We start from the raw sequence: 72,089 nt of genomic DNA on the forward strand, positions 1-72,089 counted from the left end.
TAAGTAATCAGATAAAAACATGTCGTTGATAGTTTCTTAATATCTCAACCTAATGTGCATAGCATTGCATCTCCTTGTAGTTTTCACAAGCATGTCTCTACAGATAGCAGTTTACTGTGGTATAGGTCCTGACACAAGAGCATCATGTGTTTGTGTATCTGCCCGTTCACGTTTATTATGTATGGGTTGTACTAAACTGCATCTACCTGTATTTAACCCGGTGACTATATTCCGCTAGTCTGCCATCCTAACTCACTGACTGTAAAAGACTGGTTATATTACTTTGGCTATACCTACTATTTTTTTTTTTCAGTTTCACTTATTGTAAATATTCTTCTCCTCTGTGTGGCTAATCATTTTGTTCTGACCTTGGAGTCATTCCTTTAATGAAAAGCATTTAGTTTAGTTTAATGAACATATCTATTCACATTTTGTTTGTTGTTTGTATGAGTGTGTGTGGGCATGTGGGTATGTAAGAAATTTCTTCTGTACCATTTGGTCATATAAATAATCTCACATGTATGTCTAATGATTTTTTAAGGAGTTGATTTTTGAATGTAGGTGTTGAATTTACGATAAAATGATTTTGGGTGATAGATGGGGTAAGAACCTAGTTTTATTTTTTTATTCCATTTAGATAGTCACTCTTTCACTGTGCCATTTACTAAATATCCATCTTCCCCCACAGACTTGAAATACCAACTTGTTGGATATTGATTTCTCATACATCTGTGGTCCTCCTCCAGACTTTACTACTATAGACTTCTGTATTCTATCTTTGAGCTATTTTTTTAATCTTTGCACAAAAACTGTGCTATGGCTCTGTGATAAATTTTGGCACAACACTGGGCAAGAACCCACAACACACAACACCCATTATCTTGAACAATTTATTTTAGCCCTTTGCCATTCTGTGTACATGTTAGTTACAACCTGTCATCTTCAGGAAAAACCCTGTCAATGTTTTAATTTCAATTACGTCCAATTATTAGATTAATTTGGGGGGGGGTTCATTACAAAAGTGAATTATACTATTAATGAACTCACTGTTTATCCACTTAGTTGTTTAATTGCTTTAAATCTCGTTATATAAATTTCTCAATAAAATCTTGCTCAAGTTTATATGCACCAGTATTTTTTAGCTTTATGTTACCAAAGAAAAACTATGTTCTAGTTAGCTAGCTGTCAGTATAGAGTAACACAATTGATTTTCTACTTTTATTTTTTTTTAATTTTTCATTTATTGCTTTGAGGCAGGAAGCGGGGAGACAGAGAAACATCTCTTTCTGGGGATCAAACCTGTGACCTTGGCAATACAGGGACAACATTCTAACCAGCTGAGCTAGTGGGCCAGGGCCACAACTGGTTTTTTAAAATTGACATATACAATAATTCTGATTTAGTTCAATTTGTACTAATTTTTATGCAGATTCTCTTGCCTTCTATTTAGAAATGATAGAATCTGCAAAAAAATGAGTATTTTTCTCATTTCTTGATCCTTTTCATTTCCTGTATATTATGCCGTGGCTTTTTGTTGGTTTCCTGTACAAAGTTCAATAAAAAATGTTGTTCTCACGTGTGAATACATTTCTAAAGGTCTACTGATCATATGAACTTTGTTGCAGGTTTTTTATATTTTAATATGTGAAAGAAATGCACATCTCTTTCCAGTTTGCTAAGATTTAATAGGCATGATGTTGAATTATATTGAAAGCTTCTTTTTTTGTTTCTCTCAACATGGTCTACAACATCTACATTATTTGCTTTCTCCTCCTCTTCTCCTTCTTCGACTTCTCAGAAATTCCCTAATTTAAGCTTCATTGATTTGATGTCTTTATATTTTAACTTTATCTCTGTACATACTTTATCTCTGTACAATACAAATTGTACCCACCCCCTTCTACTCAGAGTGAAGTTTTACTTCAATCACGTAAGTTTCCTTCATTTCTGAAGATGATGTATATCAACTTTTCAAGTCTCACACCTTTCAATTTCCTCTCTTCTCTTCCAGAACAATAGAATTCTTCAGGAGCTCCCCGGCCTCTCCTCCGTGTGCCCCTAAATTCAGCCCTGCACCATGGCCTCCTTCTCCCCTCCTTGCAGTCCGTGGGGTCTGCCCTGGCTGTGAGCCGTGGTGATGCAGGAGGTCTGTCTTTCACTGCGGTTACTCTCTTAGGCGTTCGTAGGCTTTCACAGGGGTCTGTGTCACACCTCCCCACCCCCTTTTGGTTCTTTTGTGATCCTAGTTCTGTTTTTATAATCACTGTGTTACCTCTTCCTCTATTTCTCTGAAGATCTTGAATTCCATTGATTTTAAATTATTTTATATTGTCCTATCACTTTGAATTTTTTGAGGGATTTGTCTGCTGGCTTCACATTTGTGATTGTTTTAATCCTCACCCAAGGACATGCTTATTGATTTTGAAAGACAGAGAGAGGGAGAGATTGATGTGAAAGGGAAACATGGATCGGTGGCCTCCCCTGTGTGCCCTGACCAGGGACTGAATCGAACCCACAACCTTTTGACACGCAGGATGACACGCCAGCCAACAGAGCCACCTGGCCAGGGGTTAATACTTGTTATACTTTACATTGGTATGCTTTGATTTTTTTCACCTTTCTACAGGCTTATTTTAACTGTAACCCAATTTCTCATATCTCTCTCTTTCATTATCTCCTAGGGCTTGTCCCGGTCTCCCCTGCCCCGACACCCCAGCATCCCTTCCCATCTCTGACAATGAGATGTGATCTTCTGTCCCTCTCCCTGTTGTGGGTTCACCAGCTCCTGCTTGGAAAGCCTCCTGTGCTCCCTCCATCCTCTTGTTCTTTTCTGTATCACATAAGCCAAAGCAGCAGCGAATCTCGGGCTTTGTCAGCATCTGTTCAGGCTCAGAGATGTGCCAGTCGGCCTCTGGTCTCAAGCAGAAGTCTGACTCCAACTGGGCCACATGTGGGTCACTTTATTCCCTGCTGCTGGTCAGCCCCCAACAACCCTTGCCAGGACGGCCCTGAGGACCACAGCTGTAGCCCTGCTTGCCGCCCTGCCTTTCTGTCCTCGTCTGCTCTGTGTGGATGTTCCTTTTGTTGTTCAGTGCTTCGTACTCCCTTTAATACTCCTCGTGTGTGTTTCCATATACTTGCTGTGATGTGCGTAGTGCAGGGTGGAGTTGGGGAAGGGCAAAGTGGGAATTTATGACCTTTTTTGACTAAATACATAAATATTCTTTGGATATACCACCATGTCATTGATTCCATTATTTTTTTTCTATTTTTATTTGAGTATTGTGTTTAAAGTTTGCAGGAGCATTCTGTTTTATACATAGTAAAGCTTCCTTTGTAGTATTTTTATATCTGATTGTATCTAAAGACATATAGATTACATAAAGACATATAGACATATAGATCTCACTTTAAAAATGATTTTAATGTTGTCAGATTTAACTTCTACCTGTATGGTTTCATGATGATATGCAATGCATAGAAAAACATCATTAGCATAAACAGAAAAATAACAAAATCATCTAAACCTATTTCCCATTTGTTTGTTTAAATATCTGATGCCTCCTAAATTTATTTTGATGAAGTGGTATAGAGTTTCAACTCTCCCCACAAAGAATCATATTGACATTATTTATAAATAATCCACATTTTCTCCCTCATATTTAAACTGCCATTTTCTCAGATACTAATTTTCCAAAAATACTGGTTGTATTTCAGGCTTTATTGCCTTCTGTTGATTTACTTGTGTCATAAACATGCAGCTTTAACTGGTACATTGTAATACATTGAAATATTCAGAAGAGCTATTACCCTTTTGTTTAGTCTCTTAATCCTTTTTTTTGACTCATTCCACAGATTTGGTCTTTTAGATTAAATTTTTTAATTTAGGTTAATATTTTAAATACTTTTCCTCCAAATATTTTAGAAAATTAATGAGAATCTCATTACATGTACGTGTCAATTTATGAACATGTCTTGAGTGTTTTTATAACTAACGATGATGTATACAGATGGTCCTTTACATCCCTCATTCCACAAAGGCCCCATGTAATTCTCATTAGGTTCAGCACTAATTATTTAATGATCTTTATCATTGTGAGGATTTCACTTCTTATGTTATATTTTTTCCAAGTCATTTTTGTGATTAAAAAAAGCCATTGATATTTATGACTCATGTTATAGTCGAGAAAATCATATCATTTTCTTATCATTTAGACTTTTTTATTTGCTATGTATGGTTTTCCCATAATGATAAATATATATACATATACAAAATTTCAAAATGATTATAAATCTGTCCACTATTTTTCACAATGTACTACTCTTATTTTATTCTCTTTTCTAATTGTATCATTTAGTACATTAAAAATAATGCTAAATGAAGGCAGTTATGATAAACAGTCATCACTCTATTTCAGCTGTAATAGAAGTGCTTCCCATAGTTAAGGACGAAGCAGGCTGTTGACCTTTGAAATTTATTAAATGCCTTCTTAATGCCCGTTCAAATGACTGTATCATGAATGTTCGAATATCACATCATTCTTACAATTTTCAACTGACCCTCAATTGGTAATGGTGTATGACTCTATTACTCAATTACCAGATTCAGTATGCTAGCAGTTTATTTTTTGTTTGGTATTCACAAGTGATGTTTGCCCGTGGTTTTCTCCTTTTGTGTTATTTTTCTCAAGGGTTGATGTTTCAGACAGTGTACCTTTTAAATATCACTTGTGCTTCCCCACTTAGGCAATGAGTTTAGTTTTAAAAATGGCTTTACTGAGCCTGGAAAAATATGTGGGGGAGACCCACTGATTTGATTTTACAGTTATCCATGCAACAATGCCCAATAAATGCAGGCCACGAGGAAGAAAGGAGTGCTGCACAGGAAAACTTTATTTACCCAATTATTAATCCACCAAATATTGATTAAGGCTCTTCCAGGTGCCACGGCCTGCTCCCAGACCTGGGTCTGGAGGAAAGGAGGCTCTTCAGACAGGCAAAGCTTCTGCTCTCATAAAGCGAATATTCTGGTCACTCCAGATAGTAAACAGCTGTACTAATATCACTATTTCGAAGTGATTCAATTTATGTGGGAGCTGTTAAGATAGAAAATGTGCCTGGTAAAGTGCATGAAGCTAAAAAGTGGAGGGCATATCCATCCATGTTTCAGAGAGACCTCCAGAGATGCTATTTGAGCTAATAGGCACAAGACACAAAAAGAAATGACCCAAATGGTGTTTTCGTGAATATAAAAAGGACAAAGAGAGCACTTAAGAGGATCTCTTCTTACAGTTTTTTGACATACGCAATAAATTTTAAGTTCCTTTGGTGGTAAATACAGGAAAAAAGAGAAAAGTCTTACTTGTGCACACGGGACACAAAGGCATGCGTATTTCTGGTGTCCGTGCCAGGATCTGTGCGTGCGGAGTGGAATCATCCAGGATGACTCCCTTGGTGAAGTTTACACGTATTTCAAGATGGCAGCTATGGCTCCATATATTAGAGGCCCGTCGCTGGATATTCCTCCCACAGACAGTTTACTAGGCACAGGAAAATTTGTTTCACCTTTATATTCATGCTGGGTTGGGACCCTGCTTGACAACAAACCCAATTCACCAACCTTGGTTCTGAGTGAGTCACTTTAAATATTCACAGAAGTAAGAGGTGTTGTGCCTGAACCATAACAGTTTACATAATTGTTCAGGCACCATCATGTACAAGAGGATACTCTGTACTTTCTCCGTTGCAAGTACCAAGAGAATGCTTTTCAAAGGCTTTTAGAAATACCTCGGTGAAGTCCCTTCCCTAAAAATATAATAATAAAGAGAAGAATAAATTTTAGTCTCTTCAAGAGAAGAGCCTGTGTTTTTTTTATTCATTTTTAGCCCATAGTGCCTAGAAATACCTGGCATATTGTTTGATGCTCAGTATCTGTTCAGTGAGTGAAATATTTTAATTTAATGTTTAATGACAGCAAAACAATTTGTTGAGAAATTGCTACACCCTGCAGAGTAAACTGTGCTTAGTTTACTGCACAGTAAGCAAATGAATGCATGTTTATTCCAATTACGAATAAAGCAAGATAGCTCTACGTAGAGGGAGTTATTGCTGTTAACTACCTGCATTTTTTTTAAAGATTTATTTATTTATTTTTTAGAGAGGAAAATGAGGGAGAAAGAGAGAGAGAAACATCAATGTGCGGTTGCTGGGGGTCGTGGCCTGCAACCCAGGCATGTGCCCTGACTGGGAATCGAACCTGCGACACTTTGGTTCGCAGCCCGCGCTCAATCCACTGAGCTATGCCAAGCAGGGCCACTACCTGAGTTTTGTAACTAGAATACCACCAGTGCCTTCCTTTGCTAGGGGGTACCTTGTAAGTGAGTCAGCCAGTATTTTAAAGTCTTGGTCAGGCTCTGTTCTAGGGTTTGTGGATTACAGCAAAGAATGCAAAAGACTACTTGCCCTCAAGGAATTTGGTCATGTTGTATTTTCTTTCTTGTTTGTTCTTGATGGCCTCATCTTCCATTTACCTTTTTTTTTTTTTTTCTGGACCTCATTCCGTGTTTCTTCCTGATGTTATTACTTCTATCTTCAGAAATAGATGGGAGGCTTCCAGGAATTTGAGTCGAAGCAAACTGAGCACATAAAGAATTGCAGAGATCTCATTTCCTCTGCCAACCACTGCTCAGGGTTGAGCCTTTGAGAGTAGTTCGACGGGAACACGGCACTTAAACAACTGTTTTCCGGCACTCCAGCCTTTATGTTCTTCTGCGCAGCTGAAGACTCGGTGGACACAGGGAATGCTATTTAAATGGATACTTTATGCAAATCCTCAGAGTGAAATGAGCTTTGTCGATGCCATCTGTCCAAAAGTTCTGATGGGAGAGATTCTGATAACCTTTCTGCCTGAGCAGGGTGAAGGGAAAGGGGCAAGAGAGCTGAGAGTTATCTTCTGAAAGAAGGTCCTAGGGAACCAGACTCCCTTAGTTTATGACTTTCATTCATCTGTGGTGTCCTGGGCCCTGTGACATTTCTACTTCCTTCTTGTCTGTTGCATGTGGGTTTCAGAAATACTAAATCCTCTCTCTGAGAATAAATTTTTGAGTGATGAGGATATTAATGTACTGTTAATGTACCTATTAACAGGACAGTGTACCTGCTCTAAATCTAGCTTCCCAAAAATATCTTAATTACCGTGAGTATCATAGCATTATCCATCATCCAAACATTTATCTATTTATCCATGTATTCTTTCTTTAACCAAGTATTTGAGAGAGTATCATGTGCTGGGCATCACGTTGGTAGTTTAAAGGTCCCTATAGGAGCCCTGTCCCTATGGGAGCCCTGTCCCTATGGGAGCCCTGCCAGGTATGGCTCAGTTGATGCATTGTCCTGTAAACTGAAAGGTTGTGGGTTCGGTTCTAGTCAGGGCACATACCTAGGTTGCAGGTTCAATCTCGGGTAGGGCACATACAAGAAGACAACTGATTTATATGTCTCTCCCTCCCCCTCCCCCACCCTTCCCCTCTCTCTAAGGTCAGTAAGCATGTCCTCAGGTGAAGATTAAAAAAATAAATACATAGAAAACAAAGATCCCTATGGGATTTATTATTCATTAATTTGTTTTAAGGGTTATTGAAAGGAATGATCCAAATGTGTAAGTACACCTTTATGTACCTCCTCACCAGATTGTGTCTCTCCACTCTGCCACATTTACTCACGTGTTTTAATCTCCTGCAGTCCATTTCTCTTATTTGGTATGAACTTGGAATGTTTTAAGTTCTGTTTGCACATCTATACTGGGTATTTGCATACGTAGGCATTTCCTTTCAAATGATCATTCTCCATGACATAAAACTACAACTCAAGACATTCACACAGCGTATTTGGGAAGAACATCTGTTTCGAGTCTCTTGAAACTGTGTTCAACATTGCAACCAGCCGTGGCTTCTTTCGTTTTAGTTGCTAGGAGTAACTTGGTACAGTGAGTGGAACATTGGCAGAGTGGAAGGTGTATGATAATTTGATTTTTGGTTGTCTAGGAGTCATCCATTAGTTTGCAGGCATCCTCAGGGAAGAGAAAGTACCTTATTAAAGGGTTTGTATCCCAAGGGCATGTACGGTGCTCATGAACATTTGTTGAATCGAAATATATTGAGGAAGATGGAGTCAGATTTCACTGGGTGCATCTCACTCATTAGCTATGAAATAAGAAAGCTATCCTCGAAGACCAGATGTGTGTTATTTCATCACCCTCCTGCCCACACCTGTTCCTAGTCTCCCACACCCAGACCTTAAGTGAAGGTGACTCTGAGAATAATTACAAGTGGTCATTCATTTGCTTCTTAAGCTAACGCACTACATGTAATTATGTGTGGGAATTTTCATAAACACAGTTCATTTGATTCATACTGGAGCTTTCAGTTACTTTATTCCCTCCAGTTTTACTTCAGTTGCCCTGCCCATGCTCTTTCCTCAGGGTTCCTGAGAAATCATGAAAACAAGGGAAACCAAAACTTAATTTGAGGAGCGTGGAGGTAAAATTGTTTCATGCCCTGGTGCAGATATAAGTCATTTCAGGACTGGAGAACACAGGTTTGCTTTGATTTCCTGATTTTTCCCCCTTTGATTCCCTTTGGTGAGATTATAGAAGTTATTTTACGTGGTAAATCATACTCAGGGAACAGCCCCATTTATGAAAACTACCTTTCCAAGACCGAATTATGTCTTCCCATGGCCTCCTATGCTCAAAAAATAAATAATAAATGAAGGCCTGATTCCAGAAGCCCGAAAATCGAACTTTCTTGTACTCAGATGCAAGTTGGAATTTTTCGAAAAATGAAAATACGTGTGTTATATATATATATATATATATAAAACACAAGTTTTTTTCGTACTAACAAAAGAAAATTTTAAGTATACAGAAAGCTCAGCCTCAACATATTAACAAACTCAACCATTTGGGTTCAATTCAGGCAAGTTAATTTTCCTTTCGAAGGCACATCTATTATGAGAGATGCGAATTAAACATTTATGTTGTTCTGACGTTGTGCCTGGGGAGTATACTGTTGAGATGAAAGAGTCTTCGGCCTGACGTTTAAGTCCGTGGCCCTGTGCCGCGGCGTCAGGCATGCTAGGTAAGTACTTGTATGCACTGTTCCGTATGCAGGCCGGAAACTGCATGAAATGATTGCCTAATACCCAAATATCTGTAAATCACAGGCTTTACAAAGCTGCTGCATTGAACTGGTTGACTTTTTTCATCATTTTATTAGACAAATTGGCTCACATTGAAAATGTATAATATATTAAGTGCACAGGGCTGAAATACTCAACTAGAGTTTACACAATGATTATGAATATCCCAATATCTAATTTAAACTGTTACCATTACAAATAAATCACTGAAATACCCCAAACAACTCTTGTTTATTATTCAAATTATTATTTTTCTGTGTGCTCGCCACATTATTTATTCATTTAATAACTGGAACTCCGAAGCAAGCCCATGCATGTTTTTATGAACAATCATAAAATGTTGCTTTTGTTATACACAGAGCCAAAAATGTATTTCAGGGTTACTGCCTCTCAACAGCTACTAGATCTTAATTACTAGTTGTGTGAAACAATGCCTTAGATACGCAGGGTTTTTTTCTGAATTACACTGTGTGCATGCAGTGGTTCCGACTTTTGGCCAAGTGTTTATGGAAAGATGTAAATTAGCTCTGTGAGCATTAAGAGAGAGGAAGCTGACCTGTTTCAGCAGCAGGTCTCCGTGGTGAAGGAAGCCTGGGCGAGAGGAGAGGGGGCCATGGCCGTCTGTGTCCATTACAGACAGATTATTCCATCAACTATATGTTTATTTTTATTCATCAAATATGGACTAATTATCTGCTCATAGCCAAGCACTGCTGTGGTCACATATATACCGGTGATCCCATTTGAATCCCAAAATTATCCTGTGAGAAAGATGCTATTATTTCCAACTAGGGACACAGCTTATGGCTAATAGAAACATCTGCTTTGAGGTCAAATAACACATAATTTCAACCCAGTTCCATCACTTTTACTCCATCTGACTTTGGAAATAGTAGTCACCCTCACTGAGTCACAGATTCTTATGTGTAAAGGAGTGAGAATGTTACTGTTCAGGGTGCTGTGAGGTTCATTTTAAGTAAAATGGCCTAACAAATATAGAGCGCTTTGGAAAACGTGTCGAATGTAGGAGACTCTCAATAAATGCTAGCTTCCTCTCCTCCTCCTCCTTCTCAAGAACAAAGATGTCATTGGCCCCAAATCACACAATCCTTGGTCCCAAGTTCAGTGCTTTGTTCACTGAAATCAAATGCCTGACTCATTTAGGACCACTTGTCCTTTTATTTCAACATATTAAACTGATCTTGTATCCTTTCTATCCTTTACTGAGATTATCTCAACGCTAATGGATTGATAACTTTCAGTGCACATTTTAGGGACTAAGGGAAATCTCCACCTACCTACCTGTGCATTCCCTCAGTAGGAAATAGTGTTGAAATAAAACAATCCCACTCATTCATCATGTCCCATGTTTTGTACTACAGATGCCACATCAATGAGTTTTGTAATGTCGTAGTATTTAGGTTCCCATTGGGAAAATAGTTTGTAATCAAATAATACAGGAAAATGGTAACATAAAATTGCACAGGATAAGTTTAACAAGTGATAATGCAGTAGACCGTGACCACTGATATATGAGGGACTTGATCTGCACTGAGGATCAGGCAGGACTTCCACTGGAAGAGAGTTTGGAAGTGGCTTCTGAAAGACAAGTAGAAAATACGCAGATGAACAGGTTGTGTAGCAGAGGAGAAACAAGGCAAAGGTAAAGCAGGCTTAAAGACCTGGAGGCAAGGTAAAGTGTAGTTTGTTGGGAAAAAATAGAGAGAGAACTAAAAGATGGCCGATGAAGTCAAAAGTTAGAAGAGCAGGAGTGGATAGATGTCAGATGAAGCTGGACACACAAGCAAGCCCAGATCTCAGAGTCCATGCACCTTGATGAGGAGTTTGCATCTTTGTCCTAAAAGTATTCAAGGCAGCAGGTAAAGAATTTTAACCAAGGGGGTGATTTAACCACATTTTGTTAGGTTTTTTTTTTTTTACATTTATTCTGGCTCTTGTAAAGAGAAGGGTTCAAGCAGATAAATGCAAGAAAGCCAGACTGGAGGTTGGTGAGGTGGGGCCAGGCACTGAAAGGTGGTGCAGGTGCAGGAAGAGTTTGCTCAAGGAGAGAAGTGAACAGATCTCAGAGATGTTCAGGCTGTCTTAAGGAGAGAAAAAAGTAGTGCATTTTGGTTCCTTCTTTATCGAATTAACTTCCAATTACATCTTGTGTTGGAAATCATGATAAATTTCTCACTGTATCCTTAGACCCATGGGAAGGCTCACTACAATTATGAATATTAGTAAAAATGTGCAAGTAACTTAAATCTTGAAAATGCAGGCATAGACACATAACAATAAAGCATGGTGACATTGAAATATTATCAGAAGAATATAATTACATGAAAAATATGCAAGTTATATTCTTAATAAATATTTTTTAAAAATATACCTGAAATATGGTCCATCCCCCAGTTTTTAGCCTCCCCCCCCCCACACCCACACCCACACACTGAGGAAAAGGAGAACCAGAAGCACATGCCACCATACAACGGTGGTTCTGGGCGGGGGGGGTAACGGTGGTTCCGATAGAGATGACTTTTACATGGCGACATTTTTCCTTTTTCTACCTTTGACATTTCTAGACATTGAGACTTTGAGTTTTTATTACCTTTATAAAGTGAGTAAATGTACAATATATTTAGAATTGTTTAGAAGCCTGCATAGCTATTGAAAGTATAAAGGATATTTGGAATCTCTGCATATAAGTGATGTTGGTCAAACAGCTATCTTTAAATAGTTGTTTGGCTAATATCTTACCCACTTTAGAAAGTTAGGAGTTGATAAGATTGTGTTTTCTAAGGTTCAAGTCTTTGATGATGGGAATCAATTGGTTATTGCAGGGTGCTCATGAACGGATTTCGTTTTCACAGAGTCCAAAAAGCAAATCAGACATGAAAGGTGAACATCAACATTTTCCTTACTTCATTAATTATTAATATGCCCCAAAATGATAGGAATGTGTACAATTCATTTGGAAAACATTTAAAAACATGTAATCTACCTTAATAAGAATATACAGTAATTTCCTATATAATTTGATGTGTAATTATTGAACAATTTTCAGGCAGCATTGGCTTACATTTTGGATCACCTACGTTTTCACGGTTGAAACTACAAGTCTATCAGTGCCTGAAATCATGCCATTCATCTTCATTATTGTCAGCATTGTTCCATTGTTTTGATGCATGAGGGTGCCATGCCCCTGGCTAGTGTGGAAACCTCCATGCATGAATATCAGGTCCCAGAATTTCAATCCCCGGTGCATAATGGAGCTCTTACCCTTGAACTGATTTCATACGTGTTTTACAAAATTGAAAAGAAAGGTATGAGAAGCCATTTACCAGTTGTTCTAAACACCCCTCTATACACAATATTTAAATAAATAACAATATTAATTCATGATGCGTACTGTACAGTATGTTATACTTTTCCAAGTACTTTGCTCATTTATTTAACATAATGTTTTAAAGCTGTATGCAATCACAATGGCCATGTTCGAGGCTGGGGCTGTGAAGTGAAATTGTGCTTTTACAAGCTTTTCTCCATGGATGTGCATGGTAGACATGTCGGTTACCCTCATTTCAAAGGAAGAAACAGAGAGCTGGAGAAATTTTCTCACCTGCCAGGGACACACATAGACATAAGGGATTCTGCTTCTTCACGTTCTATGTCTTCTGTTTCGCTTCATGTCATCACTACATATTGACTTAATGTAACAGTGCATGAGCATTGGATAACCTTGTTCATCAGAGAGAACAGTACAAACATAAGCTGGGGCATTAAGATTCAGGAGGAATGCAGTAGTATTCTGTTATAAACTGACTACCTAATGGTCACAGTAAAACAGCCTCTGTTTTTTAGAACAATGAAGAAGGATCGTAGTGATAATTAGGCAAAATAGAGACGTTTGAAAGAGATACATTCTGTGGGTGGTGTAATAGCCATGCCTTACAGACAACCTTAGGATAGATGATGCTGGAAGAAGTTCAGTTTCTCCAGGTAAGAAGGTGAAAGCCACTCTGTTGCTAAATTTGTTACAGTTACAGAGAAATTGATTCTCTTTCCTGTGTCCACCCAGTCCATTATAGATAGTATACTGAGCATCACCCACCCGAACTAACACCGCTCCAGCTGCTTGGCAGAGCATGGACAGAGGCCTGATGAATTCAAGCAGGAGTAGGCTCAAGGAAGGGACAATGGATGGAGGGAAGAAAAATAATGATTCAAATATCATTTTGTCAGCTTGGGAAATGAATGGAGACTAGTAGGTCTTAAAGTAACCCCCGCCAATTCATTTCTCTGTGTCATCTGAGCACACTTCTTCCGCTTCTCACATTTATCACGATGTCGGTCCCAGCTGCGGGAAGCAGAAGTGGACGTTCCCTGCCGACCAACGATCCCTCAGAGGAAAGAGCGCAGCTGCAACAGCATTAGAAGCTGGGAGACCTGGCAGGAACTTTGAACAATGATACAAGGGGCAAAACCACTGTTGAAAGTTAGCTGTGGGAACATAAAGTGATTAAAAAAAAGAAATTTCTCTGTTGAATCTGAAAATCTACCCTTTGCCTGAAAATGTATGTCATGTGAAAAAAAATGAAAGGACAATGTTCATATGTGGGACTGGTACCAGAAAGGCTAAGGGATCTTCTATGGGAAATGAGCAGGTCAGAATTTGTCCTAGCCCAGCCTTGTACATTCCAGATGTTTTTGATCCGATTACTTCTTCCTTAAGGGTCCTAGATTCCCCACTTACCATCCCGCGTATGCTTGTAGTATGTAAAAGCACGTGCTCTGTGAAGATGTCTCAGTCAGTTGCTTTAACACCTCCCTCTCTCTCTCTCTCTCTCCTGTGAATGAATGAAATTATCCACATAAAATATTAGATCAGAACTTCTAAACAGCAAGTGCTCAATACCTACAATTCATTAAACATATATTTAATATGTGAACATTACATGTGTAGCTGCTAAAAATAAAAATTCAACTAAATATACTCTCTATAATAGAGGATTTATTGTTTAAGACCGTGGGAGTGCTTGATCACTCAAGACCTGTTTAGATATACACTTCTCTGGCTCTACGTCATTTTCAGTTTAAGCAGAAATGTTAAGCGCATCTCTTAAAGCTCGGCATGGACTTGTTTCCAGGTAAGAAAATCGGTGTCCGATCAATTTGGCATTACGTAAACCACCAAGAGCTGACACTGGCCTGATCAAATCCTCCAGTCACTCCGCAGCATAGACTGAGAAACCTCCAATTACTTCAAAATGAGTGTAATACCATTTGCAGTCTGCTGCTAATAACCCACCATAGTCTTACGTCCAATACTTCTCTCCTGGGTGTCTGACCCTTAGGAGAGGGAGAGGAATCCCCTTCCCTGAGTGTCCCATGGCTGTTATTTACCCCCTTCCCATTTAGAAGATTCTGAAGAACCTGTCCTGAGCAAAAACATTTCCAGTCCTGTGATACCGTCTCATACTTCCCCAACAAAGAAATACTCTCTGATCCCCCAGAATAAATTGTACCCATTTAAATTCAGAAGTCCTTTTATTAAGAATGTGTAGACAATGCATTTTATTTCTCTTATAAGCCAGTAAGGCCTTTGATGATTGTAAGGAATTTTACATATTTCCATGGCACTTAAAACATGCTGAATACAATTCTAAATTCTCTGTCACGTAAATATATGGATACAAACACATATATCTGTACACATATATCTATGCATATACATATGCAGAATTAATATATAAATGCTTTTATAAGTGATTATATAATTATACACATATATGGCTGATGTATACTGTATATGTAATATGATAATCACATGTATGGATAGCCATATATAGATATATACAGAGGGAGGTACATAAATAAACATAAATTAACTACTATAGGTAAAATTACCCCTATTTCACACATGAATAACTAAGGCTAAATTCTTTGACATATATTTTAATGAAGAGCCAATAAAGTTATTTAACAAATGCACTAACTGATTTCTCCCCAGTCACAGCAGCAGAGCCAGTGGCTGAGCCGGGATGCAAGCTTAGCCTTCTGCCTCCCGGGCCTTGGGGCCCCTCTGCTCTGTCCCTCCCAGGTGCCGTCTTCTGTTCCTTGTCGATTTATCAGTGTCCGCCGCTGTCTGACCCAGCAGAAAACAATCAATACATGTGCGTTAAATGAATATTATTATGTGAATATTGTCTGTCCCCTAGGTCTAATTTCATGTGGCCAAATCTTAATGAAAGTGTTTGCTTGTGAATTGGTTTAACAGGGACTTCCACTGAAAGTAAATTATTTAGAGGCAACATATTTAATTGGTTTCAGTGCTCCTTCCAGATAAAGCCAAGGCATTCGTGCTCCAACAGTCTCCAGTAAAAACTAATATTTCAGCACTAAAATACTATTTTCATGCTCTACGGTAATAATTTACTTTCCACAACTTATTCCTGTTTGCATAGTAAGTTTAATTCAAAAGCGTGCCTTTCATGCATTCAAAGACTGCTTTCGTTTCTCCTGCAGAAGCTCGAGTCCTCAGTCTCACGTGGTCCCACATCCTCTTGCCTCCCCAAACCTTGTTACTCTTCTTTAAGCGAGGGGATGCCTGTCCCATCCTGTTGGAGCCTGGAAGCAGCACGGGTGGAGTGGCCTGGCTTCCTCTGAGGTCGCAGCAGATAGGTCTCCGTTACGATCTTCCTCCATCTCCGAGCGCACAGCGCCCAGTCCACCTTCTGGGTCTCCATATGTCATGTTTAAAACGTAGGTTTCCTAGGTCAAGGAAGCATCTTCTGTCATCTTCATAGGACTCATTGACAGCGTACAAGGGACAGTATGAGTCTACCTGGAATACTTTCCTTGCCTGGACAGTGCTCAGAAAACTACAGCTACCAAAGTCAGCCATTCTCAGGGAATTCCTGTCTCAGACCTGCTGCACCTTCCCCTGCACATTTCAGAAAGCAACAGGGGCGTGTGTCCAAAACAGGCCTGTTTGTCACCAAAAGCAAATTCAACAAGGTGGACCATGATTTTCTTCCTGTAATTAGAACTTTCTTTCTCTCCCAGGGCCCACGTTTGTCTCTTGGTACTCCATTATTTAAATTGGCAAGGAGCAGTTTAGTGACTGGGGACATTTCTAGCTTCCAGGGCTGCTGCAGTGTGGGTGTGCTCGTCTGTGTCCCATGCGTGTTTCGGTGGAAGCCGAGCAACAGCGGCTCAGTCATCATTCATTCTTTCTTGTCGTAATTTAGAAGATCATGTTGTGCTGTTGCCTTTTGAACTGTTATTTCTTTATGATATTGTATGATAATTTCATAAAGTTCTCTTATGTATTCTCCTAAAAAAAGTGACAATTTTTTGGTTCTCAGTCCATCATTACAAAAATCTGTTCACCTTTTGAGTATCAGTTTTCTTATCATCTTCTGGTTTGTTTGTTGGATTTTGTCCACTTGTTCATTCCTACTGAATGAGAAGAGATTTATCTAGATGGTTAATATTTACCATTAGACACAGGATGCAGATTCCCCATTTTCTGCTTGCTTTTGGAAACAGGGCAGAAAAGCTCTGCCCTAAACACTGGCTGACATGCTGAACTTATAGAGTAGAAATTACTAGGAAACCAAAAAGATAAATATTTTAAGTATTTTCCGCATCCACCTCAGCCTACAGTATTTTAATCATGAGCATTGCAAATTATTTAAGCAATGAGAAACCACTAAAAGTCCCTTTATTTCTCTCCTAACGTTACTTGGATATTAAAGAACCTGACTTAATATGGAGAAAAGATGTTTTTTTAATGTTAATCCACATTGTATTTATATTGGTTAGAAAATCATCTCAGAGTTAGAAATAGGTTGCTCCCAATTTTTTTATGTAATGTTAAGCTCTAGAGTTTTTTGGCTTTTTTTTTCTTAGAGTTTTCTCAGATAATGTTTTGAGAAGGTTGAAGAGGTATTTTCAGGATCGTCTAGCAAGAGTCAACCTTAGACTGGCACTTTCCAGAAATAGTTTTGAGTCCGTGAAACAACCTATTGACAACTAGAAAAAGAAAATGCATAAATTTTCCACTATTTCTTTTCAACTATATAATACTTTGGTGATGTTACTCAGGAGACTATTTGGTCTCTTAGTCACTTTCATTATCTTTATTTTAACTAACAGTCCTTGCTACCTAATCATCTCACCCAGAAATTAGAAGATAACAGATGACAAAAAAAAAACTGTGAAGTTTCTTGTTTTAACTATCAAGGCTTGTACATAATAGCTAATATCTTCCATTTAAATGCTTTCACTGGCTGACTTTGGAAACCGGTCAAGTGACTTTATTAAATCAGGTCTTTAAATTTCAACATAAAATATGCCTCTGTACCTGGCTGGCGTAGCTCAGTGGATTGAGCTCGGGCTGCGAACCAAAGTGTCGCAGGTTCGATTCCCAGCCAGGGTACATGCCTGGGTTGCAGGCCATAACCCCCAGCAACTGCACATTGATGTTTTTCTCTCTCTCTCTTTCTCCCTCCCTTCCCTCTCTAAAAATAAATAAATAAAATCTTTAAAAAATTTTAAAAAAAGAATGGCAATCCATTAAAAAATATGCCTCTGTACATTATAAAAGTTAGAAATCTTGTTGCTACTCGGCATTATTTTAAACAAAAATTCTTTAGATGATACCAAACTTTTGTAATTTAGAAAGTAACACATTGATTCAGGTTCACCATCCTGAGAGCCAAAACATGAGGAAGATTGGAGTACCTTTTAGAAACAAACAAAACCTATCAGAGAGGGGAGCATTCAGTCACACCCTCTTTCTAGCATAGACTGTTAAATATTGCTATTTTTTTAAATTACTTAAAAAAATACTCTTGTAGTGTAAACCCTGAGAGTCAGGATTTCATTTTTTGTTGTTGTTTGTGAGATAAGTGCCTGGCTTACGCTTTAATTGTTGAGGCATCTGTTTCAAAGAGGCGTCCACTTCAAAGAGCAAACCTCATGTAAACGCGTGGCCAGACACAGAGGAGATGAGGAGCCAGGCCGCTTCCTGACGCTGATGCTCCTTCGCCCCTTTGTCTCACAGACACCGGCTGCTTTCAGTAACTGACCACTTGGTCTACATGGTTTTTGTTTTCTCCCTGAGCTTTGAATTCTCACTCTTATGTTTTAAATTGACCAATAGTGAGTGTGTCCTGGAAACTCTAGACTGTTGCACTTAACCCCCAAGAAAGCATCACCCAGGCCCATTCATATTCTCTCTCTCCCTCTTGTTCTCTCTCTCTCTCTCTCTCTCTCTCTCTCTCTCTCTCTCTCTCTCATTATAAGCATATATTTTTCTCAAAGTTTTCTGATGGTTATTACTGAAGAATATATTGCAATCAAGGGCTGGTCCGGTCACAACATTGGTTGTTGATAGGTTGGGACCAATACAAAACAACTTCCTCTTCCAAGTAAGAGTAGCTGCCAAAGACAGAAAACTTTTCAAAGGCAACAGTAATCAACTTGCTGGTGGAAATCGTGTTCTTTGTACAGTTGAAAGGAAAGCATTCCAGGGACCCATGTATGGGAGGTTGTGGTGTGGTAAGATTTATTTGGGTGGACATAGAAAGTCGCCCCCAGGTTCCTGATGTTCCATCTCTACCTGTTCCTCTGTGGAAAACGTTTGATCTTATTTTCATCAAACCGAGTACAAAGACCAAGGTCAAAAAGTTCTGTGCCTTTGATTCAGTCCAGTACACCCTCCCACTGGGCTATCTCTTAATCTGTTCCAGGTGGCACTGTACCCAGGCCCGCACTTGGTTAGGGCAGGTGCCAGGCTGCAGGCTGCTGCTAGGGCTACATGGTTGCTATGGACAGAGAATGCGTGAAGGGATGGGGCAAACACATGTTACTGAAAGGGAGAAATAGAGTGCTTTGTTAAGTTGATTATATTATCTTGGGCTAGGGAAGGACCAAGTGCCCTTTTCAAACTAACCAATCAATTTCCCAAGCTTTTGCAGGCTTCTGAGGGGTCCATTCCCCCAACCAATATATTTCCTAGACCTTGCAAGGTTTATGTCCCTTATTCAGTTTGGTCCTTTTCCCAGGTTAGACAGGCCTCTCTGATCACCATCTTTGTTCCTACTGTACATGCGTCATAGTAGAAGCACCTCCCCCTTGCCATCCCGACTTCTACTGGGCATGTGGCCAGTAGAGAAATTCTCCCTGCTGTGTTTATTCCTCCTGCTATAATGGCCAGTTAATGGTTCTTCCTGCCTGCTTTGTGGACTTAGCGCTCCCCTGACAGGGTGGTGGTGGGGAGTGTGTGAGAAGTTGGAGCTTCCTAGAGGAGCAAGCAGGCTCAGTGTCCAGTTCAGCTCCACACTTTCTTAGGCTTCGCAATGTCCAATTCCCTGTGCTCCCTTCCTGTATTAATATCTAGGTACGTATGCTAACAATCAGATGAGAGTTAACGGACAGTGTGGGCATGTGAGATAGCTTAGGGTCTGGTTGGTCCAATGTAAACACAAAATACTTGACCTCCTAAGAAGATAGAAATGTATTTTTCCTATTTCTCCCACTAAGTATAACCAACACCTTGGATATAATATGTAAAACAAATATTAAGAGAATTCATTTCGAAAGGTGAAAAGAAGATGTCAAGCAGGCTAGGGATTTTTAGGACTTAGGAAATTACATGGTGGTGAGTCCCCTAAGTTTTATTTTTGCTTCATATATCCCAGACATGGAGCTAACGATGCTAATAACCTGGAAATGCCAATGCACAGAGCAAAACAAGAAAAAATAATAAAAAAACACAAGAGCCTGTTCCTTCTAGCCAGTGGACCAGGAAATGGACAAGCTAGCAAGATGGAAAACTTATAGATAATTGCTCTATTACAGTTTCACACACCACACACCCACACATACGGGTTGTACCTTCACCCAGCCATGAAGTGGGCAGCCTGGGCATCCGCTCTACCAGACATAAAGCTGCCTAAACCCGTATGTTGGGATGATGACAGAGAAGGCTGAGAATATCACCAGTATTCTCGTCCCTGTCCAGCAGTAAGGATGTCCCCACCCACATGGCACCAGTGGAGCCTGTGTGGGGAGCCCAGACTGCCACACCCACATAGCAGTGATGGGGTGCCCTTCTTTCTTCACTGGGGTGGCAGCAGAGGAGGCCCGGGGGGGAGCCAGCCAGCACACTGACACGGTTCGGGGCTGATGAGGCCGCCTCCCGCCCCTGCTCCGGGTCAGCTGGTGCAGGGAGGAGAAGACAGCTGGACAGCACTATACAACACCTGTAGACATGTTGTAACCCTGCAATTTCAAATAAATTTTATTTATGATTTAATATAATACGTGCAAATGCAAACTTTGTCATTTCAGTCTATTTAAATGATAGATTAAATGTAAACTTTATCATTTCAATCTATCTAATCTATCATTTAAATAGATTGATAATATTTTTGTTTATTTATGAATAGTTCATTTATTACATAATAATATTACATCATGCCAAAGAAACAGGATTTGCTTAGTGTCTCTCTCTCTTTCTCTGTCTCTCTGTGCGTGTGGTTGTGTGTGTGTGGTAGAGATTTGAAACCAGGTTGCCTGGTTCTAAGTCCAGAAATGATAAGAAAGGGGAAAAGACAAGCAATCCAGTTCCTCTTGAAATAATTCTGAGTGCCATATTCTGACTGAAACATGATTGAATAATTTCCCTAATTTTAATTATAGGATTTTTGTCAAAGAGTTATAGTTAAGACACTTTAATTTTCAATCACCACAGACTAGAAAAAGATCTTCATTTGAATGAAATGCTAAGAGTTCCAGCAATATCCCACATTTTTTGTAGAAGATAGCAAGTATTCTTCCAGCTAAACCCCAGCCTTTCCCAGATAAACATGTTCACACAAATTCCCATTAATAAGGAGGCTTGTATATTGGTTCATATACACATAAATATGTTTAGAACATCTAGGGAATCATTATCTACTATTGCACAATATTTTTGCCATACCATGGATGAAAAAAATCAAATTTCCACATCGAAGATACAGCCATGTCTGTTGGATTGTCAATTTATTTGTCAACTCTCCAAGGAAAATATCAGATCATTTAGATTACAACTCTTCATTCAGCCTTACTGAGGCTCTTTAAAAGGATATATACCCACCTGAACTGACAGATCTGAATTACATGACATTCAAAATAAACGCTCAAATGTTCTGTATGCCTAGGACTGCTCATTGAAAATGTTTAGGCCTGAGGACCCCTTTACCTGAGAACATTTAAAATGAACAAAGTAGGAAAAGAAACAGAGTTACCTACAGTCCCTTTGAAGTTATTTGAGATTGAAAACACCAAAAGTTTCAAAACAGATATGCACACACAATTTACAAGCATGCATTTTGGGGACTGTGCAAGCTAGACTGCAATTATGGTAATGAAAGAACAAAATATCAGTTACCAGGGGACATAAAGCAAGGCAAATTGCAAAGGAAAATATGAATAACCAAGTTAGGCAGAAACTGGGAGGAAGGCAAGAGCTACTAGTTAATAATTACTTTGGGTACAATGTTCCCAGATGGTTATTTCATTTCTGCACAAGGTCAGGGCTGCATATGAGGGTTACCATTTGTATTTGGCCACCCACAAAATTAAGTAAAAACTTCCATAACAGAATTTTCAAGTACTTTGGAATTTCAAAGTTTTTAATTATTCATTTTTGTATTTATGTATCGTTACATATACCTTAGTCCATGAAAGCGATCATGAATTAAGTTCTTACTAAAACTCATTATCCATGCAAATTCTGAATAAGTGTCAAAGAGGAAAGTTATGTAATAATTTGGAAGGAAGGGGAAAATATTTATAACAGAATTTAGGCTGAGAGTAGAAGTTTTACTTGAACACAGAATAGGACTTTGAGGTTTTTAAAAGCCACAGTAATATAGGAAGTATGTCAGATATATAGCTTTCGAAACTACTAGCAATCACGTATGTACTTTACTTTTAAGAAACTGGGGCCCTGAAGAAATGTGAGATTCAAAACATTGAAATTCCAGTGAAATTAGAAACACGTGCAAGCTGAGTTTGCCGTGGGAGACTCCTTGTAATTTGCTGTTGGACTTCCAATAGGGATTAGATATTAAAATCTCCAGATTACATTGGAAAAATGAAGTAGCAGGCAGTATTTTATAAGATGATGCATTTCAAAAAAAGAAGCAAGGAAACATTAAGCTGAAGCAGTTAGTCTCAGCTTTGTTTTTTTTTATGTTGCAGCTTAACTTGCCTATCTGAAAATAAACTAACATTGTTGAGATACACTTAAGAGGAAACCCATTCACGCAGAGTTAGTTTGGGATATTGGGTCAGAAGATTCATGGCGGTGGATATTTTAAACCTTCCTGGCCTGTGTTATAGCTCTCCCACTTTCACTTTCTTATTAGCATGTCCTCAAATAAGAGGGAAAGATGAGTAGATGAGAAAATGAGATACACTGAGAACAATTTTGGGTTTTTGGTTTGTTTTTTTCTTTTTTCTAGTTTTTTTATGAATTTAGAGGAAAGCTCATGTTTTCTTGTTAATACCCTTTCATATGTCATAAATGACCAATTATTATATGATTCACATTGTTAATGCAGTGGAGAGGTCTGGACTTGGAGTTAATAAGGTGGTGGGAATTTATAAACCAACAAAAATACTGAAAGTCGAGATAACAGATTTGGTCTCTAACTTCTTTGATAAGTTGTAGTTTCTAAACTGGGGTGGGAGAAGAAGAGAGGGACGTGAACAGTGAAAGTCAATGAAATAGTTAAAAATCATTAATACCTAAGAGAATAAAACCAAGCAAGAGGTCCATTGTTGATCTTTGGTTCAAAGGATGCCATTTCAAGGAGCATGGGCTCGGTTTTGCGGTGTTGAAAAGAGGTACAGGGGTAGAGGCCAGCAACAGCAGGAGCAGAGAAGCCTGCTTAGTACCTCCTGCGGAAATCTACGGATGTTAATAGGGCACCTGGCACCCCAGTGGTGGCAGCAAAGGTGTAAAAATTGGTGGTCTGGCTACTCTTTGGAGCCAGAGCCAAATGGATTTCTTGCTGGGCAGTCTAGCAGGTAGGAGAGAAAAAAGGTGAGTCCAGAAAAAATTCAATTCTGTTGGCGTTAGCATCTGAAAGGAGCTGCCTACAACCCAGTTAAGAAACTGCAGGTGAAGTAAGTTCAGGGAAGGAAATCAAAAGTTGTCTTTTGGGCATGTTATAATAAAAAATATGAAGTGAAATGGATGGTGAACGCAACCCATTTGTCATTTATTTCAACATAATAAGATGGAATACATTGATTGCTCTCATTTTGCCTTTCCTAACCATTTCCCCCGAGCAATATAGAAAGTGAACTTAATAGAATCAGTGATATTTACTACTTTTTGAGCATAAATCTTACTCAATTTCGAGTAGTGTGGTCCCTTACAATTACTTCCCCCTCCCCCTGCAACCTGTTCAAATATTTGGCAGGAAATGGCCTGATCAGGTCATCATGAAGCCTTCACTGTTGCTGAGCTAATGTTACATTTTTGGAAAACATCATTTAAACGCTGCAGATGGAAACCTCTGCCGACTCTCCGTGTCACCCCCAAACACGTTGGAGGATGAGCCACAGGGGAAGCCCATATGTTAGAAAAGCACGCTTCATTTAGCTGTTGCAATACGATGGCTGAAGGGTGCTACAGTTCGAGTTGCTCAGAAGAGGTTACATCTCTCAGCTTCTGGCAAAGGGGGAGAAAAAGCAAAAAAATAAAAATAAATAAATTAAAAAGGCCGCGCTAAGGGCTAAGAGCTTTATTGAAATTCTACAGAGCCTTACAGAAACTGTGAGCTTCTGATTTGTTATCAGGCACCTGCATTTGGGCATCCTGACACTCTATAATTGAAATTCATTGCTCGACCTTTAGTCTATAAAAACGGTGTGCTGTCATTAGCACTGACTGCTCGCTGTATTCTCCTGTCACTCCTTGGGCCAGCTTAAACCATCTCGGATGAAATAGCCTATTTCGTGTCAGACCTCAGAGTTTGCCTCTATTAAAGTGGAAAGCTAAAGCAATGTTTAGCAATGTGGTAAAGACTAATGCAGTAGGATTGCCAGAGAAGGAGAAGTGTTTTTTTTTTAAAAAAATTCCTTTCAAAATTCATGTCCTCATAGGATACCATCTCTATTACACTCTTCCTGACAGGATGAGAATTATTAGTCTTTCTAATTGCATTTTAATTTAACCTGCTAATGCCAGAGCCTACCTTATACTTTAAGAAGTATTTGAATGTTAGTTCAGCAATAAGACAAGTTAATGTAAGAATTACAAGGTAATATTTCACAATCATGATGTGAAAAATTGAGGCAATTATGTGGATAATTCAGCCAAAAAAGTCATTCTACCTTAAAAAAATACTTAGATAAGAGAGGAAATCTTTGATTTGGGAGATTTAACCCTTGGCTTATGCTAGAATGACCATACTAATCACTTGGTGTCAAAGTTATAGTCAGATGTTCAGGGAATGGTTTGTTATCCCCAGTACTCATACAGGGATTCACCTCATTGACCAAAAAAATGGGAGAGCCTGGCTGTTGACAACCAAACCCACTGAGCTGTTGGAAGTACCTGAGCACACAGAGCTAATGAGGATCCACCTTCTCAAGGTCCTAAGAAACTACATGAAAATACCACTGAAGCCCTGGCTGGCGTAGCTCAGTGGATTGAGCGCGGGCTGTGAACCAAAGTGTCACAGGTTCAATTCCCAGTCAGGGTGCATGCCTAGGTTGCAGGCCATGACCCCCAGCAACCGCACATTGATGTTTCTCTCTCTCTCTCTTTCTCTCTCCCTTCCCTCTCTAAAAATAAGTGAATAAAATCTTTAAAAAAAAGTGCATTCATTTTAAAAATTTAAAAAAACACCACTAAAAACGATTCTGCTTCTCTCTCTACCACTGTATGGTCTCAATTTTTCCTTCGGGATGTAAAAAAAAACACAAAACAAAACCTATATTTGCTTTAATCTTTTCAGTTGCCCCCACAAAATAATATTTTAAAGAGCCAAGGGCAGTATGTAAGTGTATTGGGAATGGTTTTCCCAGATTGACACTACATTCCGTTTCAGGTAACTCACAAACTTAAAAGGCAAGAAACTGCTGAACATTCTCTTCTGTCCTTCTTTTGTCCTCTGTATTTTAAAAGTCCAGTGGGTGTGTGTGTGTGTGTGTGTGTAATTTTAATCACAGACTCTCTGAATGCAGTCCAGCAGCTCTGGATTAAGTGTTAGAATACCCAGATTCATATGCTGACTTCATTATTAATGGGCATGGTGAATCTAATATTGGCCCCTCCCCATATCTAGCCCCAGATTTTACTCTCAAATGAGTCCCCTGTATTTCGTGATCTTACAGGGGTTATTCGCTCTCTTGAGCTCTGATCCTTGGGGTCTGTGGAGATGTTCTTCTCCTTGACCAGGGAAATAGTGCTTTGAATCACCCACCCATTACTGAGGGTCCCTTGACCTGGGGACCTGAAGTTCTGGAAAGATGCCTCAGGGGAGCCAGATGATGGTCCTCTGAGTATCCTGACAAGGTTTTTCATGGCGCCACCCCTGAAACTGCCATCCAAGAGCCAATAGCAGCCATGGAGACAAAGGCCACTGTGGGTGAGCAAACTCTATAATTACAATGTGATGTAGTCGTCGGATTTTGCTACTAAGAAAAAAGTAAAGAGGTTGCTCTGCTCTGTAGATGTGACGCTCGGGGAGGCTCCCCGGAGACCCAGGAGAGGCTATGCTGTCGGGAGTGTGCCTCGGTGTATTTTACTACTGCAGAGTAAACGCCTTGAGTGCAGTGCAATCATACCGTATTCACCTAAGAGTGTCCAGTGCCTCGAAAAACACCTGTGCCAGAGTAAATGTTCAATGATTATTTGGAGAAAAGGAAAAGAAACTTAGAGAAAAAACAAAAAAAAATCTTGGAAGTGAAGGTAATAGAAAGGATAAGAAACATACAGAAAGGGAAGGATTCAGCACAAGCCATCACGCGTTTTGGGGTAATTGTTATAGACTGAAAGTTTGTGTCCTTCCAAAATCCTCATGTTGAAGTCCAGTGTCCTAGTGTGGCTGTATTTGGAGATGGGGCCAATAAGGAAGTAATTAAGGTTAAATGAGGTCATAGGAGTGGGGCCCTAGTCTGGTAAGATTAGCGTCCTTATAAAAAGAGACCCTAGAGAATTAGCTCGCACTCTCTCTCTCTTTCTCCCTCTCCTTCTCCCTCTCTCTCTCTCTCCCCCTCTCCCTCTCCCCCCTTCTCTCCCTCCCCATCCCATTCCCCCCCTTCTCTCTCACCCCCCACCCCTCTGCACATACACTTAGGAGAAGACCATGTAAACAAACAGCAAAAAACCAGCAGTTTATAACCCCAAGGCAGAATCCCCATGTGGAACAAATTTGGCTGGCACCTTGATTATGAACTTCTAGCCCCCAGGACTCTGAGAAAATGAAATTATGTTGCTTAAGGTACCCAGTATGTGGCATTTTGTCATGGCAGCCTGAGCATATTAATACATTAATCCATCCAAAAGCTAGAATATTTTATATTTGCTGGGCTCAACCAAAAAAAAAAAAAACACCTTCTTTTGCTGCCTGTCCTTTTGTCAAAGTCATCCTTTTAACTCCAGTTCGTGGCATCCGTCTCCACTGAAGCTTCTCCCAGCTCTCCAGCCCAACCAGTATGAGCTCTCTGGTGTCCTGTTGCTGTTGGCCCTTGGCAGTGGTTTTTAACTTGAACTCATCAGAGGGTTTGCACCACCACCCCACTTCTGACACTCTCGCTAGACTCTGGAACAATAAGATCAGAAACTGTGACGATGGGAACCTGGCGTCATGTTTCAGAGCTTCTCTTTGTGGTCTACTTTCAGGTATGTTTTCTATAATTTAAATGATGTCATCATCCTGTAGACTTTAGGGGGAATAATATCCCTAATGGTGCTGTGCCTGTATCTCTGTGTCATGGGATGAGAATTTGAATTCCTGATTCAAGAATATACTTATTTTTTGTTTATTCACAATTTAAGTGTTGTCTGATACAGGCAATGAAACATGTCCTTCATCAATGTGCTGTAAGGTAAATTGTGTGTGTGTGTGGGTGGGTGTATATCTCCTAAGGAAAAAAAAAGCCATCATTCATAAACAATGCCCTTTGAATTGTATCTGTAAACTAAGCAAAGTATGATACACTTGAATGATATGAAGTGAAGCTGTACCCTCCCATTAGTTTTTTTATACCAGCATTGTGGTCAAGAAAGTATATCAAATTGTCTTTTATCAACCAGTCAAACCCTCCCCAAAGGCACTAATTAGAAAGGCAGAGTTTATAATTCATACTTCCTTCATTTGCTCTTTTATTTTAGTAACTATAATCAATCCCCGATCTAATGCAAGAAACAGATCCCTTCTGTAAATGAGGACAGGCAAATTTTAACCAAAAATAAAAACTTAGCATGAGCGCCCTGCCCTGGGGGAAGACCTGCTGAGACAGATACATGTAAGAGAAAAGCTGAGCGGATCTGAGGGAAACCCCACAGCTCCACAGGAGAAACAAGGAGAATCCATTTGAAAAGGGTGGCTGCTGTCTGCAGGAACTCAGGAAGGAGGACGAAACAACGCTGACCTGTGCAAGCGGAGGAAGGTCGCCATTGGGTGAAGAGTGCCGGCGGTGACGGGCAGGGCTGTGGGTGTGGCGGTGGGAGCAGAGGGCTAGTTGCTTAGTTGGCCAGTCCCAACTAAGGCCCATCGGGTTCAACACCCCGCTACGCATCAGCGAAAGTGAGACGTCCACCTGAATGCAGCTGTAAATCTGTGCATAGATTAAAAAATAATTAACTGAGTGATTTAGTACACGAGTGTATGCGTAAAGGAAACACAGGCCACCATGGTAAAGGAGCAACTAGAGCACTAGAAGGTGTCCTACAATTAAGAATCACTTGATCCCCCCATAAATGGGCAAAGGGGTTCCCAGGGAAGAATTTCATAAAAGAATGACTAGGCCTAAATCAAATGGAAGTTAAGAGACAGATTTTGAATTTTAATATCTACCTGCTGGAAGCTCAAATGCAAAGTAATAATAATAGTAGTAATAACGTAGGGGGGATAAATAAAGAATAATAAAGATAAAGAATGTTAAAATGAAATTGAAAATAAAAATAAAATGGCTAATCTTTATATTAAGGTGAGCATGACTTCAGACAGCACGTTCAGTGTATATAGGTGTGCACACAGATACCATAAGTAAAATCTAATGAGACCTCGTTTTATCTAAAAGTGTAATAACATGAATCTGATGCAGCTTCACTTAAACAATAAGGAGAACAAACTGGAACACTTGCTGAATTTCAAATAAATGTTTCTTCATTATGAGAAAAAAAGGGGGGTAATGCTACAGGAGAAAAAGGTTTTTGAACAAAAGAAACACATTATCCTCAGAATGAAAGTCCCCGCTGAGGTCCAGAGGGTGACGGTGAAGACCCACCCCCAGTCCTCCTCTTGAGAATTCCAAAAACGTAGAGAAACCTACAAACGTCTCAGAGAAAGGAAAGAAGAAGAGAGAAACGAGGGGTTAAAAAGGACAGAGTGGGAGAAGTAAAGGGTAAAAAGAGGACAGGAGCAAAAGTGGGGAAGAAAATGAAAGACCACAGAAAAGCAGGGCAGAGAAGGGGAAGGGAGAGAGGTCGAGGTCGCCACTTCTTGTTCTCTGAGCTGTTGTGCTCCATTGTTCCAATTCCCTGCACAGGTTACTTTGGTAATTACGATAAAGTGTACTTATTTTTTAGAGACAGAATGGAAAAGAGGAACACAAAAGGACAAAAAGAATAACCAACCCCTAGTGTGAAATTCCACCTACCTGCCCCGAACACTCAAGGACACCTTTTTTTTTAAGCTTTTCCTAAACTACTCCTGGGGGGCGGCCACACGGAGCCATTGGCAACACGTCGGTCTGTGATGAAGTGTTTCAGTCTGTGATGAAGCGTTTTCCCATTTATTGGACTTATTTTTGCAAAGAGGTTTCTGTTGTTACATTGTAATTAGTTCGAGGCAGGGATCACAGCTTAGTTATAGCTGTCACACAGCGCTGAGAAGGGGGCTTACACATCTTGGGGTGTAACATTTGTGCTGCAGGTGTGCTGAGGGAAGAAACTATGGCAGTCGAAGAGAGAAAGGAGGCATATAATTAAGTAAAAAAGAAACAAATTTATTTGAAATAGGTTGAATAAATTCTTAGGACAACTTGGTTCAAGCTTACATACAGAATATTAGGAATTAAAAAAAAAACAAAATATATCAAAAGGAGAAAAAGATTGTAATTATGATGGCTGATGAAAAATCTTTTATTTTAGAAAAATAACAAAGGCTTTTTTTTTGTCTATGCTTTATGAAGATAGTATGGTCCTCTTAAAATCTTTAATAAACATGACTCATTATGAAATAGACTTTAATCTCATTAATGAAGAGGGGAAGAAGTGCATTCTCACCCATGTGCATATGTCTGAATTTAACTTTTCGTCTTGAAAGAAGGAACCTCATAGGATTCTCCTGTGTCAGATCATGGTGATGGTGATGGTGAGAATAATGAAGAAAAGTTACTACAGTCTTTTACGGACAGACAACAGGGGCAGTGTGGCAGAAACTTTCATAGTCATGTGTGTTATACGGTCCCCAACTCAAGTTACTCGTGAAACTGGTGCTAGAATTTCCATTGGAAGTGGAGTCTTGAGATATGTCCAGTCTCGGTGATCTAGCAGTTGATGGAGTGAGCACAGATGCAGACCTGCCCGACTCAGGGATCACGTTTGCCTAGTTTCTCCCTCTGGCTACGGAGGGGGTGTGCCCCACTCTATGACTACCCTTCTTTGCTGAGCTGTTCATTTTGGGGGTCAAAGTGCTACTTTTGTTCCCAATTGTCTGTAGTCACGTTACAGTTTGCCGTGTCTGCAGTCACATGTCTGGCTCCCATCAGCTCTGTCATATCATCGGTACAGTCTTCCATCCCCTAAGCAACTTGTGCATCTTATGCTCCCATGTAAGGAGCATGTCACACCTTCAGTTTTTTTGCGAGTTTAACTCAGAGCAATTATAGCTCTGCTTTCATTTAATTCCTGTGATGTCTCGACCATCAGGGCATTGGCGTCAGAAGTCCCAGAATTATAGTGTCTCTCTGCCTTGACATAAAATATCTTTCAGCAAAATCAATTACCCTTTATCTTAAAATTCTATAACAAATTTCTTTTTGAATTACATGTCAGAGGGCTACTGGAACTTCTGCTTGAGTCATTGACTATGTCCTTGGAATTATAAATGAAGGGTTTCTCCACCCTCCTCCCCTCTGCACCCCAGTGTCAGAGTAATAAGAAAGAACGGGGTAACAGAAAAGCCTGCTAACCCTAGAAGGGTGATAGGTGTGACCTCTGACATTCTCCCCCTCAAATCCTCCATCCACAGTCTTTCGCTGTGCACCTTTAGATAAATTGCTCAGTTAATCTGAATCCCAGATTCCTTTTCAGTAGAGATAGAAATGTATATCACACTTGCCTCCTAAGATAGGTTTTTTAAACTAAAAATACTATCAGATCTATTTTTGAAGTAAAACACCAGATCAGTGATTTACTACACTAAATTCTCTGCTTTATAAATAATTGAACTGTATACTAAAAAGGATGTTTTCTCTTTATTGTAATTGCTAATTCATATAAGCAACCTATTTTCTGATCATCAAAATTCTTTAAACTGAAATCCACTTGGACCCGCATTCCAAACTAGCTTATAAATGACAAACATAGTAATGGGATATTGGCGTTAACACTTGTAAATAAAAACTGAAGCTGCTAACCTCTTCTTGAAATTAGAAACAAAAATTCTGGGAGTATGTTGAATCCCTGCAAAGGTAACTTGTGTAAGGAATAGAGTTCTATGGAATAAAACACACAGGAAAACTTATTATTTTACTTTAAAAATTGCTATATGACTCATGAGTAGTATCTCTATATACCATAGACATAGATGATATAGAGATGGGGATGGAGATAGAGATAGAAATAGTGATACCCCCATCAGGGCAAGGTCACAGCTACTCTGATGGAGGCCTCTGATGGAACCACTAGCATGAAACTACCTTTACACTGAAACCATCAGCACACTAAAAAATAATAATAAAGGGAAGTACAGAGATTGTACATCGGTTTGCAGAGAGGAAAGGAAATAATAGCAACATTCTGATGAGAAGCATCTTCTGTGTAGTGACCAGATGGCCTGTGGCACTCTGCGCTGGAATATTATTCATTGTGAAATCGTGTCCAACTTTCTGGACTCAATTTTTTCCTCTATTAAATTGTTGGGAAGTGGGGGAAGAAATTGCAATCAAATCTAGCTTTAGAAAATGAAAAAATTATCCCTGGCTGGTGTGGCTCAGTGGATTGAGTGATGGTCCGAGGACCAAATGGTCACAGATTCCATTCCTAGTCAAGGGCACATGCCTGGGTTGCAGGCCAGGTCCCCTGTAGGGGGCATGTGAGAGGCAACCACACATTGATGTTTCTCTCTCTTTCTCCTTCCCTTTCCCTCTCTTAAAATAAATAAATAAAATCTTTTTTAAAAAGCAAAGAAAATTTTAAAATTAAAATTTAAAAGAAAGATGGTTGAAAATTAATTAAGTTCTCAAAATCTTTCATGAAATTGATAAGCCAAATCATTTATGATTTTTTATCTTTTTTCCAAGGAAAATAATTAAATAACTTACCAAGTTGAAAAAAATTACATCCCACAGTGCCAAATTTAAGGGCAGCTTTTGAGTTTATCAAACGGTGTTCAATTTCCAGTGAAAAATGACTGTGACCAAAAGGACTGGTGTCCCTAGTTTACCTAACAGTGAGAACAATCCACATGAAAAATCCTTTGAGGTAATCTCTTCAAACATCCAGAAGTTACTAAGTTTTCCCATGAAATTGTGAAGTACATGTGAAATTGCATTGCCCATTAGAGAGATTAGTGGGTATATTCACTTACCAATGACCACACATTAGAAAAGGTATTCCAGCTCTAACACTGAGTAGATTAAAGAGGACATTTACTGATGCTGCTTACCCATCACCCACTTTTTATTCATTATCTCATCTAACCCTCATAGTAATTCTAGGCTTCTCTTCCTTTCACAGGGAAGGAAGGACATTGAAGCTCAGATAGTAAATCACGCTCTTGGGCATGCAGCTTGTGGGTAAATGCGTGAAATCATATTTCAGAAGACCGCTCCATTTGGCAAAAATGTTGAATTCCTTTCTCCGCACCCCACTTTTAAAAGGTAAGAACTAAAATGTGGCTTGACTGTCTTTCAGCTTCTTTACCAATGTCTCACCCATGTGTGATTTCGAAGAGGTGATGCCTTCCCAGATCTTTTTAACCCCCTAGAGGTGGGGCTCTGACGTGGGCAATGCATTCGATTCGTCTCCATCATGAACTTCAGACTCTGCAATTTTCTACAGCTTTTGTCTTTATCCTGTTTTTCAAGCAGAGGCCAGTTGCATAAGCAGTGCCTACAGCCATTGCTCAGCAAATTCTTCCCAATTTTACCGCCTCAAGCGCTCTCCAGGCGTCTTACTTATGGTCAGTTTTGCAGGGACCACAATGTTGAGTTTAGCCCAGAAAAGCGTTCATCTGGCCCCTGGTACTTCTGTGCTTGAAAAAAACCTGCAGCAGTGATATATGGTATGCATGCTGGTGTTTCTTCTGGCAGGAAGGAATCAGATAGCTTTATTGGAAATACAAAGCTTCACTGAGCTTTCTCCCTCCGAGAAGCTAGTAACATCCTTTCCCTGAGACAGTTGGATGCACCCCACTTATAATCCTTCTTCACATAATGTTAGAAAAAAGAGGCTTAACCAAGAAAAATATCATGAATGAGTGTTGGAACTATTTATTGTTGGTTGAGACGAACAGCCCCAGTCCCTCGGGGTATCTGCGGAATCTTCGGCATGTAACACAGTGCACCATAGATATGTCTGTAAAGACGGAAGTAATGAATAGTGAGCACTGCATTTTCTTCTATTGTTCCCCTAAAATACTAATTCTCTCCCATATTATGTATAAATACAATATTGAACCTACTTTTGAATTAATATTTGAACTTACTCATATTATATCCCATTATACTCTTGATATCTCAGCATCAGCTTTTATACTTTCTTATTTTTCTGCTTCTGTTTTTCCTTTGTATTTTGGCCTGTTCTTCATCCACTTCTCTAGCATTATAACCCCCTGACACTACTGAGCGTGCCTCGTTCTCCCTACTTACTCATTCTTATTAGAGAAGCTTCCCTGAAAGTGTGTGTGTGTGTGTGTGTGTGTGTGTGTGTGTTTTCTCAGGGGATTGAGTAGGAAAGGTATAAAAACTGTACAGAATTATTTTACGTAGATTTCCTCCTCTACTTTTTTTCTCTAAAAAAAGTCGATTGATAACCTTATCTCCATAGAACAACCATAACTAAAAATAGGGTATATTGTAAGAAGGGTTGTTTGCAACATCATATTCTACAGAGAGATTTCTTTTCTAAAAGTCACTCTCAACTGTTAGGGAGGAAAGAGCACAGGGCAGGGTGGTTAGGTGACATCTGACCTCCGTGTTCATCAGTGTTCTTTCCTCCGCTGCCGTGGAGCCTGATGGGCACATTGTTTATGTATCAGGGAAAGTTTCACGAGAGGCAAGTGGGTGTTGATAGAATAGTATCTCATCACTGCCTACTACCTGAGTGATGTGGAAGTTGTTTTGGAAATTCTGTGTTAGGGCTATTGTGGCCGATACGGTATTCCCAACAAGATCCAGGAGCCTAGTCAAATCCAGATTTTAGACAACAGAAATAAATAGTTTCAATATTAGTGTATACTATCCATATCTGCATAGGATATATTAAAATGTCATTTGTTGTTTATCTGAAACTAAAATTGAACTGGCATTCTGTATTCTTATTTGCAAAACCTGGCAACTAATAACACCTTTACATGTTTTAATCTTTTGCCCTATAACCTGGGAACTGGGTCAAATTGCAACAATTTTTTAAAAGAATTTCAAACTCCCATTTTATAGCTGAATAATTCAGAATATCCTCTCATTATGAACATGTGTGTTTTGTCTACAGATCATTTTATATTTTTTTGTTATTTGGTAACAACCCCAAAAATTTCTTGTCACAGTAGGGAAATTTAATGTAAAGAAACTGAACTTACTTACAAAATCAAAAGTATGGCTATAGTTGCAACACGTAGGAAGAAAAGTTACCAGGACAGCACTGGGCTCCTCCAAGGTCTACAGTTCCTTCTGCAGTTGCTCAGCTCCAGCTGTATTCAGTCTCTGTGAGGTTTCCGTGTGGTTCCAAGCTCCCGAGAGTACATAACTGGCCCGTGCTGGATCAGATGCCGGTGCCTGTGGACAGTGCAGGGGATCTAACAGAGAAGAAAGTAGGGGAAGCGGGGCAGGCAAACAAGCATGGAGGTTACCATAACACGGATTAAGTGTGCGGAAAAACCTGCCTGCCTGCACCATCCTTCCCATCTGACAGGAGCTGGTAGAGAGGCACTGGACTCTCTGCTAATGGGAAATGCACATCAGTGACATCATCCCAATGGATGCCTCCTTCTCAGCACATTCTGAAAGGCTTCACATTGAATGCCTAGGAATAAACTAGGGCACTCCATACACTTCACAATTAGATTTGGATACTCAGTGGGGAAACATTCAATGGAAACATGAATCTTTTATACCACCCTTACCAAGTAAAGAAGATCTAAAGATTAAGCAAGGTAACACATGAATACAATCCAGGATTAAATTAGAAAGCTTGCTTTTACCTTTCTTTCTGTTGTTGTTTCCGAATAGTTTGCTCTAACAGCAGAGCAGGGTACCTTATCTATGGAGCTGAGTTTACCCCAGAAACAGCAGGAGCCTTTGAGCAATAGACTGACAGATTATGCCTTAAAGGCAGCGTGATTATAGGACAACTGTCGACGAGTCTGGAATTTAATTTTGTTTCTGTATCTAATGTTCTAGGAAGCCTTAGCCAGTGTCTTTTTCTCTCTGATCTTCAGTCTCTTAATCTGAAAACTGAGCACACTGAAACTGAACTAGTGATTGGGAAGATTAACAAAGATGGCATTTGGGGAAGATTCTAGCACAGGGCCTCCCAAGACTAAAACAAAACAAGCAAACAAAAGATATTAGTTAGTGGTTTTATTCCTGGTAATATCCAGATGGCTCCAGTCAACCTCCCTTCTCAGAAGAACAAACAAAAGCAGGAAGATAATGAAGGAGAACTGTACTTTGAAAACAAGAATAGTACCCAATTAGTTCTGCATTTCTGTACTTTTTAAAACTGACAGCGCACCTCAGTCTGAAACTTTCTGGGTGGCCAAAATTAGACAGCAAAGCCAAGGTCAAATATTTGGATGACACTTAGTGAGTTTTAAATAACCAAACTAAAACTTTAACTTCTCTTGCAGGAAATATAAATTTAAGTTAATCCAAGTTAATTGTCTACCATAAAACATATAACAGTAGTCTTTGGAGCCCCCTACAAAATATCGTTTACCAAATTTAGGATGTGATCCCAAATTACTCAACACACAAAGAGAGAGGGAAACAAAACCACATTTCAAAAGAAAGCAATCAATGGAGACTGAACCTGAGATGGTCCAGACATTAGAACTTATAGGTAAGGATTTTATAGGGACTATAATAAATAAGCTTGGGAATGTAAAGGAAAACATATCTATAATGAATGAGAAGATAGGAAATCTTTGCAGAGGAATATACAGTGTGGGGGCAAAAGTGGGTTTACAGTTGTGACTACATGGAACAGAGTTCACTCTTGAATTATTACTTATTAATTATTGTATTACTTTCCATACATGCACTGTAAACCTACTTTCTGCCCCACACTGTAAGTGAAAAACAAACTAGACAAATATTGTAGAACCATGTCCATCCCAACTGTGACCATCAAGTAAATCTTTGTAGGAAAGATCCCATATATTCCAATGCCAACAGGAGCCAGGCTGGGACCATAAATGAATGAGATGCTCAAGGTGTAACACACTAGGCATTGATACGGCTCGTGGTGAACTACAAAACACTGCCTCTTTATAAAGGGGATATTTGCTGTTGTTTTCTGACAACTGTTGCCTTAAGGAGGGATTGATAAACATTTTCTGTGAAGGGCTCATTAGTATTAGAGTCGTTGTGGGCCATATGGTCTCTGTTCTAACTACTGACTCAACTCTGTTTTTATACTGTAAAAGCAGTCTTAAATAGTACATGAGTGAATGCTGGTGACTATATTCCAGGAACACTTTATATGCAGTCATGGGATGAGGCAGATTTGGCGTGCGCGATGTGGTTTGTAGAATTTTTTCTTAGAGAAATTTGGTTGCAGGGTTGCTGGACAGTCTCTGTTTCAAGAAAAACTAGACCATCCAATCTGGACTCTTGTTCTAGAGCAAATATGCATAAAGTCCTGAAAGATAAATAATTGTTTTCTACTTAACAGAAAGGAGAATTGTGTATCAATCTGTGCAAAGAAACCACGTTGTGAGAGGTGGGAATACCTGGACAGTACAAGGCATCTGGTTTAGTTGTAGAACAGAAATTGTTGGAGTGAAAGAAAACTGATGGAATTTAATGCAACCAATACATAATACCCTTTTGTCTTTCTCCCGAATTAGCCAAAATGAGCAAACAATACATTCAGATGGATCCCTACGTATTAGTAGTATGTCCAATAAATGTATGAAAGCGTTCACTTATAAATGCAAACAACATTGAGCATTTTAATATATTTTCCACTTCTATCATCTGGGCATCCCCTCCCCCCATGTCACACAGCACACGTGCACACACACACTAATCCAGGCTTTGGATTATTTGGAAAGCAGAGGACAGGCCCTAGGATCTCGGTCCCCAGGTGTCAGTTGTCAGGGAGCTCAGGAGCACAGCTGTAAACCAAATTCCCTGGAATTCCCCAAAGCAGGGAATTTGGACTGATTGCTTCCACCCAACGGAGAAAGGTGAACCAGTGACTCTACCTACCGACAAGGTGATTCCGTCTCCTTAGAAAGGACGAATAAGTGAAACAAGAGGATGGGAATGCTTAGGGAATATCTTTTTTTATATACGAGAGGAGAGGAAATGAACATTCCTCATTCCCAAGTACCTACAGATAAAAGTATGAAATCTCTTACATATATTGAAGAATTTATTTTTCACTATGTTCAATGTAAAAATAACCCTGAGGTAGAAAACCAGTTATGTTAAAATGATTTATATTGTTAATTCTTTATTGCATGCACCTTATGACTGTCTTTTAAATATACTAATGCAATCCACAGTACCAAATATTTGTTCTAGCTGTGTCATGATTAGACGATGCCATAAAAATTTCCACCCCATCTAAAACGATTTAAAAGCCAGCAAAATCATCATAAAAGATCCAACAGTTACTATTCTCTGAGATGTCCATTTAAAGTCCCCGAGGGAAGCTTTTCATTTAATGCTTCACATTAAAAACTAGCCTTCAATTGTGTGTTTGCCTCTGAGTCACTGCAAATAAATGTTTTAGAAGTGTGCCATGCATCTTAAATACTGTCTACCCCCATAGGGACCCGGTCCCTCGTTCTTGCCGCTTGTCCCCTGGATTCCAGATGCATGTCCTACATCTATTCCCAATAGTCTGTGATTGAAATTCTGGACCACTGCAGCCAAGCACACATCATAAATGATTTTTTTTACTAGATAAAAAAGAAATTCCTTCTGCCCTACAACAAATTCCGTTGATGAGTTTCCCTCAAACTGCCAAGCTTTCCAAACCCGTACCTCCACGTCACCAGACACAAAAATCATCAGGAAATAGAGCAGCTCGGCATGGCTGGAATGCTGCGGAGAAATCACATCCCTGCCTTCTGCAGTGGGCAACAGAGGTGTTTAGTGTGAAACGCGGCCCTGTCTGACATACAGGAAATGTGAGCCTAAGCGTACTAGTGCTTGTACATTTTGTTGTTCACTTATTCATTCATGAAACAATTTTTCAGTGTTTAAAAAGTACCAGAAGATAAGAGTGTGGCTGGTGATAGGACACGTGAACAAACAACAGTATATACCATGTACTAAGCATCAAAATAGTACCTAGAAAAATAATGATTCTCTAATAATGACATTTTCTGGGTAACAAAATGTTACCTACAAATGTTACCTGGTAAATATTAATGTCTAATGTTACCTATGAGTAATGACTTCTACTATCCATGCATTAATTTACGAAATATTTACTACTATGCACGTAGAGTGTATGGGGCAAGCTGCTAACTCTACAGGTGAACCAATGAATAAGACATGAAGGATTTTTGCCTCACTCTCCTTATAATCTATCATTGGTTCTGATCTTTTATCTTTTAATCACACATTGAACAGCAAGATATTTTAAATGCTAACATGAATACATATATAGGTATTTTATTTATGAAGAATATGTGTATATATAAATGAATTATAGTATAAAACATACTCCAAATGCAATAAGTGAAAGATGGCATGACCTTTAAAATATTACTTTATTTATTAACATTATAAAAAGTTTTGGTCTCACTAAAATATTAATATAATTTGATAAATATATAGGCAACTTTGTAAAACCACTTTCACAGTTAATAATATTGTGGTGAAACAAATGCATTCATATATGTCTAATTACTTTTAAATATGTTTTATTTATCAAGCAATATCAAACAGTAGTTGATTTTAAAATCTATTGAATTTTGAAAAGATTTATTAAAATAAAGTTATTTCTTCTAGGTCTTTTTCCTTTTTTCCTCCCTTTTTTTGTAATGTATACATGTGAGCTTTTAGCACATAACACATTTACATGAACAAAAATCTCATAACAGCACTTTAAAACGTTTGGTTCTAATTCCCTTTTCCCAGCCTAAATTTCCTTCTAAAAGCATTGGATTTCTCACTTATTGTTTAAAGTATCACCTTTATTTGAAGAGACCTGGACTTCTCCAAGAAGGCCCCCAGGGTGCCCGCTTGGCCTCAGCTCCTCAGTAGCATCCGGCAGGGCAGTAACACCCACACCCCCCAGGGAAGGGAAATGGTCACGTGATTCAGAACATAGGAAGAACAGAGTCTTCGAGGAAACCTGTAAAAATGGAAACGGAGAGGTACTGGGACAAAGAGCTGTCCGAGGAGAAAGGATTGTCTGGGAGGATGTGGGGAAGCAATTTCCAGAAATAACAAGCTTCCGGGTGGAGCTTTGAACTGAGCGCTCAAATGCATGGGAGGGGGAAAGAGCAATGCCGGGAACCTAAGAGCCCCACTTAGCAGAAAGTCCCCACCCCCCGGACTCACGGAGAATTCAGAATCCAGAGAGCTGCTGCTCTCCTTGCTGAAAGGACGGCCCAGCCCAGGTCCTCAGGATGCACCGCGGCACACGCGTTGATTCCTGCGCCCAGAAACGGACCTAAGGCTTCAGTTTCTCCAAGATGTCATCGTTGTCCACAGGCTCAGTGAATTGCCGCGGGTCTTTGCTCCCACGGAATCCACATCTCTGCCCTCACTGCCTTTCCTTGCAATTATTTGCTTATTTTTCTTGACCAGATCAATGAAGTTACCTGAGAAGCTCTCTGTACAACTCTATGTCCCTGTATAACTCTCACTAACGCCATTCCTGTAAGAAAGGAGGACCTCTAAGAGTGCTTATGGAATCGATGATTAAGTATTTTTCATTGATGATTTGGATTTTGAATAGTCGAATATAGAACACTCTTCTGGGAGTTAATCAGTGTTGAGAGCACTTCATCAGTGCCGACTCTTGTAGGCACAAGTGACCCTCTCTCCCCTAAAACGCTACTGTACCAACAGCGCTAACAGCAGACTCACTCCAACCAGCTTACAGAGAAAGAGAATTTTTATTTGCTTCCATCACAGACCAGCCCAGGTGGAGGACGCAACCTGGTGTGAGGGCTCTTACAATGTCATCAGATCCCATTTCTCTCGGTTTTCCATTGACGGGTTCTCAAACGGGCTCCGTTCTCCCATCATTGTGGGAAGATGGCTAGAGATGCATCAGTCTGACATCCTCACGAGGAGATGGAGTGAAGGAGGACTCTTTTCGGGGAGTGCCAGCAAATCTGATTTGATGGTTGAAGGTCACGGGTCAGCTCTGGACCAGTCGCTGTGGTGGCTCCAGTCAGATCAGCTGGAGGATGGGTGCTGATGAGAGACTGAGCATAGTAACCTTCAACCAGAGAGAGGTAGCAGCATTTCCATACCCCATACACCACCACAGCCCTCACGTTTTTTTGGATTTTTTTGTAATTTTTGAAATTCAGCTTTTGCAGTTGTGGGTGTTTTTCACTAATGATGTTTCCCTGCCAGATTTGCCATATGTTGATCTCCTCTAACAACTGCTCTTAAGGAAAGGGGAGCTAAGGAGGGCAGCAGGAGCCCCTGAAACCCCCTTGCATGGGCAGCATTCTTTGCTGCCGCACAGCCGACATCGGCGTGTGCTGTAAAATTCCATTCTGAAGTGGTGGGATTGTTTCGACACGTTTTCAGGTTAGCGTAATTTCTATGACTCCCATGGCTATTATTTCCAAGGCCCATTATTATGTGTATCTACCTGTGTCTCTCTTGATAAAAAGTGGTTTTCTTCTTTTTTTTAAATCCCATTGTCTCAAACTTTATATACTGAACACACCGACACCCTTTTATTAACTCCAACCTTAAAATACATTCCAAGCTTTAATAATCCTTTAATGTAACCAGTGTTAACACAGATGTTATAATTCCTTTTTCCTACTGGGTATTTTCATTTCCTCTCTCCCTTCTCAGTTACAATCCATGAAGTGACTCCTCAGAGTGCTGAAATAGTTCTGTTTGCCTTCAACTCATGTAGTGTCCTTCATATATTCATGAAGGACTCCTGTCCATCTCAGGGTTTTTTGTATTTGCAATATTTAGAGAAGGCACCTATAATTATGGTAGGGAAAATATTGTATCTTGTATCCAATAGACTTGAGTTCTGTTTCCCTCATGTGACTTATTGAACCTTCTCAGAACCATCAATTTTCAAAACATAAGATGAGAATAATGATAGATATTGAAACAGTCAGGATAGGATGGGTTTTGCTGCAGTGACAACTTCAGAATCTTCCATGGTTTAGAATAACATGCGAATCACTTGTTCCTACTCCATGTCCATCAGAGCTTGGCTGGGAGCCTGCTCCGTGTTGTCTTTACTCTGAGAGCCAGGCTGTTGGGACAGCCTCCATCTAGAGTTATTGAAGGGAAATAGAACAGGATAAATAATGCTCTTGCTCTTAAAGCTTCAACCCAGAAGTGACAGGTGGCTTTTATGCTCCTGTTTCCTGGGCCAAAGCAAAGTGCCGAGCTGAACTGAGCGTTACGAGGGGAAGGTTCTAAGTATTCACTTGGGAGAACCAGAAGTATTTGGTGAACAGCCCTGCTGAGTCAGCTGTCTCTCTTAAAGGCTGTTAAATGTGTGCTTGATTTTAACTAAAAGGACTGCCAAATAGTGGGCCCTCTGATTTATGAGCTCTGGGAACATATTTTCCTGAGGACCGCTCTCCTTTTCCTTTGAGATGAGATGAATGATTCTTAGTTTGCTAGTGTCAGAAATCACCCTTTTTATATGCCGTGCTTCCAAAATAAACACCAGACGCTTCCTTCATTCTCCATCCTCACGTCACAATCACCTACCAGAGGATTTTCGATGACAGCGTTCTCACCGGACACCCATGAATGCTCTTGTCCCCTCCCCTTAGTGCTCCCTTCACACAATAACCAGAGGAACATTTCTGAATTACAAATCTGATGACATCATTTTTGTGCTTGAAAGTCACTGATGCCTTCCGATTTTTGTTTTTGGAATAAAGCTTCAAATGACTAATTTGGCTTAGAAGGCTCTGAGTAATCTGGTGCCTACTTTCCCCGCTGGCATCACTTCCTGCCACTCTGCCTTCTGTCGCTAAAATGCCCACCATGCTGGCCTTCCCTTTGTTTCTCAGGCTGAAGGAGCGTCTGTTTCTGGGGCATTGGATGTTTCACTCCTTCTGAAGAGGTGGCTTTAACCAGACTCTTCATCTCGAGTGCTCCTTGCCATCATTGACATGTCACCTCAAAGAGCAGGAATGCATAAACACATGAGTGTTTCACTGGATCCTGCACCTCTCTTCTGCAGTATGTGGACAACTGTGGACAACTGTGATAGCATATTTGTCTATACAGCTTTACATGGTTACCCCTGCCACTGCACCTGCCCCGCTTTGTGGGCACATCTTTCTGGTCCATTGTGAGTCCTCAGTAGCTAATAGAGTGCCAAGTGTATGTTAAGTGTTCAATAACTACTGTCTAAGTGACTGAATAAATGAAGAAGAATAAAAGAGTAAATATAATAGCATATTTTCAAGGTCTTTTTTGATGTAAAAATGTGGGAATATAAGGAAGAACGATAGTTATACAAATGATTCTCTTAAGATAAAACAGGTTGTGTTTTACACAAGGCACTTTAATTAATTTGTTTTCTAAAAGTGTTTTCATCTTTCTAAAGATAAAGGGAAGATAGCTAGAGAGTATGGCTTTACGTTTTTCTCAGGAATTTAGTTGTTAAAACCTGTTTTTCTGTGGAAGAAGGAATGGAAGTCTTATTTTCTTAAGAAAGTATGAAATACAAGAAAGAAATTCTGGAGTTTTATTTTTCCTTTCTCAAACAAGAGATATATAGTTGAAATACTAAAAATGTGATTAAGTAGTTAATCTGTTCTAGTTACTTACTGTTCTTGTTGTTCTGAGACCCAATTTCAACATTTGTAGTGTGAGTGGTGTTTTCATGCCCTCATCCCCTCCCCCAACACGCCACCAAGCAGTGCTCAGGACACCAGCTGGGTGTCCTATAATGTAATTCAAATTATGACACTACCTACCCAGAGACAGAGTCAGATTCCATGAGTTAAGAGTTCAATCCTACAAGATTACCCCACATACTCCAGCCACCTGTACTTCCAACCAGTTGGCTATCACCAGAGGTTCCCAAGTTCCCTTCCATGGCTTTGATTTATCTGCCAGAATGTCACTGGCCTGGTTCTATATTGTAGGCTGGCCCTGCCCCAGCCCAGTCCAGGACCTGCAGGCTCTTCAGGCACACAGAAAAGAATTCAAGGAGTAAGAGTGAGCGCGAAAGCACGTCTTATTCAGCTAGAGAAAAAGAGGCTAGGATGCACTTCTGTGAAAGAAGTGAAAGTACCCATCTGAGTAGTCACAGGTGAACTTGCTAGTGATTGGTGTGTGGGCAGTCAGTTCTTTGGGATGTTATGTGTTCCCGAGTGTGGGTTGTTTCTGAACTCTGTGGCACCAAATTCTGACTGTACCTTCTGGTGGGGACGGGGGTCTTGTTCCTCATACCCTTCATTCTAGACTGTCATGGCATTCACACTCCTGGCCCCGCCCCTCCCTGTGGTGTCACTTATTATAATGACGGTATAGAGAGCTTTGGGGTCAGTCACTGGTCAATTTTTCCTCCATCTTGGATTGCCCTGCTTCTAGTCAGGCCTTGTCGTTGACTTCTGCGGCCCCCGCAGGGGTCTCCTGCCATTGGCTGTTTCCCCTTGACCATGCCTGCGGGTGGGGGCTCTGGAGAAGGGACCTCATGGCTTATCAGCCTGTGATGTCCTCTTCTTTATGCTGCCTCCAGAACAGCTCACAGAACACAGGAAATCCATTTACTCACTAGGTCGCTGGTTTATTATGAGGGGATGTAACTCGGGAACAGCCAGGGGGGAGAAATGCGCAGGGAAGGGGCGGGGAAAGGACACGACGCTTCCCCAGGCATGCCAGCCTCCCGGCATCTCCATGTGTCCAGCGATGCAGACGTTCTCCAGATGCGGCTCGTACGGGTTTTTATGGACATGCACAGCAAAACTGTACTCGTACTGTAAATTGCTTTATTACATTGGCGTGTTTGATTAAATCATTGGCCATTGGCAAAATGGATTCAACTCCAGCCCTTCTCTCTTCCTTGGAGGCTGGGACATAAAACTGCAGTTTCCAACTTTCTAATCACATGGTTGGGGATTCTGATAAACAGTCTCCACCTTTAGGTAAGTCACCTCATTATTATAACAAAAGACAGCTTTGTGGTTCTCATCACTTAAGAAATTCCAAGATTTTGGAAGCTCCATGCCAGAAATGAGGATGAAGACCAAATATATCTTTCTTATCGTAAATCACAATGTAACTGTGCTAGATGAGGAATAAGCAGCATGTGACGAAACACAGGTGTGATAGAGGTTCCCTATCAGTGAACCTCTCAACGACACTTCACTGAGCTACAAACCTCTTAAAAACAAGAGAGGAGCAGACAGAGACCTCTGGTGTTTCAGAGCCTTGTAGGCTGAGTTACTCTGTGTAATTAAACATAGACCTAAGTGGACACCCTAAATGCACTTTGCATGGTGAGTGTCATCCATCCAAGGCTGAAGTGCACACTCCTGGACCTGGAGAGCCTTGACTCATTTGTTAAACCTGGTTGGTACTGGCATTCTGGTGAGCTGGCAGCTACTCTAGCTTCATTCATTCAGTCATTCATTCAAACATTCATTCAACAAATATTTGTTGTGCCTGTATTGAAAGCCTGAGTTTGCATAGACTCTATAGCAGGGGTGTCCAACCCATGGCTCGTGGGCCGCATGTGGCCCAGGATCACTATGAATGTGGCCCAACACAAAATCGTGAATTTACTTAGAACCCTTTTCTGCCTCTTCAGTTTTCGTTAGTGTTTGTGTATTTAATGTGTGGCCCAAGACAACCGTTCATCTTCCAGTGTGGCCCAGAGATGCCCAAAGGTTGGACCCCACTGCAAGGAAGCCAGTGAATAAAAATGTTCTGGTTCCTGCTCCTCGTGCAGTTTGTAGTGGCGAGTGAAAGGGCTCATAGGAGGAGACTGTCAGGGAGGAGCTTCCACAGACCAGGACCTGGGGAGAACGGAGGGCTCCAGAGGAGAGATATCGCTGCACTTTTCTAAAGGTCTCCCAGGGTTTGCACAACACTCTGAGAGCCTCCCTGACCCGGGAGACTGAGGACCTCGTTAGCTCCTAAGAGCGGCAGTGTGCTTTTGGAAGGGTGCAGACAGCAGCAGCAACGTCAAGCAGGATTTTCTGATTCTTTTGTAGGCAGCCAAGGTCATCTAGAGAAGAGGGAGAAAAATGGGCATGCTTCGCAGGGGACTTGTGTGGCATTCTGGGTATTTCCCAGAACACCAGGGAGGTTGCTGAGGTGTGAGCTGAACTGATCAAGTGGGAATGAGTCGGGGGACTTGGGCTGCATGTACTGACATCGTTAGAAATTCAAAGAGACAGTAAGAGAAAAATCCCCAGATCTTAAACTCAGTGCCTGCATTTATAAATATTTCTTTCATGCTTCTCAACATAAAAACAGGTTTTATACAATGATAATTTTGCATTCTGCCCTTTTGACTTACCATCATACAAAAAAGAACTGTTCATCTTTTTCCTGACTTCACAATTACCATAGTGAATGGCTATTACTTTTCTCTTTTGAAGACAAATAATAACTTATTTAAGGAATCCTCTACTCAGGCATTTTAGCCATTTCCATTTTGTTTTGATGATTATAATGAGTCATGCAAAGTAAAATTTAATATGCATATTATTGGTACTTCTTTTGCAATTATTTTTAGTATCGTGTCCCAGAATCTAATTCATTGGGTCAAGATAATTTTGATTTTGAATGCCTAATTGCCCACCAATAAGGTAGGCTATTTTTAATAGAACATCTTCACCAATTAGATGTTAGTTGTTTAAAGTTTGCCAATTAAGTAGTTGTTAAATAGAACTTGATAATTGTTGAAACTATTATTGTATAGATTAATTAGTGTTTTATGGCATATAATTCATTTTCCTCTCAAACTTCTGGAACCTGATGTATCTCAGAAAAATTCCAATTTCTCCTTTTCTTAGAATTATTGGTCTGACAGAATTTAACATTCCCCTTGGTGGACTGTCTAGCACAGTTCATTGCAATTCTTGCTAGTTTGCCTCTGAGACTAACCCTCTCACACTCCAAGTAAGTGGGAAAAAATGCCTAGTGAGGGTGAATCCCTTGTATATTTGTCTCTGGATTGTTTCATCATTTCTTCAATTGGCACATTCGCTTATACTGGCACAGCAGATAGTCCTGGTGGACAGAAGATCCAAATGACGAGTGAAAGAAGCTATCGTGCTAGGCTCCGCCCCTACATTTCTGTGTCATGTTTAGTAACTAACAAGCTTTTGGGGTCTACGTGGCTGCAGTGTATTCGTGCTAGAAATTAAATGATGAATCTATTTGGTTTTAATATTTTTACTTCTTTGAAAATCCATATTTGCAGAATTTTCTTTTTGATTCTGATACATGTTTTCAATGTTTCTTACCTTTAAAATGAAGATAAATCTTTCCACGAACATCAAAAGCCAACCCTCAGGACTGAGGAGTTGATACTGATGGTATATAAGCAAGCTTAGTGCTGTGTGTAGGTATCTCATTATGTGATCACCTACACGACCGAAGAAAGACACAGCACCTGTGTGTGGTGCCCCCTGGGCTGGTTTTTAATTTGAACCTAATTTTTGCATTGTCACTTAAAATGCGTTTCACCAAATTATATCATGATGCAAGATGGAAATGGCGGTTGGTTTCGAAATAGATCATTGCCAGTCACATATTAAGCAATGTGATAGAAGGAAATAGAAATGGTTAGACCTCTCAGGATGGGCCATAGACTTCAAGGCTAAGAGAAGTCGCTTTGAGCAATTTATGTACCATCGAGATTTTTACACTCGTACTACTTGAAAGGCTTCCAACTGATCTCATAGAAAAATTCTTTTGTTTTACATGGGATATAATTAAACTAAGGGAAAAATAAAATTATAGATTGAGTCACAAATGAAAAACAAAGACAAACTCTGGATTTTTCTATATTACTTCAAATGATACTATCTGAGTAAGAGTTTTTAAAGACACAAGAAACAAAAACGCAATTATCACAAAAGAATGTGTCAGTATGCACACTAGTGTATAATATAAACCAAAAGTGAATCAGAAAAAGTTACAAATGCTGAATTAAAAGAGGTTTAAATATGATAGTTAAGAGAAAGTCATGGGCAATTTATGAATTAATCCATTTGTAGTCAGTAACAACAACAAAAATTAGTGATCGACAGACTGTACTTCATATTTTTTGATAAAAACTCTGACTTCCTTGATTTATATATATTTTTAAAGTTTATATGATTCTGTCTTGAGTATTATAACCATATATAAACCCTTGAAATTTAAAACTTTTAATTTTTCAAGGATCTCTATTTTGTTTCTTTAAGTATAGCATACTTTTAAAGCATTTAATTTTTTGTATTTTATTTCCTGTGAAAAGGCTATTTATTCCCTGGAAATATTAAGACATTAAGAAACTTGGGAATTAATTGGGAGAGAACCATTCACAATATTGCGTGGAAGTGATAATCAATAAGACCACAGGAAAAGATAAGACAGAAAGGGGTCTTAAAGAAAGATTACTTACTACCACGTGAACCTGCATGAAAAAGACCAGTGGTAAGTGGTTTTTATAAAAGAATATCATTGAACTATTTAATGACTTGGAAAAGAAAATCGGGAAGCGCTTGGTAAGTTCTAGGATCATTATGCTTTCTAGACCACTTCATCTTTCTCTAAAACATAGAAGATGTTTTAAAACATGACTCTAAAAACATCACCCACTTATTATCAGTACAGTTCCTCCAGATTCCCTGATCTGCTGACACGGTCTCTCGCCTTGGCTGCCTCGGCACTTGCTTGGTCCTCTGCCCACTAGGGCTTACAGATTTCTACTCAGGGAACGTCTGGGTAACAGCTCACTCCTCTCCTCCTTTGGCTTTTAGTGTAGGGACCCCTCCCCTCAAGCTCCCCTGAGAAGAGTGTGCTATGGTAATTAGAGGAGTAAATATGCTAAATGTATTTTTGGCAGGGAAGGACTCTGCCAGATAAATAAAGCAGCCCAGGTGTAACAGAAGAAGGGAAGTAGATACTGCAGGAGAGGCTGCTGGCTTGGCTTCCCCAGAAGAATTTTAATTCAGTTCCAAACTTTTTTTGTATACCTAGACAGTGACATTCACGGCACTTTGGAAAATTTAATTGGAGCGATTCCATTAAACTGAGAATGGTTCAGAGGCATCACAAAGGGAAGAAATTTAAATGGAAGAAGTGAAACCATGCCAATGTGACTCAATTACCTGAAAACGCATATTAAAGACTAATTTGATTTTGAGATTCTTCCACAAATATGGCTACGAGGAAATGCATATTAAAGGCAACTCACCCCAAATGCTAAAATTGTGGATTACTATTTTAAAATGTAAAACCACAAATCAATGCACAAAGGGCATGGAAAAGTTAAGATTAGATCAAATCTCTTATTGGCTTTGAAAGTGGATTTAAACATGTCCAGAGAGAAGCTCCTCGCCTGTCCCTCCCATCCTGACCAGCCTGAGTCAGGACTCAGTCGTCTTCATCTTTTTAAACCTCTGGAGTAGGCACCTGTGATATTATGCTCCCAGAGCTCCGCTTTCTCTAGGCATAGCCACGTTTTCTTACCATGTTGGTGCATGTAGACCCAATCCCTGGTTCAGAGGTCAGCAAATAATCCACATGTCAGATACTTTCCTGGATATTTGAAGTCAACGAGAATACCAAATCTGTGAGCCCAGACTATTTTGAGCTGGGGACCTGGAATCTTGGGGTCTTTGCCTGTCATGCACTGACATGTGGAAGGGGGGAATACGTGCTCGCTCAGCTGCATCTACCATCCCCAGTGACAAGAACGGTGAAGTTGTCATTGTTCACTCATGCACATTCCAGTGCTCTCTCCTTGGCTGCCAGGTTTCATCAATGTTGTGCAAACTGTTCTCGTGATATTAGCAATGGCTGGAATTTTTCTGGATAGACCTCATCGTATTTCAGATTTATTCCAGCCATGTTTGAGTTGCCCCACTGGCCCATCTCTCAGTTCACACTCTAATTCGGTTAATAGGCAATACAGAGTGGCAGAATGTGTGACTGAGAAACCAGTGGTATGGAGTAATAGGAGTGTTCTAAAAATCCTGAGTCTTTAGCAGTGGGTGTTTATTTTAATGCACTCATCTCTTATATCATGACCAAGCCAGCAAGTCTATGAAATAGAATGGACTTTAACAAATAAGTAGAGATGTACCTCTATGAACTGAGGAACTCTCTCACAAATAGATGTTTAGTAAATAGATATTTAGGAAAAATATCTAAACTGTCAAAGCATAACTTGAACTCAAAAACTGTATCACAAAAGAAGAGGTGGGTAAGTTCTTAGGGAACGTGTGCTCCCAGCAATGACAGCGTCTCCTCCTTTCTACCTCCCTTCTCTGCTCCCTTCCTTCCTCCCTCCCTTCCTCCCTCCTTCATTCCTTCCTCCTCTTCTTCCTCCCTTCCTTCCTTTCTTCCCAAGTTTTCATAAGGGAGTTTGTAGAAAATGCAGAGAAGTGCTTTACATATACTAGGCAGACTGATAGAGGAAAAATGAGATTATTATCATGAGAAGATATGAGTTTTAAGATTTTTTAAACATCCATGATATGATCATCCTGTATATGGGGGTACTTCCTATCTGCAGATGCTAAGGAAGGAAAAGGGGGCTTTCAGTGAGGTACTTCGTGCTTTCTTCCCTTCAGTTCTCATCTCTTAAGGATCTACCATGTGCCAGGTATTGACGTGTCATGGAAGAATAGATCACCCTGCAATCCAGTCAGAGAAAACGGAGAGCATAAATCACTCATGAGGCAGTCTAACGGGCACTGGGGTGGGGAAGTTCAGTGTCAGTGCCGGGCTCACCCTTCAAGTTTGTGGGGCCTGACGCAAGTGTACGCCTGGAGGCCCATGTACCTTGTTTTTAAGTATTTAGAAGTAATGGATCTAGCTCTCACCTGTTTAATAAAACATTGAACTTTGACAAATATATAGTCATAACAAAAGTAGAATAAATACAAGCTGACTTGCTCATTTTTGTTCTTTCAATCTTCTAATCAGCTGGGAAATCACAGGACAAAATTCTGTTTCCTTCCCCCTTTGGAGCTATAGAGGAGACTCATTCTGTTTCCCTGGAAAACCCTAACACAGTGTCTCTCTGTACACGCCATTCCGTCTTCTAGTAGTATTCGCACCACTGTAATTCTTTCACACAATCTCTGTTTGTCCAGCTCCTGTTTATCTTCAGGTCTTCCTTTCAAAGTCATTTCGTCCAGAAGCATCCTGTGACTGTCAGCACCCCAGGAGTTGCCTTTTCTCAGTGTTCTCAGAGTGTGCCCAGAGTTCACCACCTTAACCCTTATGATATGGCCATGTGATTGCTGTGGGCCTTAAGAACGAAGGCAGAGATTTCTCTTGTGGTTTACATGGACTGTCTGCACCTTGAGCAGAATAGATCATCAGTAAATTTGGGATGAAAAACTAATGAGTGAATGAATGAATAAACGATTGAGTGAATAAAAGAATAAATGGCAGGATAAGAAACACAGACAAAAATGACACAAGGGAAACAAAGCCTTCGCCAGAGTATGAGTGGGCTGAATGTGTGGAAGGAGACCACGGACCGAGGCTGTGAGAGGGGCACACCCTGACGTGGAGGACAGAAGTACTGATTATTGTTATCGAATGCCCACCATGTGCTCGCTGTGAGCAGGCGCGGTTCCGGCGCTAGCACCACTGTTAGTGACAGGGCAGGATCCAGCTACTTCTGGCCAGGCCCACTGCCCATGCTGGCGAGGACCTTCCCATATTGCCTCTGACCCCCCGAAGCAAAGGGACTCTTGAGGAAGGCCTGAACCCCATATTCTCTTTGTCCCCAGTGGTAGTCCCTGACTGGTGTTTTTCATGTGTTAACTTAGGGTTTAAATTGTCAGTAACTTTTCCTTTTTAGTCAATTTTCTACCAGTAAAGCTTGCCCTTAATTCCATCATCATTACTATCCATTATGGTCATATACATACAAGTTTACCTAAACAAACCAGAACACTCAGAATATAAGTTGTTTTCAGATAAACCGAAGGGGAAAATGTCTGTTTATCAGGCAGTCTTTATCAGTGTGAAATGGACTGCAAGGGGAGGTTATTTAGCATGAAATCATGTAGAATGACCCTGAAAGATTTTAAAAAGTAATCAAGAACATTCCATCTGTGGCCACCGATTCATAATAGCTTGTGAGTTCACCTTTCCAAACAAGGAAACAAATTCTGAATTTATAATATATTTCCATGGCACATACAGTTCCGCTTAAGAGATCTGTGACCACCAAGCAATGCAAAATGGGTCAGACCAGGAAGAGAGTGGCTTTAGTCTGGGCCTTCCTCCCGCCTCTACCTCATGCTGCCTCTTCTGCCCGTCAGCTCGCAGGCCTGCTACTCTGGTTGGTTGGCATTGACCATGTTCCATAATAGTATGTTCCGTGTTTTACTCTGTTTAGAATAGGCAAGTTCATATCGCATCATCTTAGTATAACATGATGTGGAACTTATAGGAGAAAATATATATAGGAAAATATTTTCAAGGGGTGGAAAGAAACGCAGTTTACAAAAGGACTTACAGAGCAGCCTAGACGCGAGTGTGCATGTGTTTTGGCAAGGTGGGAAAGGGTATTAAACCTAGTCACATAAAAATTTCTTGAAGATATAATTATGGGAGGTGTTTATCTTTTTACTCTCTATAATTTCTATGATATGCATGTATTACTTTTATAAGGAGAAAAAATAGACATGAAAAATACAGAAATATATTTTCACCTTTTGCTTTTAGTCACTGTTTCAAGCTAAAATCGCAGTAATGCTTTTGAAAGGAGAAATTTAATCTGTTCAGGTTTTTCTTACTGGTACAAATTAGGAAAAGGAAAAACGTATGCTCTGAGAACAGAGAAGAAGTGATATACTCTGGTGGGAGTACTGTAATGTTTAAGTTCAGACTGGGGTCAGGTTAAAGGACTCTGTTTCTGTCTGGTATGCAGGAAGCAGCTGAAATCCGAGGTGAGGGGAATGAGGGCGGAATGGGCCTGGAGGCCCAGCAAATGTGGGCGCGCTCCGTGTGGAGGGAGCTTGGGCGTGGACAGAGTCACCTATTGAGGTGATGCTTCCTTTGTTCGGTTGGAACGCACTGACTCCCCACTTAGTCAGGCCATCCTCTGAGCACCAGGGATTTCACAGTGAAAACAAAAGGCAGAGCAAGGCCTGCCTCGTGCAGTTTTCTTCCAGAGGAAGTAGAGAGATGCCCCTGAGACTGAGTGGAGGACTCCCCACACAGGGCAGCGGGATCCCGGGCTCTGCCTTGCGAGGCCGAGATGGCATTCCATGACACGTGTCCTCCTCGTGGGGGCTGACCTCAAGTCTGGCTCTGCAGAAACGCTAGGACTGGTGAGGAAGGCTAAATTGCAGAAAACTCTGGTGAACCAGCAGTTGGGTTCCTTGAGCCCCACCACGGCACTCTGGGGGCCAGGGCAGGACACCCCTGGCTCTGCAGCAGGGGCTCCTGTTTGCCTGGTGGCTTGCTTTCAACATCCTTGGTAGAACAAACTGAAATTTAGCCCAACAGTAAAATGTCTGTGTGCATGCTATGTGCAAGGAAACAAAAAGCCCCACTCTGCTGGGTGTGGGCACTAACCTGCATCGTCACAAACGCCACACATGCCATACCATTCATTTTCTGTCTCGCAGGAAGCTGGAGTCAGCTTGACTGTATGTGGAGTGTATTTATTTACACACCCAAGCAATGAAAAATCCTATCCATGGTGCAGATCTAAAGCCTTAGTAGATACGTATGAATCTTCAAAGAAAGTTTAAATAATGCCTCATATTTTTAATCTGCAAAAGCATATATAGTAATGCTCCCTTTATAGAAACATGATAAGGATTACAATGAGAAAAATGTAGGCTTATGATTAGTATCATTATTCTCAATATTCTTAAGAATATTCCAATTTCTCAAAAATATATATGCTCTTAAAAATATAACTTGTTAATTCCTCACTATATTTCAGTATGGGGTATATAATTTGGGACAAAATGACATCCACAAGGGAATTCCCAGGAGACTTAAAATCATGTTGCACCTTACCACAGGCGTGCCATCCATGTGTCCATGCCCATAAGAACCTTTTGACTCACACCCCTGAGATTCAAAACCAAAACCATCTTCTGCAGCCCATTATGTCAGTGATGGGAAAAGTGACTTAGTGACTTCTGTTAAGAGATCCAAATGGACCCCGTAAGCTGTGTTGACATTCGTATTCCAGCCAGATTTTCTACTTTCCAATAAATGCAAAATATTCTATGATGTATTTCAAGGCTGAAAATAGATTCAGAGTTCATTCCTGTAAAAAGTGTTATTAAAATACATTTGAAAGTCCCTGATGCCAATATATAATCTAACTTACCATGAGTAAAAGCTAAGCTCCTTTAGCAGAAACGGAAGTACTCTGGGCAATTACTCTAGCAATGATCCCAGCAAGAAAGATATTTAATTATGTTAACAAAGGATGTGCATTTTCCCTTGTTCCTCCTCCTTTCAAACAGTTTCACCATTTGGTTCACAGAAGTCCTTTGTGGCTTCTCGCCCTGCCTTGGAAATCTCTATTGTTAACTGCTATCGCTTAGATCAGTGGGACCCACTCACCTGATTTCTAGACAACTGACCATTTTTTTAATTTTAGCTAAAACTTTTGATTCCTTCTATGGCTCAAAGATGAATTCACCAAGTAAGCAAGTCAGAACAGCAGTTTCTCTGGAAGTTTTCTGCTTTTCAAAGCGACTCAAGGAACTAAGCGACTGGGAGGGATCTGGCGCTCATCCTGAGCCTCCTTGCGTCCTCAGCTTGAAAACGTCAGACCCCGTATCCGTCCACTCTCTTCCATCAGGGCCTGGCAGCGCGTGCGAGAGATGGGTTGTGAGGCTGAGAAGTGGGGCTGTTTTCCCGAGACGGGCATCATCCTATATTTACGAAGTCCTGGGTATTTCTTATTTATTTAGGTTGTGTAATCACGGTCATTTTCAAACTCCAGATGAATGTACAAGAGCCAGAGGTTTCATCTCGAGAAAACGCAGAAAACTGGGTTCTGGGATTCCACTCCACCAACTTCTGTGGAAGGAGACGTCCTCCAGGGTCAGTGATACAACAGAGAATAGTAAAAGGCTCCGTTGAGGTTGCATGTTCAGCAAGATTTAAATTCCCACCGGGAGCACACAGACCAAGAAAGCAAAGAGCTGATAAGTGTCAAAGGTAAGATTACCTCTAAGAAAATGATTTCGGGGCCTGATATTGGAACTGCTGACACCGATGAAGTCAAGGCAGAGGAGAGACTCTAAGATGTATCTCCTTTCTAATAAGAGCATTAGTGTTCAGAATCTTCAGAAGAAATGACTGTTTATTTCGATATTTCTACATTCTGCCGGAGAGATTATTTTGACAAAAAGTCATGCACCATGTCAATATTGAGGAAATGTTCCCTAACCTGTCCCTGCTCTTGGAGAGTGACCACGCATCGTCTCATTAGAGATTGAAAGAAACCCTTCATTCAGCACACACATCTCCGTAACTTAATTGAAACAGAATTTCCTAAGCTAATTATCCACAGAACACTGTTTTCCAGGAATGCCAGTTAGCATGCTATGAGCTGTGTTGTGTTCTTTTGGTGTTGATAACTGCAGCAATAAAATTAAGGAGATGGGCCAGGTGATGTGTAAGGACATATACCCAGCTCTAAATTTCAGGACCTTTGCTCTCTAGGAATGTATATTCCTCCATTTCTTCCTGCTGCTAATCAGTTTCAGGATGTGTCGCATTCAAGGGCGGAAGCTCCTCTATTGAAGACCTCAATCTCTTTCTTCTGCTTTGATGCAAATTCAGTCTCCTTTCGTGGCTCCTCCTTGAACTTTTGGGGAGCTTCTCCTGAGGCAGCACACTTATCAGGAACAACCCTTTCATTAGTCAAAAGACCACGGGGGTCACCTGTCAGAGCTCTCTCAACATTAGGTCTTTGATAATTCCCTCAAAGGATCTAGTCTTCCTCCTTGGTAGCCTCATTTTCTTATAGAGCCTATGGATTTAAACATTACCATAAAAAGGACAGAGGAATGAAAATGTAACGAATTTACAACTGAAAGAGCCAAGGCGATGATCTGACTCCTGAATAACCTTCCCAAATCCTGTTTCAGACTACAGGCTCCCCCTTGTTTTTTCTCCACTAACCTCACCGCTGAGCTTGCCCCACATGGTGGTCCGGCCTTAATAAGCTTCTTTCCACCCCTTCCCAGCATTGCCCACCACCAAGAGAAAACACAGCCACCACCAGCACTGTAGCTCATCCACAGCAGGGTATAGAAATCAAGGGCGATGTGAGCTGGGCCTTTGCGTAGAATAAGAAAAAACCCGTTAGGATTCAGTAAACATTCCTAAGATCTCTCAGCTTCTTGACCAATTCCTGCCCGTCCATGTAATCAAACCTGACGCGTGTCATTTGGAAGCTATGACATCAAAATGCCATGCACAAATCTCCAGTGTCTCTCATCCTTTGCTGCAGGGACAAGGTCCAGCTGCAAAACAGAGGAGCCCCCCATCCACCTGGGACCCTGAAAGACTTCCTGCAGCAAAGCCGCTTCCTCACTGGTGTGGGGCAGGTAGGACAAATGAGAAATGTTTGCTGTGTTAAGCCATCGAGGCTGGAGTTTTTGTTATCACAGCCCAGCCTGGTGATACATACATCCTTTAGCAGCCATTAGTTAAGAATTATTGCCAGCTCCGTAGTGACCCGGGGGCAGGAGACAGATCTCTGGACAAAACAAATACCCCGAGAAAGGGGACTGATCTTCAGGAATAGAGAAAAAGCAGTTTTCAGTGCCCGTTTGTAAATATGCCTTTAGCTATTCTCAGCAGACACATTGCACATGCACGAAGTCCTATATTAAGGAATCCTGAAGATTGCATTACAGATTCCTCACCTGGAGGGCCCACCTGACCATCCAAGCCAGCATTCCAGCGCCCTGAGTGGCTCAGATAAGGAAAGCAACGGTCCCTTTCCCTTCAATAATTCCGTCCGAGCAAGCCTTATTTCAGTCCTGCTATCTCTGTATAGAATGAAACCACTAAATAGGAATGAAATCCTAAAAATACACGTTCTGACTTCTCAATAGGAGAACGTGCCGAAGCCATTTCTAATCCCTTTATGATTTCACGTACCTTAGCCACTCTTCCCCTAAAAGATAAAAAAAAAAAGCTAAAATAATTTTTTTATCTGACTTGTGCCTAATAATAATATGAAAAATAACTTATGACTTTTATTTCAGCTTCCGCTAAATTTGTTCTATACAAAATATGTAAAAACATTTAAATAACACAGAGCACATTAACTTAGGACAGTCATGCTGTTACCATGACTCAGCCCTTAAGGGTGGAAAAAAAAATGCCTTGGCCCCTATTTTGACAAGAAGCAGCTAGAGTGTAGGTGAGTGAAAGGGGGGAGGGAAGGCATATAAATAACAATCTTTCAAACTTCCGTTCGCGAATATTGTTTCGTGTCATCGCAATTGCACAATGAAATATGAAAGTTCAATTTCCTCTTCATTTCCTTTTAATAAAACTTCTGTTCATTTCATTTCTGCGAGAAGATTGAATCTAAATTACTTTGACTTCCCTTGGCCTAACTCTGTGAGTCCTACCAGACAGCAAAGCGGAGGCCTCCGCGAGTCTCGCGAGTCTCGCCCGCCCGTGGAAATAAGGCGCCGGTGCCGCTTCTGCCTCTGTTCTGTGCTGGTCCCCCTCTCGGGGCGATGTGGGTCTCCCGTGGGCGCAGTGAGTGTGGGCCGCCTACCGTGTCGGAAGCCTTGCCCCCTCTCCTAACCAGGCCATCTGCAGAAAGAGAAAATCGACAAAGGACCCCTTGGTATCATTGGGGGGGGGGTTGTTTGTTTTTTCATCCATTCCACGGCAGACACTTCCTAGTGAGGTGGCATTTGAGTTCACATTTATGTCAAAAATATTTCTGATGCACACCCATAGAATGGGTTGAATGGTATACCCCCAAACTCAAAGGTCGAAGTCGTCACCCCCAGGGCCCCAGAACATGTCCTTATATGGAAATAGGATCATTGCAGGTGTAATTAATTAAGTGTGAATGCATTCATACTGAAGTAGGGTAGGCCCCTAATCCAATATAACCAGTGTCCTTATAAGAAGGGGAAATTGGGACACAGAGCCACACCCACTAGGAAAATGTTGTGTTGTGTGAAACTGAAGTCGTGCTGCCATAAATTCAGGAAACACCAGGAGGCAGGAGGCAGCCTTGGAACGGACCCCTCCCTAGTGGCTCTGGAGGGAGCATGGTCCCACCAGCACCTTCACCTCAGACTGCTAGCCTCCAGCACAGTAAGACAATAAATGTCTGTTGTTCAAGTTCATGATAGTTTGTTACAGCAGCCCTTGCAAAGACAGCCCAGAATGCCACAAACAAGTCACTAGCTTTCAGTGGTACCTTATTGCCTAAGACAAAACAACACAAACAAAAAACTGGCATGGCTTTTAAAGAGTTCTTGTCACCTGGCTTCTGGGTACTTGTTCAGCCTAACCCTTCTTCTGTGCCATTTGGCCTTTAAAACATTCTTTCTTCAACTAAAAGTGCTTCCTTCTTCTACCTCTGGCCTCTGAGTATGGAATTCCCTCTAGAAATGTTGGACAATATATGGTTTAACCTTCATACAATCCTTACTATATTCCAGCAGTGGCATATTCAAAGGAGCAACTAATGATGGGCTATGCTGTATAATTTAATTAATGATGAGAATGAGAACATAAAGGGTGTGTTCTATAAAAACAACATTGTTGTAAATGAATTGGAAGTCTCAATAAGATCAAAGAATTTTTGGATTAGTGGTAATAGCATAGTGAGATAGAAGGATAGAAAGTATTTAGAGGAGAAGGCTGCACTTGAAATAAAGGTTTTGCAAATGAGACAGTTATTATTCGTGTCTCAGATGTAACAATTAGAATGCATCCCCGAGGTAGGAAATAGTGGGCTAATAAGAATGAATTCAGGGCTGCGTGAGACCAGGTTGTAGAGTAAATGGCTAATGTGGGTGTTGCATTTTCTAAGAATAACACCTAATAGTGGTAAATAATAGATAGCGATCTAATGGTTAAAATATTTAATGAGTGAAGAGAAGTGGCCAGAGAGATAATGAAGGGAAAGTGCATAGAATGATCGGATTTTACATGTGTCAAAGAAACAGGTCGTAGGGAAGAAGGGAAGAAAGTAAATGACATGGATCAGCAATAAAAACACAGGGAGTCCCATGCCAGTTAAAGGCCCCATGGAAATTGTGGGGTGAAAGAACATAACTTTCAAACTCTCCAAATATCAAATAAAGAAAGAGCAACTAGATTACAAAACCAAAATTGACAGATAACATTTAGAACAAAACTAGATGGCAAAGTATCACTACAAACACTAAAATTCACGTGCGTGAGCCCAGGGTCGGTGGTCACAAGACCTGTGTGTTGTCTGTTTTGGGAGGAGAATGGAGGCACTGAGAAGGTAACCAAAAATAGCCAGTAGATATTCACCGAAGGAAAGAATCTGAAACTAGGAGGCACTTTTGACTTTTCCAGTGGTAGGGCTGGGAGCAGTCTGTGCCCTGTGGTTTTTTTAACCTGATTTCCTTGGCTCCCTTTTTGGATAGAGCCACACGCTCAGTTTTCATTCAGTCTACTCTATTGTAGCCACACCCTAACCTCTCACTCGCTGTCTGCTCTTTGATGTTGCAAAAGACTACCCAGAGCCTTAGAACCCCACCTTCTTGCTGCATGCTCCTTTTCCCCTTCCCAGATCTATTTAACTTTGATGTTTTCTGTGGTTAGATTGATTTGGAAAGGAACGATCGGGGCACTGGGGAATGGCATTAAAGTCATGCTCCCAAGTTTTAATTACATTTTGCTTGCTAGAAGGAAAGCAGAGCAAAGGAAGGAACAAATCACTATCAAAGGATGCATATCAGATGGGAATCAATACAGAACTCATTGTTGGTGTCAACATTATCAATAAGATTTATCCTTAGGGGCAGGTGGACAGCTCATCCACAGTGGGAGTGACCAGGGTGAGGACATCTCCCCCCAAAAGTCACACCTTCTGATTTCTGGGAAGGCTCCCAGCACATAAGCTCTTCCCCTGGATGACAGGGATCTTTTAAAGCTGACCTTGATAATGCTCTTGTACTTATAAGCATATAGACATCTCCATCTGTCTACCTACCCATCTGTCCGCAGCCTAGAATGGTAGACGGGCACAGACTGTGACATAACACAGAGAGAGATGTGAGGCCTGACTCTATTGCTCCCTGGCTTTGAGTAAGTTACTTCTCATCACGAGCCCCTGTTTCCTTAAGTTAAAATGGCACCAATAACGTCTATGATTTGCCACAAAAATCAAATTAGAGAGTACAGATAGCATGCAAGTGCTTTCCTCTGATTTGGCAATCCATAAGTATTTGCTATTAGTCATATTACATAAGATGTTATGTTATATACATTTGTTACAACTAAAATTTTTCAAACCATATTTGATTTATTCTCATGGTCTGACTTGCATGAGAGTCCTCCTGGGGAAGACTGGAGGGGGAATATTGAGATCAAAACTATTTCAGAGAGCACAGGAGGGGGGGTCCCCTGCAGCGTTGGCCCTTGACCCACCGTTCCTGCTTCAGGACTAGCAGCCTGCCTGGGACCTTCGTTGTGCTAATTAGTGCTGAAAGGCTCCCTGGGGCTTGAAAGGAGACTTCTTCCCCTGAATCCACATTTCCTGTGTGGCTGGCTTCCAGGAGTTTAGGCTTAGGGCCAAAGGATGCAGATCCACGGGGTGGGGCACATGCTTTTCTCAGGACGAAGTGGGCAGATGAAAGGAAGAAAGAAAGGGAATGTCAAAGGACTTCCTAATGAGATCTCTCCTTGTGAGCCCTCAGGGCTGAGGAATTAGTGTGCAGATTGTGTGCGAATGAGCATGGCCACAGCTATACAATAACCTTTAAATGCTCCGAGAATGCAGAGTCACTCTGCCCGGTGCTTTTCCTGACTGGGTGTCCTGAGAAACAAGATGACCTATTTCAAAATGCAACTCCTGAAAAAGGCAAGAGAACTAAATGCAAACCCTAATGAACAACGAACTCTAAGACATCTATCGTTAGTAAACACTGTGGAACTGTGCCGGTGGGCTTTGTGTGTGCCGGTGGGCTTTGGTAGCTCTTCCTCAGAAACCAGTGATGGGCAGGTATCCAAGTCAGAGCTAAATTGCATCCTTTTTTGACCCATCCACAACAGTCTGATACTGAGAAGTGTCCTCCTCAGTTTACGGAAGTAAACACTCCATGGTCCTCTCTTCACCTTCCTCTTCTTCTTCCTCTTCTTCTTCTTCTTCTTCTAAAAATTACTTTCTTTTTTGAATTATGTGAAGTCTATAGACACCAAACATGAGGTAGGGGGTGTGATTATTTTTTTTTAACCTTTAGTTAGTGCAAGATAAGAAGCAGCAAAAAATACTGAGGCGGTCTCTAAATGGCTGTCCTGATACTAATTTCTTATTCGAATTGGATGTCTAAAGGCATCTTATTTCTAATCAATTTTTATTAAACTCGCACACACATACATCCCTACACTTTGACCTTTTCTGCTCAACCTTTTTGGAGACGAGGAAAGCATTTTTCATGGTTCCCCAAGTGCTTACAAGTTTATCAGCAAGCCGTGCACATTCAATCACGCTCCACTAATGAACTGCTGCTGTCAATTTAGTCCTCGTAAAAGCACAAGTGAGACAACACAGAGCGGTGATTCCCGAGCCCTGGTCTGCGATGCCCCAGGGTGTCTCCAATTATTTCCAGGAGGGGGTTGAGGGTGTCATGGAATTCTCTGACAAAACTAATTTCAATCCACTTCAATGTGCAAAATTGCCGGCCACACAGCGCTTTGATTCAAAAGGACATTTCAGAAAATCAAGGGAGTCACAGTGGGGTGTTAAGAGTAGAAAAACAAACAAACAAGAAATTTTTGGTGTAGAAATTTATAACCAGTTATGTTTTTTTCTTCTTTTGTCCACATGGCAGGTGGTGACTCCTTACTGCGATCCCAATATTTAGGTAGACTCTGCTCAGGTGCAAAGGAGAAGAAAGTAAGGGCATCTAATATTGATTGAGAGCTTTCAATGTGCAGGGCATTGTAAGAGAGGTTTTTGAATATTACGTTTCTATCCTTATGAGGTGGAACCAATATGAAAGGGAACCGGGAGCTTAGAGACACTAAATAATTAGCTCAGCTTCCAAAGCTGATAAAGCATGGAGCTGGAAGCTGAGCCTATAGCTCTCTAATTTCAAAGCTTATATTTTTCTCATTAATATGTTTTCATAAATAGGATATGAGAAACCCACATATGGTCTGACCACAAAGAAAAACCACCTGAGAACTCAAGGGCAGTTAAATAGATAGAAGACAATGAAAGGGTGTTGAATTTTATGGTAAAGGAAAAAAATAAGGTGAGAGATATCAATGTGGGACAGGGGAAATAAAAGAAGGTTTTGTAAACTAACATACTTAACACCCTGAAGAAAGAGTAAAATTGGAAGACACTGAGAAGGGCAGAAATAGGATTTTAAGTAGAAGAACAGGTAGGAGAACTTAGTTGGATGTGAGAAAGGACACTGTGGTCCCAGGGAGATTTGATAACCTGGAGTGGCCAGTTTGGGTAGAGCAGGAGCAGGAAATCCATTTAGTTAAGTAGTGTACAGCCAAACTCAAGAACTGTTAAACCTTGGCAGACAGCTGTCCCTTGCCTTATCTTGTTTTTGTTTTTGTTTTTGTTTTTAACTGGTGTTTGAACTACCTCTGCACCAGAAGAGCCGAGAAGAGCTCTGCACTCGCTGGAAGTCAATTGTCTGGGGACTCCTCTGAGCATTAGCACCCACCTGAGTCCCAATCCAAAATGTCCTCATACCTTGAAAGTAAACCACAGCACAGTGGTTCCATGATTGCTAGAGTTATAATCGATAGCCCTGATCTCTTGACAGATTTCCAGACCTTTGAATTCATGTACCTGTTTGGAAGTTCCAATCAGATGTCTAATTGTCACAGGTGTGCACAGGTAACCAGGTTCTTAGTGATCGAGGACAAAGAATTGAACTGAACACACAAAGTTTATAGCATAAAGAAAGAGGGAAGATTTATTAAGTGATAGTACACTCCACAGGACACGGGAGTGGGCCAGCTCTGAGCAGAGAAAAAAGGGGCACGTGGGCTGGGGGATTCTATTCTTATAGGGCAGAAGCCCCCTTGCTAATCTTTGGCGGGCTTTTCCTGCACAGGTACAAGGAGTTGGATTTCAAAGCTACTGCGCATGTGTGGTTTCCTATGATTTTCTTGATTGGCTACTGGAGAAGGGAGTCCCACGATGTTATTTCATTATAATGATATTATAATGAATCAGGGGTAGTGCGCAGGCGCATTCTATGATTCAGAGTTATCCCAGTAAACAGGAACAACCCGTCTTAGGGGGTGTTTGTCATGTATAGATGTTTTCTACCTCAGCCCTGCGGGGGGCCTCTGGAGCTTCCTTCCTGACTATCTCCTGCCTCATAATCAGAACATTCTAACTCAATATACCTAAATATAACTCTTGATTTCAGTAAACAAAACAACACAGACTATAAAATTTGATCTTTTTTTTCCTTGCAGTGCTACCTTGGCCTCCTATTTTTGGTTTCTTCTTCCATACCTGGCAACTTTTATGCAATCAGTTCTCCACAACATAGCCAAAGTGTAATTTAGAAAAAAAAGGTCCTATCTTTAAAAGTCTCCAACATCTTTCCATAATTCTTAGAATGGAATCTAAATCTTGTTTCCTTGGCCACAAGCCCTTGAATGGTTTTCTCCCTGTCTTTCTCCAATGTCATGAAACAAGCTTTTTTTTTTCCTCTTAATGGCCCAGCCACAATTGTTTTGCTTGTTTCTCAGCCTTGCCAAAGCCATCCTTATCACCCCAAGATCTCTGCATCAGCTGCTCACTGCCTAGAATGTCCTTCTCAGCAGTTTTTGCATGTTTGTGAAGTATTCAAGTATTCACTTTGCCATTCAAGTATTAACTTGTATGTCATCTCTTCAAAGAAGCCTTCCAAGCCCCCATTTGAAGCAAGACATCCACTTATGGTCTGTCAGATCATTCCCTACAGTTTGCTGCATGGTACTCACTATTAGCTGTTTGTCTTAGCTATTTCTCAGATTAGTTTTATGATTCTTTTCTCTCTGACCTCACTAGTACAAGGGCCAAAAGTCCTTCTCTCCTGGTTCACTTTTTACATGCATGCCAATGTATGTGGCCTTGAGGATGGCTCAATAGGTACTTGCTGTGTTAATGAAAGAGTCAACCAATGTCCAAGTAGATGTTTGACATCAAGAAAATGCACATTAGTAGGCAAGGTGAATGATATGCAGGCTTAATTGAGTAGGAGGTGACCTGAATCTGAATATAGTTTGGGTGTACAACTCAGGAAGTGGGAATGGGAGAGCCAGTGCATGGGGAACAGCTGGAATGGAGCAGAAAAGGAGAACCTGAAGAGAAATATCGTAGGGAAATTTGGAAATATTTAATGACCGATTGCTCTGAAAATATATAAAGTTATCTACTTCCTAGTCTTGGAGCTCATGTAGTATATGAAAACCGTAAGGTAAAGAGAGTCCTTCGGCAGGATTATGGGAAGTGATGCCCCTTAGAAATGATATTACACCCCAGGAAAAATATCCAGTAGTGAATTTACTGACCTGACATGTTGGCAAGACCATGCAACTCTAGGGACTGACTTTGGCAAACGTGGTAAATAGGACCGTTGTTGAAAAATATTCAGCCCCTTTCCATGATGCTATGTAGGGAATGAATTTCTTTGTCCCCTAGGTTTGAGCCCATTTATTTGACTTCTTTAGATAATATGAGACAGGATGCAAGGAGCTTTGGAATGTGCTTGGAGGATAAGTCTTTGCCACTCACGCTTCTGCTGTGAGAAACTTAGCTGCTGTTGTGAGGGAGAGTAAAGGACACAGGAGAGAATTCCGCTGCATCCAGTCTGCAGCCTGCAGCCAAGCCCAGTGACCCTGGGCCAGGCCATCTGAACCCCAACCAGTGTGGAAGAAGCTGTGTGAGCAAAGATAAGTGATTATTATTTTAAGGCCATAATTTTGGAGTGGCTTGTTACGCAGTGTTGTGGCAATTTCTGATTGATGGAGAACTGTCAGAAAAGTTAAGGACTCTAAACTGTTAAAGAATTGAACTTGCTGGATGAGTGAGCATAAAACATGACAAGTAGATAATTAATGATTGAGTACTGAAAGATTTCTTCATTAAAAATATTGTTTTCTTTTTTTAACATTGATTGTTTTCATTCACCACAATGTAACTCCTCTCTTTAATAATATTTTTAATTCACACACTGATTTACTTATACATTCATTTTGTCATTCAAAAATACAAATTGAGTGATTACTGTCAAGATCATAAAAAGAAAACTAGACAAAGTATGCATTACAGCCTTGATATCCAGACTTTCTAACACACTTTTCTGCACTCTTCCCAGATATAGAACTACATCTTCAGCTGTCTGTCGTACTCCAGATATATATATTTTAAAATGTCAGCATAACCTCTTGGATGTCCCATAGGTATCTTGAATTCAACATATCCAAATATTAGTTTATTAACTTTCTCATCTTTTAACCAAGAATCCACCCTTCTTTATGCCTTTCCCACATGTAAATCCGTCATCACTTCACTCGAGCCAGAAAACGGGACTGTTCATTTCTCCCTTCTCCTGTTCCGTTCCCAGACAACCCTCTCCCACCGTCAAGTCTATCTCCTAAATGTCTCTTTGGGCGGTTCTCTCCTCTTTGTCACATGTTGTCATTTTTCTAAGAAAAATCTCTTATTCCATTAGAACAGGCATTTTGTGTGTGTGTGAGAAAGAGAAATAAATGAAGAAAAATATGTAAGGAGCTTTTACAGTTTCTAATATAAGTATATCATTAGTTTTTTCTCTGGCTAGAAAATTCATACTCATCTGTTAAACATCAGCAGAAATGCCATCTCTGTATGGAGGCTGAGGATAGCATCTGGGATGGGGAGTCGACAGGCCTCGGGAAAAGCAGAAACACTTCCAGCGGTGTACCCTGTGAGCCATTAAACAGAGGAGGAAGGGGGAAACTCAAACATAATACTTGCACACAGAACCAGTTTTCATTTGAAAACTTTAATGAATAACCCAGAAATTAGAGCATTAAATTGACTCTCTTTAATTCCCACCAAATATTTTACAAAGAATCTCCTGACAGACTAGTTTATTTAAAAAAGGAAACACCAGACCTTCAGAACCTCAATTTGCCTTATTAAAATAAATGAATTTTGGCTTTGTTTGTGCTTAATCTTGGCTGGAAATTTACTTTACCCAATCAGGAGTTAACAAGCCCCACAGGAGAAATCGAGTGTCGCATAAAAATTCCACAGGAAATCCACCAATAAATCAGGTCAGGCAAGGCTGTATATATGGAGATTTCTAGACCTTCTGAAGTCTATTAAAAACCTCTAAATCCTGCTTCAGACAAAACGTGAAGGAGGGCTGGGAGCTCCAACATTCCTGAGAGGCCCTCCAATGTCTACATGCTAATATGTAATCATTGAAAATGTCTCTATATCCAAAATTAAGTCACTTAGGCTTGGTGTATATATCACACATTAATTTTGTATGAACTTGTGTTCTGACATAAAGCGGTTTGTATGAGAGGGAAACAAATTCTCTAGAGCTGAGCACAGGACATTCCTGTCCTGTCCATCCTTTATCAAAAGAGAGTTGCGATGATGGTCTAACAGTAGGGCATTCGGAAAGCAGTTCTTGATGGTATCCTTCCCACCTGTCTGCCAAAATACCCGTGAAGACGCTGACACAGATGAGAAGTCACGTCTCTGAAAAGTAGACATGACTGTCAATTTTACTCCCACAATTTCAGACGAATTTCCATGTGCCCCAGTTCTGAAGGTGGTAAATGGAAAAGCTCTAGACTTAGAGTAAAACGGTTGTAAGTGGGATGGTCCCTAATTGATTCTCCCATTCTTTGGCCCATATTTCCCATGTTCATACTCTGCAATATGCTAAATATTTAACAAGCTGTTAACCTACCACACCCCTAACACTGAATGCCAACTTGTCATTTAATCGTGTGCCTGGTGGGGAGGGTTTTCCCAAATGCTGCTACTTTTAATACTCCTCCCTCATAGAAGTTTTCCTTTTTAAAGAAAGTGTGGAACTTCAAGAAGGCTATCGGGCAGGGAGCGAAAGAAGATGGCAGGCAACGGCACTCCTGGAGATGGAAACAAGTCCTTAGTGAAAGTTGCGCCAGGGTCTCGGTGACAAAGAGCTCTCGCAAGGGTTCGTCCAGCTATGAATTTTCATCCTCTCCAGTCACTCACAGCATCAGAGAGCCAGGGGCTAGAGAACACATACAATCCTTTTTTTTTTTTTTTTTTACAGCAGTGAGCCTTACAACAGGGAGCATCCCTTGGCTTTGAAAAAGAGGCTGAAGTGAACAGCGAGGCCAGAGTAAAGCCACATACTCTGTTTATTGTCAGATACCAAAAACAAAAGCAATGCAACCAAACGAGAAACACTCTGGGCCATCTGCACATAGATGAAGAAAACAGACCCCTTTGGCTCCCTGAGCAGCACCATGGGGTCAGCAAGAACAATTGCCTTATGAAAGGCAGCAGAAAGGAAGCCAAGAGAAAAGGGGTGGATCCATTTTCTAAGAAAGATCGGTATGAAGGGAAACCCCCAGCTGTGTTCAGTGTAAGAAATACTGGAACAACACTAGTCACGAGGACTCAGGGAACACAATCACATCTGATGGTCTCAAGGGTGGAGTTTTTGAAGTGAGCCTTGCTGATCTGCAGAATGATGAAGTTGCATTTTAAAAATTTAGGTTAATTACTGAGGATGTCCGGGGCATACATTGCCTGACTAATTTCCGTGTCATGGAACTTACCCATGACAAAATGTGCTCCATGGTCAAAAAATGGCAGACCCCAGTTGAAGCTCCTGTTAATGTAAAGACTGATGGTTATTTGCTTCACCTATCCTGTTTTGGTGTTACCAAAAGAATTCAGCAAGGCCTCCTATGCTCAGTATCAGCAAGGCCCCTGAATCCCAGAAGAAAATGATGGAAATCACAACCCGCAAGGTACAAATGACTTGAAAACAGTGGTCACGAACTGGTTCCGGAAAACGTGGGAAAAGATGTAGAAAAGCCTGCCAGTCTATTTATCTGCTCCATGATGTCTTGGTTAGAAAAGTCAGAATGCTGAAGAAGCCCGTGTTTGAATTGGGAAAACTCTTGGAGCTTCATGGTGGAAAGCTACTGGGGAGGAGACAGGTGCTCAAGTTGAGTGAGCTGGTAGGTATGAGCCACCAGTCCAAGAATCTGCTTAAAATTCAGATGTTTAATGGGGAAAATAAAAAATCTTATTTTTATTTTTATTATTTATTTTTAAAAAAGAAAATAGAACATTATCCTAAAGAGCCAATGAGAGGACAAACAGGCCCCTCTTTCATAAAATAACTGACTGAAGCCAATACTGTGTACCCGTTTACAGTGAGACCAGCAATTGACAGGAGCGGACTTAGCCTCACTCATATAATTTTAAAATATAATACTCCTTATCCCCTCGGCCATGTTTATAAGTGACTTAGAGCATATCAAATTATTCTACGTCTTGTGGCAGGGGAGGAAACATGAGGTTTTCTTCATTCTCCTCTCTGAATCCTCTGTACTGAGAATCAGAAGGTCGGGACAAATGCAACCTCTCTTTCCCTTCCCAAAATTCTTACGTTACTACACTGTGACACAATTCCCACGTTTCCAGTTCCTTTCCATTGAAAAAGATATTTTAACTTTATTTTCAAAGTTCTCAAAATGGAAACTCAATTACAAAACCTTGATTTGGCTGTTATATAGGTTAAGTCCCCCAGTTCATGCTGGTCCATCAGCTTTTCCCAGTGTCCGTTTCCACCACCGTAGAAGGAAGCGATGGGGCTTGAACTGTAGTCTGTGCGGTTGAGGAGCTACTAGGGTCAGGTCTGGGAGAGAGGGAGTTGGCCAGGTCCCCCCCCGGCCTTGCTTCAACCGGGGCAGTTTTGCACTCATCTGGTTTGCCCAGTGGTCTTCCGCATGAGCGTGCATCCTGTTTGAGCCCGAGTTCTCCAGAGAAAGAGATAACAGCAGATTTATTAAGCAGATGTGTTGTAAGGAGCTGGGTCACATAATTATAGAGGCTGCTGAGAAGTCCCCCCACTTCCTGTCTGCAAATGAGACCCAGGAAGCCAGTGGTGTGGTTCAGTCCAAGCCTGAAAGCCTGAGAACCAAGGGCACTAAAGGCAGGAAAGATGAGATGAATGTGGTGGCTCCAGGACAGGCGGGTGAGTTCTTCCTTCCTCCTCCAACTTTTTGCCCCCTTCAGGCCCTCAAAGGGGGAGAGAGGGAAGCTCGCTTTGCTAAGTCCATCAAGTCAAATGCTAATTTTATCCAGGATGAAACAGCAATGCCATTGCGTACTTTTAATTGTGAAAGGCGGTGATGTCAAGTCAAATTCCCTTCAGTGAGCTTTTCATATTCGCAATAAAAGACGGGAGTAGTTCGCTCTCCCACATCTCGCCTGTCAGTGTCAAAGATGTCATCCGGACCAGATCTACCATATGAGAGCATTGGTGGTGATCACGTAAATCCTTGTTCCTCTGTCCTGCTATCAAACACACTAAAAGGCGTGTGCTTTAAAAGAAGGATACTGGCGGGGAGATGCTTAAAAACGTGTTCCTGGTGCTAGTCATGCAGAACGCTTTCCTTGCTTTAAACTCGTCCGAATAAAATGTGGAAAATTCCCTTTCCTTTCTCTAACTAACAAAAATATTGAGATAACACGATTAATGGGGAAAATCAACTGTCAGACGATTTTGTCATTAAGTGTTTTTTCAAACCAGTGGAATTCAAGGACTTTAGGCTTTTCTGTTTTTATCATAAATTTTACTTTAATGTCTGGATATAGCTGATTAGGAAATGTGGACTGTAATTTAAAAGAAATACAGCAGCAGCAAGGGTCTATAGAAAGATCTCCTTGAGAGATGTATTAGCTTAAAGCCCTATCTAGACCACTCATAAATTTTTGGAGGGAAATTGATTTTGTTTCCTCTTCGCTGCAGCAGTAAATAATCGTATAGCTTAGAAGCAATTCCTATGCAAACTTTTCAGGATATACGAAAAAGAATAGAATTTGTTTCTTTCGAAGGTATGATATCACACAATGGTAACACTATACCTTGATTAAAATAAAAACCCTTCTCAATTATTTTGGATAATATATACATTATTATGGATTTTATTCTGAAAGGTGTAATATATATATATATATATATATATATATATATATATATATATAACTAAAATAGAAAGTAAAAGAATAGAATAGACAGTACTGTGTGGTCAAATGGCATTTGTCCATCCATCCATCCATCCATCCATCCAACATATATCGTTATCACATCTACTATGTGTCCAGCCCCGAGCTGATGAGTGAAGACACATTTTATGAAGAAACTGATAAAATCCTAACTAAGTGAGTATCAGCACCCACGGTATAATTCATGGTAAATAAGCGATGCCTAGTAATATGTGTATGTAGAAGTGTGAATGAATAGAGAAGTCCAAGCTGGCAAACAGACTATGTGAATTTGCTAAAATAAGAAGCAAAATAATTTTGAAAATAAGGAAGCACTTTCACTTAAGACAGATCTACATGATAGAATTCCAGTATTAGCAACTTTTGGCTACTTGCTAGGTGATTTTGGTCAAATTCTGAACATCTCACAACTTTGGAATGTCTGATATGAAAACAGGGAGAAAGTTTCACTCAAAAAATTTTGTAAGAATAAGACAATGCAGAAGTTATTATGAATATTGTCAGAGACATTATATGTCCTTTCCTCCTCTTTATAAACTTGCCAGTTGAGGAGGAGGCATCAGTGGATGTAAGTGTAGCCAGTTGTAAACGAAGGGATGTAGCAGAACCAAGGATCAGCGGGGTGATCCCTTGTAGTGAGGACTACAGGTCAGAGAAGGGAGTTATCTCTGAATTTTGAGAACCTCATGGGCCATGCTGACGTTTTCTATTACATCCAGTAACATACTTTAAATATAGTAATAAAATGACACAAATACCGTGAAAAGAACTCAAAATTACTTTCATATGCCAAATGATTTCTGAATGCCAATATTGAAAATCAAAATAGTCCCTTGTATCACAACATGTGTTAAAAGTAATTCCAACTGAATTAAATTATTAAATGTAAAATTCAGAAAGAAATATTTTAAATAAGAAGCAAATATAGTTAAATAATAAATCATGGAGAGATAGGACTTTTCTACTTACTAAGCAACAAAATGACATGAGAAAAGATTAAGAGATTTGACTCCAGAAAGCTGAATATTTTTCAAATACTGCAAAAATAAAAATTAACTCAAAAACAAACTGAATTAAAAAATTACAGCTCTACATGTATTAATACATCACTAAGGAACTGTTTTGTTTAACCTTTCTAGACTGTGTGTTCAGTCAACATTGTGTCCTTCAAATTTGTGTTAATATAAAGAGGAAGATTGTTAATATCATTCCTACTAACCCAAGAAGCCATCAGAGCAACTGTTAGTTTCTAAGGCTGAATGATACAAATGCTCCCACCAAAAAACAAACAAACAAACACATAAACAGTGAATTTTTCTGATAATATTTGGCAGGGTAGAATGAGATGTTACATATTTATCAAAGTATATTGTCACAATTTCAGGATTCTCATTAAAAGTAAATTTTCTACTTACTTTCTGTTTCGATGTGAAGTTTAGCATTGGCATTAACCCTAAAAATAAAAAGAGCACTTTTGGAATTAGTAATCCAGCATCAACTACCATTTCCTGAACACCAACTATGTACCTAAAACTGTCCTGGCTGTTTTGACTTCTATTTTATTTTCCAATCCTTACAGAAGCCCATAACATGGGTATTTTGATTGGAACGTAAATAAAGAAACTAAATGTTAGGTGAGGTTAAATAAGTTGCCCTAAGTGATGTCACTAAGAAGAATTGGTTTCTGGATTCTCATCCAAATTTTAAACTTTAATATACACTTATATCCCACATGATTGCTTCGGGAAGGTTTAAATTACGGCAAAGATTATAAAACAACATAAGAGAGGAGATGAAACCAAAGAACCCTTTTTCACAAAGAGAACAATGACACAGAATGAGCTGACCCATTATTAGGCAGTGCCTCTACTTTCTGGTTCAACACAGGTAACTCCATCTCTCTGAAAATCTGTGTCTCACGTGTTCAATTTAAAAAATTAGTGTTACCGGGGGGTTGAGAGCGTTAATCTTCGTTTCAACTGACAATAACCTGAAGGGCCTTAAAAAAACACTGGAGAGACTCAGAATTAAATGCTTTGGGATGCGGCTTAGGCATCATCTACGCTGTCTCTTTCAAGCCACCCTGGGTGACTCCAACATGCAAGTTGGAGAACCACTGTTCCACGTGCTTGGTGGTTTCAAGGACAAGAATTGGGTT

This window comes from Phyllostomus discolor, chromosome 12 (assembly GCF_004126475.2).
Source record: "Phyllostomus discolor isolate MPI-MPIP mPhyDis1 chromosome 12, mPhyDis1.pri.v3, whole genome shotgun sequence".
NCBI classification, from domain to species: domain Eukaryota; kingdom Metazoa; phylum Chordata; class Mammalia; order Chiroptera; family Phyllostomidae; genus Phyllostomus; species Phyllostomus discolor.